Genomic DNA, 72089 nt, shown 5'->3' with positions numbered 1-72089 from the left:
TCCCTCCCCTGATTCCACCGCCCTTGGTTTTGTTCAAGCTGCGGCTGGCAGACCCAGAGGGGTAGCGATTGTGGACCAGGGCAGAACTTGCAGCCCAGAAGCCCAGACAAGGGTCTGAGTCCAGGGGAACAGAACTACCACCATTGTTTTCTCCCGCCCCGCTCCCGCTCCACCCCCACATATAACGTCACAATCTAGCGACCGGGGTGCCCAGCCTCGGGGACCACCTAAGGCCCCGCCCCCCACCGTAACAAGAGCAACCAGACTGGAAAAAAAAAAAAAAGGAGAGACAGGGGAAAAAAAATATGTTTTCAACAGAGCAGATCGGTCCCCCAGGACTCATCCTTTTGAGCGACCAAGAATTAGCCAATCTATCAGATGCACAGTTCAAAACACTGGTGATCAGAAAGCTCACAGAACTGGTTGATTTTGGATGAAATTTAGATGAAAGAATGCAGATTACCATAAAACAGATGCAGGAAGACACGCGGAGGAGAGCCAATAGTGAAAGGAAGGAATCTGAGTCTCAAAACAATACAGTGGACCAGAAGGAAGATAGAATCAACCAAGCAGGAAAGCAGGATGAAATAAGAATTCAAAAAATTGAGGAAAAGATTAAGAGCATCCAAGACACCTTTAAACGTTCCAATATCCGAATTATAGGGGTACCAGAATCAGAAGGGGAAAAGCAACAGATTGAGCACGTATTTGAACAAATAATAAAGGAGAACTTCCCCAATCTGGCAAAGGGAACAGTCTTCCAAGAAATCCAAGAAGCTCAGAGAGCCCCAAAGAAGTTGGACCCAAGAAGAAACACACCAAGGCACATCATAATTACATTAGCCAAGGTAAAAACAAAGGAGAGAATCCTAGAAGCAGCAAGAGGTAAGGGGACAGTCACCTACAAAGGAGTTCCCATCAGACTGTCAGCTGATTTCTCCAAAGAGACCTTACAGGCAAGAAGGGACTGGAAAGAAATATTCCAAGTCATGAAAGACAAGGACCTACATCCCAGATTGCTCTATCCAGCAAAGTTCTCATTTAGAATGGAAGGGCAGATAAAGTGCTTCTCAGATAAGGTCAAGTTAAAGGAGTTCATCATCACCAAGCCCTTATTTTATGAAATGCTAAAGGGACTTATCTAAGAAAAGAAGATAAAGAAAAGACATGTATAGTAAAAGGACAGCAAACTCACAAATATTAACAACCACACCTAAAGCAAAACCAAAAGAAACTAAGTAAACAATTAGAACAGGAACAGAACCACAGAAATGGAGGGCACATGGAGGGTTAGCAGCAGGGGGGTGGGAGGAGGAGAGAGGGGGAAAAGCTATAGAGAATAAGTAGCATAGAATGTAGGTTGAAAATAGATAGGGGGAGGGCAAGAATAGCACGGGAAATGTAGAAACTAAAGAACTCATAAGTATGACACATGGACATGAACTAAAGGGGGAAATGTGGGTGGGAGGGGGGTACAGGATGGAGGGGAGAGAAAGGGGGAAATGGGACAACTGTAATAGTATAATCAATAAAATATATTAAAAAACAAAACAAAACAAAAAAAAAAGATTCCACTTAGAGGTGACATCATATGGTATTTGTCTTTCACCACCTGGCCTATTTCACTCAGCAAATGCTCGTCAGTTTCATCCATGCTGTCCCAAAAGGGTAAGCACTCCTTCTTGTAGCAGAGTTGAAAAGCAAGAGATACTGAGCCAAGTTACACATACACATTTTAAAATTTCTGATTATTCTGGCACATTTCAAAGTGACACAAATTCCATTGGCCAAATATAATTTTTTAAAGAAAAGTCACAGGAAGAATTAGCATTAGTACAGTGAGGAAACACCCCTCCAGCAGGAGAGGAATGAGACAGTAAATACCAGTGAACAGCAATAACCTATAACAACTACATATTGTCACTATTTTCTTCTTTAGCTTCAGAAGTCTCATCTGTAAAAGGGTAGGTATTTCCACAGTTTAGAGCACAAAGATAGTATTGAGCTGTTTTATTCATTCACTCAACAAATATTACTAAGATCTTTTTTTAGAGACTAAAGGCACATGCATGTGAAAAGTTACATAATATAAATTTTTATCAAGTGATATCAGAAGACTCCCTTGTTAATTGTACAATAAAGGAATTGGCCATTCTATAGGTCAGAAAGGAACTGACTTAATGGAAGAAATAAGTCTCCTTAGAAAAGGAGCTGTCCAACAAACTATGAAGCCATTACAAAGGTTGTTAGTTAGAGTGGCAGAAGCTGGAGACCATTTATCAAAGGAGATATGGAATTAATTTCAGTACTATATGTGTTTTTATACTTTGAGTGACACAGACACCGTCCTACAGTGTCCGAGGTGTTATGGATGAGACTGGATAAATTCACACAGACTACCGAGTCCTGAGTCCTGTGGAGGAAAAGGGACGGCACAGCTACTCTCTCAAAGGAAGAACACCTTGGGGCGCCTTAGCCACTCCCTCAACAGGAGAGTGTGCTGACCCTTGCTTTGACAAGCTTTCATTGGCTTTCTAATAGCATACATCAAAGAAGGTTTTCATTCATTGTGCTTAGGTTTGCTTTAGGTAATTACTTTTTACAGACAGCAAGGGAAGGGATGTTACTGATTACTTCTTACAGATTAACATGGAAAAAATGTTGCAAATGCAAGGGAATGATAAGAGTAACAGGTCTGGTTACACTTCAATCCTTGAGAGAATTAGCACAGACTTCAGCAAGTTACTTTAAAGATATGCAGCAAGCACTTGCTGCCTGAACTCAGGGTGAGAGAGTTTTAGCAAGAGCAAGTCACAAAGCAGCCTAGGTATAATGCAAGCCTGATTTCCCATGGCAGAACTTCACAGGTATGGTCCTGTGTGCTGATTCACCCCCACTGGTTTTCCACGTGGGTGCTGAGCTACATTTCCATGTCTCGCAAAGTGGTTCCCTACATTTGGGTAACAAAATCTGGGGTTCAATTTTTCATTCATAGTCTGGATGAAGAGTTCAGCAGTCTCAGACAAGATTCCTACTGTTTCTCACTGATATGACAATAGCACTTTGGACGTTTCTTGTGAGACATCTATGAAAATATAGACATCTCACATATAGGGTCAAACTTCTGCTATCAGACAGACTATGGGACATACACAGACTATGGGACAAACTTCTATCAGACAGACTATTGGTGAATCAGTGAGACTGGGACTTCATTATTTTTATCAAACTGGAGAATTAACAAATATGGACACTCTACAATTTTCCTGCTTGAGAGCATTCCTCTATTCCTTAACTCAGCACTAGATTAGTGAGAAAGAAAAAACAATGCATCTACACAGACTTTTTCCAGAATAGGCTTAGCACATGATCACGAATCTGCTTGGTCTTCACACCATAGATGATGGGGTTGACCATGGGTGGGAAAAGAAGATAGAAAACAGCAAGGAGTATATGGACATGAGGGGCAACCCGGCGGGCCACACGGTGCATGACTGAGGAGATGACAACAGGTGTGTAGGTGGATAAGATGGCACCTATGTGAGACACACATGTCCCAAAGGCCTTGTAGCGGGCCTCCTGAGAGGCAAGCTGTAGAACTGCATGAAGGATGAAGATATAAGACAGGATAACAAAGAGCAGATCCAACACCGTTATAAACATGGCCACTGCAATGCCGTAGATATTGTTGAAGCGAGTGTCTCCACAAGCCAGCTTTACCACAGCCATGTGCTCACAGTAGCAGTGTGCAATCTTAGGGCTTCGGCAGTAGTGGAAGCGTCTGAGCAGAAAGGGGAGTGGAGTCACTAGTGCCACAGCCCGAATCATAGCAGCCATGCCAATCTTGGTGATAAGGGGCCTGGTCAGGACCGAGGTGTAGTGCAGTGGCTTGCAGATGGCCACATAGCGATCAAAAGCCATGGCCAGCAGCACTGCTGACTCCATGATGGAGAAGGAGTGGAGAAAGAACATCTGGGTCAGACAGGCATGGAAGTTGATCTCCTGATCTCTGAACCAAAAAACAGCCAGCATTTTAGGCAATGTTGAAGAAGAAAGGACTAGATCAATGGTTGCCAACATGGCCAGAAAGAGGTACATGGGCTCATGGAGGGCTGCATCAGCCTGAATAATGAAGAGTAGGGTGCAATTGCCTAGCAGAGCCAGAGTATAGGTGAAGCAGAAAGGAATGGAGATCCAGACATGCAGGTGCTCCAAACCCGGAATTCCTACCAACAAGAAGGCGGCTGGATGAGTTGAGGTAATATTGGAGGTTGACATGGCTTCTGGAAATTCTCCTTGTCATTTTTTATGGACCCCTTCACTTTCTGCATGTACCTCATTAGGAGGAGTAGTTCTTATTATTCTCATTGTTAGACCTTAAAAATAATCCATTATTAAGCCTCATAGACATGGAGAAGCATAATCCATGTTTTCTTCTCTCAAGGAACTTTGAATTTAATCGACCAAACAGAATATTAAACATGATTAGGACCGATATCACAAGACAGCTTTCATACACAAATAAAGACAAGGCAGTGTTTTCTGTGTTCAAGGTGATGTCAAGAATATCCTGTTAAAAGAAGAGGAAGTATGTGTAAACAAATGCATTTCTTTAGAACACACATTGCTACCATTCTACCTGATAATCAAACTAGGCTCACAACCACAAAAGCCACTTTTCTATCCCAGAATCTTCAGCATGGATGACTATATAAGTTGAATTAAACCTGCAATTTCTAATGATCTTATTCATTGTACAATTGTATATTTTCTCTAGCACTACAGTATCTGATATGGTTGCTACTGGCCACATGTGTCAATTTATATTTATTGACATAAAGTAAAAATGCAACTTGTCAGGTATCCCTAACACTTTATAAGTGCTCAATAGCCACATGTGACTTTTGATACCCAATGAGGCCATTCAGGTACATAATGTTTTCTTCATTATAGAAAGCTCTACTAGAGAGAACTGCCCTAGGATATATCTTCCAGGTCCTTTTCCTACCCACAAATCTCTATACATACAGCCCTGCCTCCAGCTTACTGAGAAAATGAGGAGCCTCTCCCACTGGATCTCTCCCATCTAAATTCAGTTTCAGCTCCCTATTCATGTGGCTTTCCCACCAGGCATTCTCTAGCTCATTCATTTTCATTTCAGGCAAACTCTCCCATATTCAGCAAGACTGATATCTGACTTTCATGATAAATGCCCTCCATTCTTAATCATTTACCTTTTTCTCTTCTCTTGTTCATTTTTCTCTTTTTTCAAATCTTAAACATTGAAGTTGCCCAGTTTTTACACAGCTATTTGTTTCTTATAGAATCCAGTTAATGTGGTTTTTACAAGCATTAAGTAAAATAACGTATTTAGAATACTTACCATATCACTGAAAAAAGTAAGTACTGAAAAATCTTGGTCTCATTTCAACATAATAAAATTAAGTTTTTGAAAATCTAATATCTCTAAGATGTCAGATTTGATAGTGTTAGGCAATTGAGTTTGGGTTCTAACTTTCTCCAATTCCATGCCCTAAATAACTACACTTTATTGCTTCCATCTAAATGGCTTATAAGCAACAACATCAACATATCCAAATTGAAAAATGACTTCTTTCCATGTGGTACAGAAACATTTAGAATGTAAGGGTCTTGGATCAAATCACAGCTGCCATTTACACAAGTTGCATGAATTTACACAATCACTTATCTCCAAGACCATTTTCTTCTCTGTAAGTGGGGAGGAAAAAGCCCCTATGTTTATGGGATATTCTGTGGAGAGATTACATATAATCTTCTTTTATGTATAAAGAATTATGTGTAATTCTTTAGTGCTTTCAGAGCCTTATTTGTCATTCATATCTCTTCTTCCATAGAACTACACTTTTAAACAAAATCATTATGTTGACTAATATTGTCCCTCCTATCTTATATTCTCCTGCTTCTATTACTTCAAATCTCTGCTTCTCTTCACAGAAAACATCTAGAAATGTTTATATTCAGTCTCAACTCTCTCACATATCCTTTGGTAATGGGACATTGCAATCTGAATTCATTCCCATTACTTCCTTGAAACTTCTTACACTGGGACCACTAATGACCTCTCTGATGATGGTGCCATTGTAATCTACCTGCTTCCATGCAACTTGACCTCTCAGCAACTCATATCTGAATTAACAGTTCTCTCCTTTTGAAACCTTCTTTTCTCTTGGCTACACTGACACTATCATTTCCTATCTCCTTAGCTTTTCATATTGGTCACCTGTATCTTCCCTACCTCTAAATATGGAATTTCTTCAGGGCTCTATATTTAGCTTTGTTCAATTTTATAGTCACAAAATATTTAGTAAATATATTCAGTACATTTGTTGAAAAAGTTATACTTTTACTAAATATTAAATGTAAATGTGCAAATAAAATAGATTGATGCCTTAGTGAACAGATTTACCTAATGTTTGAAATGGATAATAAAATAATTTACATAGTAGTTTTTAAAAAGGGTAATGAGAATTGGACATCTGGGATTTAGAAGAAGGGGAAGGTAGAAATTTTTTAAAAGAAATTGGTGTAGGCTTCACTGGGTAGGAAATTAGAGCAAAGATTGAACAAGGTGAGAAAATATGTTAGCTCCATTCCATTAAAAGTCAGAACCTTGGATTCCATGAAAGTGTTTATGGTGAAGATTATAATAGGGAGTAAGGTGGGATGAAACAGCAGAATAGTAGCACAGACAATCCCGTCCAAAGCTGCATTTCAAGCTGGATAATGTGTGATCAATACTGAGTGATTAAGAAGTACTAACCCTAAACAACAAAACAAACAAACAAGCAAAATATAACCAAAGACACTGAAATAGAGAACAGGCTGACAATGACCAGAGCAGAGAGGGGAGGGAATTTCAGGGGAAAAGGGGAAGGGTTTACAGGAACAAGTATAAAGGACACATGGACAAAAACCAAGGGTGGGGATGGAAATGGGACGGAGGTGGGGAGCACTGTGAGGTGGACTGGGATGGGAGTAAAAGATGGAAAACTATACTTAAACAATTAAAATTTTAAAAATGTTTTAAAAAGTACAAACTGGTAGTTACAGAATAGTCACAGAGATGTAAATTATAGCATAAGGAATATACTCAATTATATTATAATCACTATGTAATGGGGCCAGGTGTTTACTTAAACATTGGGATGGGGGGAACCACTCTGTAAAGTATGTGATTTTCTAACCACTATGCTGTGTAGCTAAATCTAATAGAGAACAATTTTGAATATAAACTGTAATTGAAAAATTCTAAAAACAATATCATGCAACAAGCAACTGAATAATTGTCTGCTCAAGTAAGATATAAGAAAGAGGTATTTATCCACTGGTTTCCCACCTACCTCCCATCAAAGGTGAACCCAAAGTATTCATTTCCTCAAACTTACGGATTCACACATGTTCCATAATAGCTAAACAGTCTCTATCGGTGCCCATGCAATGGAACAGAGAAACCCAAGGGCAGGATGCACCTGAGTTTAGTGCAATCAAGCTATACTTGCACTCAAGTGGTTACCGCAGCAATGACTAGAACAAAAAGGTGAGTGAGAAAAAAGTGAGAGAGACATAAAAGATAGAGCATATAGGGATTTATCCCTGGGTGAAGAACTTAGGAAAACGGAACAGTCAGAACAAATACTTGAGGACAGTAATAGCACTAATGTTCACAAATCAGCTACGATGCCAGTGTAGCTAAAGGATTGGAATGAATGAGACATTTATAGAGTTCATAAAGGTGGGACTAGATTATACAGGGCCTGGTAGGCCTTTGTGGGAAATTTCCAAAACTTCCTTATTTCTCTTACAAAGACATGTTATGAGCTAAGGGACATATTTGACAATTTTTAAGTTTTCTCTGCTTCCTATCATGAGAATAACATGAAAGGGTAAGGGGGAAAAAAAAAGAAAAGAAAAACAGGCTCTGGAGGAAATGACAGTAATAAGGGAGAATACTGCCTAAGAGCCAAAGTGGTGGCAGTGTAGGTGGTGGAAGCAATCAGATTTGAGATATATTTGAGAAAAGTGCCATGGGATTTTTTTGACAGATTAAATGCAGATCATAAGAGAAAAAGCAGTCAAAAATAGCACCAAATGTTTTATATTAAGCAGCTAAAAGGAGCTTCTCCACTTTCTATCTTACCACAAACAACCAACACATTGTGAAGTGAAGGCACTTGGAGTGAAGGGACTGTTTTATTCACTTCCAGCATCTAGCATATACATTGTGTTGATTATTTCACCGAATGAAGAATGAACAACCAGAATGGAAATTGTCTTGTCACTACATTCATAAAACCTCCCTATATGGTCCAATAGCTGGTTGTTATCTTCCAATTTAACATTCAACCAAAAAATAGAAGTTCAAAGAAAGCCCAGCCACTTTGGTTTCCTGCATCAGAATAAAATCTCATTGGAAAGAATTTTTCCATGTCCTACTAATATACCTTCATCTGTGCCAGGAACAAGCATTTTGGCTTTGTAGGGAACAACTTCAGTTTCAGCAGAATGTTTTTGTTTTCCCGAGTATACTGTCAATGCCAAGAATAGTGCCTGCTACATAATAGTCTATAAATGACTGAATGATCTCACATACCTGTTGCAGCTTCATCCTCAGTAAATACTCATTTGTCAACAAAAATGAACATATCTTATTTTGCCTCCAAGCTCCTACCTCTCCCTGACTTGTTCTCCCCACCTTCTGAACATAAGTGACCACCCTGTGACCTATCCACCCTTCCTCACACAAATAAAAACTTATCTCTTCTGTCCAACTTCTACCCCAAATACAGGGTGTCCAACACTGCATGGCCCTTACTTCTGTTCATGTTCATCAAAAAATACACTCTTCCCAGAATAAGGATCTCAGAGAATGTAAGGGAGTAAGTAGAGCCAGCCTTTCTCGTCAAACATCCAGAATGCCAGAACCTGCTTTGTAGTGAATGTTTCAAACTGCTTGTGCTCTGTTTCAGAAGCCAAACTTTCCCCACAAAATCACAGGACTCATCTATTTCTTTGTTGTTTCCAAAAGTGCTTACAGGGGTCTCCGGACACAGAAAGTATTCAGTTAATACTAGCACTACTTTGTAGTCTACACCTATATCATAAGAGGGTATCAGAAAGATAATTTGAGTGATTATGACCAGAGACAGGAAAATAGTCACTCACCTAAGGTCCTTCAGGGATGTGGCTTGTGGAAGAAGAACTTATAAGAAATGTATGCCTTACCTCTCCCTGCATCTTCCTAGTTTGGGCCTCATTTTCTCTCTCCTGACTACTGCAGAAGCTTCCTATATGGGACAAGGATACTGGTGGGGTGGGAGGAGAAATGATAGGTGAGAAGTGACAGTATTCAAGCTGGAATAAAATCAGCTAAGACTTTTTGAAGGTGAACCACAGTGTTTGGCATAGAAAGAAAGCAAAAATCTTCTGTAGTGGAGGGAGTGTCTAGAGTTTGAAGACAAAGCATTTGGACTGCACCATCAAAACTTAGGCTCCCTCAATTGAGGGGCCAAAATAAAGGCAATATCAAAATAGGGAGCAGGCAGGGAGTTGATGCCTAAGACCAGGACTGGGTGTGGAAGGTAATTAAGAGTGTCCCATCCTCTCCCACTCACAAGACCTGTGTCACTTCCTTCCTGTGTCTGCTAGTTCAGCTCTAACCACAGCCTTTTGCTTGAGGTAGAATTCTTGGCCTGTCCTTCTACATCAAAAAACATCAGTGGGAGGAGTTTGAGAAGGAGGAAGCTAGGAAGGAGGCAGCTGGCTTTATCTTCACAAACCTCTGCTCCTCTCCCAAAAGTATGTGGAAGCAGACACTGCTGTACCTGATGAGACCCTTGGGGACTCATGGAAGACTCTGGCCTCCTCTCTGGGTGTTGACACAAGGAGCCTCCCTAGAGCCAGGGCTTTATCCCTTGGGTTCACTGAAGTCCATGTCCTCTCCATGTTTAGTAACACTTAGTCATGCCTCCCAGGAGTCATTACTTGTTACTCAAGAGCTGTGAGTGCTTGAGGTAGTGCCTGCTTGTACCTTGGTCTTTGATATGCATCTTCAGACTCCTACCCCTCCTTGCAGTGTCTCCTAAGGAATAGAGTCTCATTACAACATGTAAACTGTAACCAAGTCCTATCTGATATGACATGGAAGGGCAAGAACTCCAGCCTCAGTAGGTCAAGATCATCTATTAGGATTTATTTTGTGTACATATTGTATATGTTGGCCTGAACTGACATTGATTTCCAGCTTATGACTTTGGAATGGCAGTTCTCTGGGCATGCTGTTTCTTATATCTAAAATGAAGATAGTCCCACATTTTCCTAGTTTAAAGGGTGAAAGTAAAATCTAATTATGTAATTGAGAAAACCACTATTAATGTAATTATTCATCAACAATGACCAACCATCTATAAATAATAAAGGTCCATCTTCCTTCCTACAGTTCCCTTTAGTTCCTACTTTTTATGAAGCCCTGATTTTTGCCAAAGTCCCCATGGATTTTGCATGCTCTAATTTCCCATAATTTTTTATTAAGTAATTTGAGGTCCATGTACTTCAGTCACACCCACTCCCTTCCCACAGTGATACCCTGACCCTAACTTTAGAGTTTCTTACTAGCCTTCAGAGGTAGTTGATTCAGGGACACCCTATCGTCTCACCCCCATGGTATATCCAATCTCCTGGGATAAGATAAAGTGTAATTCCTATATAATAGATTTAATGTTATAGATTTAATGACCCTAAATTAACCACAGTTAAGCCAAAAGGATACAGGCCATGTGAAGAGCACCTCATCAAAAAATTAAGAGGCAAAAGTTGTTGTCAGGTAAAAGCTAGACAAAGGAAAATTAGCCTTAGCTTGAAAGGAAGCTCATGGTGATACAGAGATCACACTGTTAAGTTATAAACAGCATGATACTCATAGGAACCAGGAATCTAGGCCATGTCCAACATGGTGGATATTATAAGTTTTATAGAGTGAGTACAGCTTGAAGTCAGAGCATTCAGGAAAATATCCACATAAAAGAGGCAGAGTTTGAGGGCACAAATACTTTACTTTGTCCCTGACTCCATTCTGAGGGGATAAAGCCTAATGTCACAGGACCAGGGATGAGAAGCACATGGAGTAGGCAGTGACCATGGCTTACATAACTGAGCTAGAGATAAATTTTAGAATATTAGAACATTTAGAATTATTAGACTACTTGTATTAAAACTGCATTATAATTTTTTTGTCTTTCTTCATTTTGTGCATCAATATCCATATGTATTTATCCACATATTTAATTTGTTGGTGCCTTTCTTTCCCTTCTAAATGTCTATATATCTATTTTGATCATTTTCCTTCTGCCTGAAGGAACTACTTTTAGTTTTTCTTCTAGTGCAGGCCTAATAGTGACATACTCCATCAGTCATAGAAGGAGAAATACCTTATGTCACTCATATGTGAGATCTAATGAACAAAATAAACTGAAAAACAAAATAAAACCAGAGGCATGGACACATGGAACAAAATGACAGATCTCAGAGGGGAGTGGAACTGGAAGAGATCTGCCAAAGAACATATATGCATAGCCCATGGACACAGGCAACAGTGTGGTGAAGGCTAGCGAGGGGGGAATGGGTAGAGGAGGGCAAAAAGGTATAATGGGTGACATCTATAATAGTGTCAACAATAAATAAATTTTAAAAGAATAAGAATTGTCTATAAACAAACTCATTCAGTCATCTTCAATCATGAAAGATATTTTCCCCTGGGAATAGAATTCTAGAGCCCTTTCTCTTCTTTCTCCCATTTAGAGCTATTATTCAATCGTATTCTGCCTTCCCTTGTGTTTGTTGAATAAATTGTAGGGGCTACTTTTGGTCCCAGGAACTTAATAATTTTAACATGCTCTCCACACCCACAGGGGCTTTTTGTTGTTAGCTGAGTTTTATGATCACACAGGAGCTACAGGTCATGCAAAGATTCTTAATTTTTCTCAGAATAAAAGCCAGAGTCTTGAGCTGAGAATTGGCAAGATTTGGTAGTTTTAAAATATTTCCTCTGATTTCTATGATGAGAACATCAATAGGAGGTGCAGGTAGGAGCAGGGAGACAATTTTAGAAGTATTGCAGTAATCCAGAGAAGGGAAGATGTTGTCTCATAACCAAAGTGGTAGCCATGTATGTGGTGAGAAGTAATCAGATTGTGTGTATTCATAAAAAAACTACCAATGAGATTTCTTAAAAGGTTACATGTGATGTGTGTGAGAAGAGATTCAGGGATAACTCTAAGACTTCAGGTTTGAGCAGCAGGAGGGAAGGAAGGCACTGAGGGTCACTGAACAGAACAGGGTCCTGCACAGAAGTACTCTTCCTGCTAATTCATGGATGGTATGTGGCTATACACCCCCGTTTGCAATTTTGAAAATGCCTGGTGAATAGATGATAGGAAATATTGTAGTAAAGCCCAGATGACTGCACCAAGTTTATTTTTCATAATCTCATCTCCTGTGCACAAGAATAAATTTCACGTGCTTGTAGACTGCTTATACTTCTTATTTATGCTTTGTGCACTCAAATGAGCAAATATAGAAGTTAACTTCCCTATTGTTGTCTGTAACTATTCTGTGTTATTCTGGTGTTATATGTGTTACCTGGCTGTGGGATCCTTATAATATTAGACTCGTACTTAGAAACAAAGCCACTCCTTCTTCACTGGGGATGGATATGACCTGAAGTCTGGTGACATTCCTTGTGTAAGCCCTCAGAAGGATAAGCAGACCTTTGTTTTAGAAAATAGCTTCTTTCAAGACACGTGATCCTCTGTTTATTTGTGTTATTAGTATTTGCTATTATTTTTTAAGCTTTTCACCTGTCTCAGCTATGCTCAGATAAAACAAACAAGGGGTGTTGACCACATGGGATATAAAGGTAAAATATCACTGGGGGGTGGTTGTGTGTATGTGTATAGAGAGAATTATGAGAACAAAGATGGGAACAGCCACAAGTAGGTTCTTACTGCACCCTTCCAACACCTTCCTACCTTCCATACCCCGTCTGACATAGGTTTAGAGAGCCTCTTTCAAAGTTAAAAAACATAGGCAGATAACCTTGGTCAGTGTGGCTCAGTTGGTTGGAGTGTCATCCTATAAACTGAAAGGTGGCAGGTTCAGTTCAATTCCTCATCAGGGTACATGCCTGGTTTGTGTGTTCAGTCCCCAGTTGGAGCACATACGAGGGGCAATCGATTGATACTCCACTCTCACATCATTGTTTCTCTCTCTTCCTCCCTTTCCCTCTCTCTAAAATTAATAAGCATGTCCTCAGGTGAGGATTTAAAAAAAAAAAAACAGAGAGAGAGATTACAATAGATAATGAAATAGATATACAAACCTGTATGGTTTTGTTAACCAATGTCACCCCAATAAACTTAGTTTAAAAAAGAAATAAACATACATAATTCGTAAACAGTAGTCTGTGAAGAAACCAAGGGGAGACAAGATAAAAGTACAGAAATGCACTGGGGAAAGATGATGTAAAAGGGGGCGCCAGTTTGCTAGGCTGTCTAACAAAGTAACACAAACTAGGTGGCTTAAATAAGAGACATTTATTTTTTCACAATTTTGGAAGCTACAAGTCCAAGTTAAGGTGCCAACAGGGTTGGTTTCTTCTGAAGCTTCTCTCCTTAGCTTCTACATGGCACTCTTCTCCCTGTGTCTTCACAGGGTCTTCCCATTGTATGTGTCTATGTCCAAATTTTCTCTTCCTATAAGGATTTATGTTGGATTAGCAACCATCCTATTGACCTCATTTTAACTTAATTACCTCCTTAAAGACCCTATGTGAGGCTCTGGGAATTATGACTTCAATGGATAAACTGTGGGTGGTGGTATGCAATTCAGCTCACAAAGATCTGCTTTCTGGCCTCTTATAATGCACATCCTTCTCACACAAAAACACATTCACACCATCCTAACAGCCCCAAAGTCTTAACTCATTCCATCTTCAACCTTGAATATAAAATTCTGCTTAGATCTCATTTAGTCATTTATGGGTGAGGCTCGAGGCATTGGTAAATTGTGACAGTAGAGAATTGTAACCCACCCCATTCTTTTTTGTGCCTGTAAATGCTGATTCGGACTAGTATGTAGCTTATAGATAAACAGCATGTTTGTATAAGAATCCTAGGAACTAACTTCAAAATATAGATACTCCAACCTTCAGGCATCCTGGCTCCAGGAGATTTTCTGACCTTCAACTGTAAAACCACGACGACATGAAGTTGGGATGCTGTGAAGCTGGGGTGACATGGAGCCAGTATGACAAAAAGTCAGGGTGACATAAAGCCAGGATGACTAAACCAGGCTGATGCGCATTGAACCATCACTTGCCTTCTTGGAATGGACTATACTAGTCTCCACATAAAGAACTTTTCAATCCCCTCACTTGACCTCTTTTTCTGTTCCCCTCTCCCTCCTTATAAAAACCTCTGCCTCCATTGAGATGTGGAGATGGGCTTTGAGAAGTGAGTCCCCCATCCTCCCTGGAGATGGGCTTAGAGACATGGATCCCCCATCTTCAGAAGGCCAGCATCTGAAAATAAACTGCTTTCCTTTACATCAGCACCTGTTTCAAGTATTGGCTTTCATAGCAACAGGCAGCCAGACCTGCATTTTTGTTGAAGTATGAGTCATGCCTAGGCAAAATTCCTCTTCAGCTGTGAACCTGTGAAACCAATTGTGTTATCTGCCTCCAAAATACAGTAGGGCACAGGCATAGCATAGACACCCTCATTCCAAAAGGAAGAAACCAGAAAGAAAATTTACAATGATGTTATGAGTCACAAACAAACATGAAACCTAGCAGGGTAAATTACATTTGATTTTAAGGCTCTACAATAATCCTTTTTGGCTTGATGCTCTGCCTACTAGGACCGAAGAGGCCTAATAGTGTGGTGGCTCTGACCCACCAATCCTGGCTGCAGCCCTGACAACTCAGCCCTGGGTGGGGATTTCCAACCCTTGGTCCTTGGACAGGGCAGCCTGACCTCCTGAAAGGAAGGATGTGTCCTGTCCTTTGAAACTGAGGAGAGACAGCTGCACCCATGGGTCTGTGCTCTTTGGGCCTGTAATGGTGATGGCAGCCCTAAAACCTTCTGAATCATCTTGGTATTGTTCTTCCCTTTTCTTGAAAAATGAATTCATGTTCACAGGCAAATAGCTCCGTTGGCCAATCAATTCTATAGAATCCCAGAAGTCTAACAGTTTTCCGTCATTTCACCTCAGCTCCATCACCTTCAGCCCAAGCTGGCAGCACTTCTAGTACATAATTCTCATAAATGTTGTTGACCTGCCATGTAATTCATGGAGGTCCAAGTAATGGACAGACATGGGGACTCTCCACAGGTTTTTGATGTATAAATATCTCTATTCCTGACTTCTGCTGAAATGGCTATTTGAACAAATAAGTCATAAACCTAATCTTTTTAAGGAAATGGTTGTCCAGCCATAATTTTAGATGTTTTCTACTGAATATATTTTTATTTGTTACAATCCGAATAAGCTAATAATTTTTCAAACACTTAAGTTCTGGGATTTTTGTTTGTTTGTTTGTTTAACAAATCATTCTTCAATCTCTCTCTTTCTCTCTCCTCTTTTTACTATACACAGCAAGGTAAAATCAGGCCATACCTTAAAGACTTTATTTAGAAATATCCTCAGCTAAATATCTAAGTTCATCACTTACAAGTTCTACTTTCCACAACACTTTAGAACCCAATTCAGTCAAGTTCTTTGCCACTTTATAACAAGAATTACATTTCTCCAGTTACTAATAGCATATTCCTTCTTTCTGTCTGCAACCTCATCAGAAGAGCCTTTATTGTTCATATTCTACCAACATTCTGTTCACAGTGATATAGGTATTTTCTAAAAAGATAAAAGCTTTCTCTATAGTTTCCTTTTCTTTCTGAGCCCGAACAAGAATGCCTTTAATTCTATATTTTTAACCAAAAATCACTTTGAGATACTCTAGGCCTTTCTAACATATACTTCAAAATTTTTTCAGCCTCCATTTCCCACTTCCAAGTGTATTTCTACATTTTTAGGTATTTGTTACAACAACAGCTAACTTAGAACTGCACAAGCTCCCTAAAATGGGGAGAGTTTAGTCAGGGGCTGGACACCACCTGGCAGAATGACTAAGAAAGGGTTCCTGCGTCACATGAAGTGTTGGTCCTCACATAGGTCCTGAATGAATAATTAACCAAATTCCCAACAATTCAGATTCTCAGTCTTCATTTAAGTAAATAAACTTGCAAGCACGTTCATGTCTTTAGGTGATATCACTGAAAGGAAAGTGGGTGAAGCCTTTCTCAAGCTCATAACAAGAGTGAGGACTCTGAGAAAATAGCAGAATCAATAGTTTTCAGTGCAGAGGATTTAGACCCTTGAGTCCTGATCAGACCAGGGATACTAGTGATCATTTATTTTTTTCATTACACCAGAAAAGAACTAAACATAGACCCTCTGACAGCCCTCCCCTTCCTAACACATCCACACCCCCACTCCAGCATTCAACCTGCACCACTTTTTCTCCACCTGTTTCTCACTCTCCATTTATTCATTCTTTCTCAGGAATAGTCCTAAGACTCTCTCACGAATCTGCTTGGTCTTGACCCCATAGATAATGGGATTAACCATGGGTGGGAAGAGCAGATAAAAATTGGCAAGGAGAATGTGCACATGCGGGGAAGCCCGGCGAGCCACACGGTGCATGACTGAGGAGATGACGACGGGTGTGTAGAAAGCCAAGATAGCACCTATATGAGACACACATGTCCCAAAGGCCTTGTAGCGGGCCTCCTGAGAGGCAAGCTGTAGGACTGCCTGAATGATGAAGATATAAGACAGGATAACAAAGAGCAGATCCAAAACCACTATAAACATGGCCACTGCAATGCCATAGATATTGTTGAAGCGAGTGTCTCCACAAGCCAGCTTTACCACAGCCATGTGCTCACAGTAGCAGTGTGCAATCTCAGGACCTCGGCAGTAGTGGAAGCGTCTGAGAAGAAAGGGGAGTGGAGTCATTAGTGCCACAGCCCGAGTCATAGCAGCCATGCCAATCTTGGTGATAAGGGGCCTGGTCAGGACCGAGGTGTAGTGCAGTGGCTTGCATATGGCCACATAGCGATCAAAAGCCATGGCCAGCAGCACTGCTGACTCCATGATGGAGAAGGAGTGAAGAAAGAACATCTGGGTCAGACAGGCATGGAAGTTGATCGCTTGATCTCTAAACCAAAAAATAGCCAGCATTTTAGGCAATGTTGAAGAAGAAAGGACTAGATCAATGGTTGCCAACATGGCCAGAAAGAGGTACATAGGCTCATGGAGGGCTGCATCAACATGGATGATGAAGAGGAGGGTGCAGTTGCCAAGCAGAGCCAGAGTATAGGCTGAGCAGAAGGGAATGGAGATCCAGATATGTAGGTGCTCCAGGCCTGGGATTCCCATCAACAAGAAGGCAGCTGGATGAGTTGAGGTGATATTGAAGGTTAACATGGCCAATGGAATTTTTTCTCTCTGTTTTCTACTTTTACAGGACCCTTCCAGAGTATATCAAATGTCGGCTGAATTACACTGCTCATATTCAATCTCGGATCTTCCACATGGGAGGATTAGCCCTTGATCCCATTTCTAGACCTTAACAGAAGTTAGAAAATTATTCTAATATACATTGCCAAACATTACACATGATCTCTGCCCTCAGGTTGCTTATAAAATCATTGGGTGATCAGGACTTTAAATAACAATAGAGCTAGTATCACAAGGGAGCCTTCATTAAGCAATTGAGTGGATGAAGAGCTTTCTGTGGTCTTTGTATAGCCAAGAACACCTTTTTAGAAAATGTAGATCCCTTCCTAATTCAAATCTTACCCCAAAACATTCACTGTCTTCCTAGTTGCTCCAAACTCAGGCTACACTTCTAGTTATGAAAGAAGAATATCTGTCCCAAAATGCTAAGTTTGACTATATAACAAGTAATTAAGTATAGCATCTTCTAATTCAGTTTCCTCCGGGGTCTATTGATTTTCTACAGCAAGGTTTCCACTGGTCCTTATTTGACACTCAGAAATCACACCACGAAGCCCTACCTCTAGCTAACTGGAGAACACGAGTTCTATTGTTATTTCCCTTACCTAACTTTAGTTTAGATTCCATATCTGCATGCTCCTACCTTCACCTACTTTCCTCCACAGCACTCATGACATTCAGAAAAAGTGATAATCTACTCCCTCCTGACGTAGGACTGACCTCTGAACTTCACACCATTTTTTTCTTCCTGGCATTCTCTACCTATCTCCTTTTCCCCCTTGGGTCACCATTTCCTTTGAAAATGTTTAATCAAAATTTTGACCTATGCTCCCTTCTCTAATTTTTCAATTCCTACCTAAAGAGTTTCTTCTGTGTTGGGAATCACCCTGACTGGTATCAGAAGCTGAAATCCCCGCCTAGGCTAAGGCTAAGGGAACGCCCTTGGAACCGTAAGCCAGCAAGGAGACAAAAGCTTATCTCCCTGGCAGGAATGCTGCTTCTGCTGCTTTATTCATAACTGAACCCCAAAAAGCTTGGTCGGTTAGCCAAAGACGGGTAAGATTCCCCAAGGGGGGAATGACCTAAGACAGGCACGATCACTTTGGGAGGCCCCCCAAAAGAAGGACTTGGGGGGCTGCAGCAAAAGGGGGTGATGGACCCTCGTTCCTCAGCTTTGACGTAGCCTGAGTTCTCATCATCTGGGAGAAAATCTCCTTATCCCTTGGTTCCCGTGCTCCACCTAAGCCTGAAACAAGGACAGGGTGGTACAGCTCTGTGCTGAAAAGGGCGGATTCTCCGGGTGATCAGGCCTAAGAAAGAATATGTAAATTAATGTGAAACCTTCTTTGTTTAGAATGCTCTCAGTTGAATGAGAAGGGTCCTAGGAGGAAGTTAGTTTGTTCCTCAAAGTCTTACAGCTCTTTGACCCCGACTCAAAATAGACTGGCAGAGTTCCTTGTTTTCTATGGTTCCTTACTCCCCCCCAATGAGTACTGTACTTTACCTGAATTATTATGCAAAATGAGCCCGATAAAAGCAGGTATGGATGGTAAATCGGTGTGCTCCCCACTAGGAGGGTGGCCATTTCGTCCCTACTTCCCCACAGAAACTAATTTGTCTCTGTGCATGTTTTTTTCTCACGTGTTTTTCGACAAGCCATCCACAGCGTTCCGTGATCACTGCTGGCCGGTGACCCACGCATCACTTCTGAAGGTTAATTTAGATCATTTTTTAAAAAACTTAGCAAAAGGAATGAATGGATTTAAAAAAAAAAAAAACAGTATCTATACATAATGGAATACTATATAGTCATTAAAAAGAAGGAAATCCTGCCATTTACAACAGCATGGATGGACCTTGAGGGCATTATACTAAGTGAAATAATTTAGACAAAGAAATACAAATACTATATGGCCTCACTTATATGTGGAATCTAAACAACCAAACTCATAGAAACAGAAAACAGATTGGTGATTGTTGGAGATTGGGGAAAATGAATGAAGGTGGTCAGACAGTACAAATTTCCATTTATAAGATAAATAAATTTGGGGAATAGTTATGTACAGTATGTTCACTATATTTAACAATATTGTATTGTATATTTGCAAGTTGCTAGAGAGTAGATCTTAAAAGTCCTCATCACCGGAAAAACAATTATAACTATAGAAAGTGATGGGTGTTAACTAAACATGTAGTGGTTATTTTGCAATATACTCATATACCTGTATCACATCATTATGTTGTATACCCTAAACTAATACAATGTTACTGTCAATTGTGTCTTAATAAAACTGAATTTTTTTCTTAATTTTTAAATTAAAAAATTGATTAGCACAAATCTACATTCAAAGGTGCTTAGTAAATGCTATCACTCTTTTCAATTAAGAAAACTAAAGATCGCACTGGCTGGCATAGCTCAGTGGATTGAGTGCAGGCTGCAAACCAGGCATCGCAGGTTCGATTCCCAGTCAGGGTACACGCCTAGGTTGCAGGCCATGGCCCCCAGCAACCGCACATTGATATATCTCTCTCTCTCTCTCCCTCTCTCTCTCTCTCTCTCTCTCTCTCTCTCTCTCTCTCTCCTTCCCTTCCCTCTCTAAAAATAAATAAATAAATAATCTTAAAAAAGGAAAACAAAAGGTAAAGTTACTTAATTATGATGTCATGGATGGTAAATGTCAATGATTAAACTTGAACTTTGAGAATTCTCTTTTTCTGCCTTCAGATACAATGTCTTAAATCACCACACTCTTCGCCTCCACCTTTTTGCTCCACAATCAGCTTGAATCGAGCTTGTTCAAGTTAAATAAAAAACTCTAACTCATTACCATGGTACAGGGGAAAGCTTTAGAATGTAAAGAGTTGGGCCTAAGTGATAATTATGCCATCAGTTTACCAGCAGACACTGACATTAATCACTTACATTTTAATGCTTTAGTTTCCTTGCCTATAAATAAAGGTAAAAACTATACCTCCCATGATCATCTTACTTTTGCTGTGAGGGAAGATGAAATCACATGCAAAAAAAGACATTGAAAACTATAAAGCATTGTACAAATGCTATATTTCATTACCATCTTCTTCCCCTTATCTGTCCCCTTTTCTAAAATGTTCATTTTGATTAACATTAGCATGATCCTTTATTCCTTGGTTTTATATCCTCCTCCATCCAACACCCTTAATTCTGTTCCTCTTCATAGAAAAACTTGTTTAAAAATTTAACCATGTTCAATCTCTATTTCCTCATCTCTCATTTCATTTCCAGTTCTTTCCAATCTAGCTTCCACTCCACTATTCCCATTACGCTGATCTTGTCATCACTTTCTTTTTCCTTCATTCTCACCTTTTCTTTTTTATTCTCCATCTATTCTCATACTTCTCTAGGGATTCTCTTGGCTTTTTTTTTTTTTACCATGTCTATTCAAAGAATTCCCAAATGTACAGCTTCTACTCTGAGTTTCAGACTAGTATATCCTGCTGCCTATTATACACTTTCTCTTAGATGTTACACGTTTTTCTCAAACAAAATACAGAGAAAACAGAAATCTTACCTCCTCATACACTATTTCCTCCCCATCCCTTATCTACCTCAGTACAGATTACTGCCACCCATCCTGTAGCAAGCGACTTCAGAAATTCAGAAACAATCTTCCTTCTTCCTTCTATCCAGTTCATTAGCAAATCTTATCAACCTGAAATATGTGTTTTACTCCCTATTCATTTCCTTTCCCCTGCCAACAGTCTTTTTAAATCACCATTATCTTTCACCCAGGCTACGAAAGCCTCCTGACTGGTCTTTATTGTGTGAATCTTGATTCCTCTATAATCTATCCTCTATACTGCAACCAAAGACACCATTTATATATAAAGGCAAATTATATTATGCCAGGCCTTGCCTAAAACCTTCATGGAATTACCATTACACTAAGGATGACATCCATCTCCTAACCTTGGTTTACAAATGTCTGCATGGCCTGGTCCCTATTCTATTTTTGGCCTCATCCCTTCCCAACTCTCCTTTTTTCATTATACTCCAGTAATATTGCCTTCTGCCAGATGCTAGAGTTCTTGGAGCTCTGTGCCAGTTGATAATGATGCCCCTTGATTCTGCCCCTGAATTCTCTCAAACCTCTCTTCCCCTCTCTATGCCCTTTATGTCTTCTCAAATTTGCATTATCTCTTTTTTTATTTTATTTGATTTTAATAGTTGTTCAAGTACAGTTTTCTGTCCTTTACTCCCATCCCAGCCCACCCACCCATTCCTCCCCACCTCCCTCCCATTTCCATCCCCCCTAGTTTTTGTCCATGTGTCCTTGATATTTGTTCCTGTAAACCCTTCCCATTCTCCCCTGAAATTCCCTTGAAATTCTCTTAACTGTGTCACTATAAAGACTTCCTCTTTGGTTTTCCACCCCTACTCAATCCATCCACTGCAATGCAAGGATAGACAGCATATGCTATTTCCCTCCTGAAGACCACTTATGAGATTTGATTACTACAAGAAAAATAAAAAATCACTCCACATGCTTACAAACTTGTTCCTGCCTAAATTATTGACTTCACCTCTTACTATCTCCTTAAATATTTATCCTAGGTTCAGGCACATTAAATTCTCTGCCACTTCCTAAAACAGTCTTGCTTGTAGCTCATACAATTTATGTGGAATGCTTCCCACTGTCCCCTTCCATACCTGGCCAAGATCATACACTGTTTTGGTGAAAACTTCTCAGACTTCCCTGGGCAGATTTTCTCAATGTTTTCAATGGGGACTTGTTAATCCACTAAATTAGGTAAGGAGGGTTTGATCTGTGCTGCCAATGCATGTGTCTGTCCATTCACAGGACTGTGAGTGCTTTTAGTACAATTGTGACTTTCTATATTCACAGACTACTGAACATGATACACAAGGTCATTTTTAAATGAATGCATAAATGCCTCCTTTCCAAGAGAAACTTTCTCTTCTCCTACCATTGCATAATATACCACCATCTGATCCAACTGAGATTTATGTGTATCTTTCAATTTTAGACACCTCCACAAACAGAAATTATATAAAAGTCTTCCATCAATTTCATTTACTTTAATCAGAATAAAAGCCCTCTTCATCTTAGAAATATCTCTTTTAAGTCTAATGTGCACCTGTCCATTTTCTCTAGGACCCAGCTTTAGGCTGGATGGCATGGAAGCCTCATAAAATGAAACTGTTTTTATATTTGCTGCCACTAATATCCACAGCAACCATATAGAAATTTGCTAAATATTTCTTGAATAAATGACCAAATATCCTCTTATACATGTTGTCACCTTACCCTAAGTGAATGTGCTTCTCCAACCAAACAGGTTTCTTCTCTTGCTGAGTGCCCTTGTGTCCCTGACTTTCTGTGTACTCCCCTCAATATCCCTGGCCCTCAGTTTATTTATCTCCACACCTCAGCCTCACAGCTAGCCTATTCTGTTTGAAATTCTTAATAATTCAACCTTTTCATTCTTTCCAAGTTCAACTAAAATATACCTCTTGTTCCACTCACACTCCAACTGTGCTTGTCTGGTCTCCTCCTGCCCCAACTCTCTTCACTCTGTTTGGCATGGACGTTTGTCCAGTCCTTACTTGTCATTGTCCTATGTTTGTTTCCTGCCTCCACAGTCAATATATCAACAAATGACAAAAGGAAGCCTGCGTCATTATTTCTTTGTCTCCCAAAAAAGTGCACATGGCTCCATACCTAGAGAGTATTCAGTCGGTGTTGTAAACTATTTCAGTAGACCACAACTTTATCTTATAATAATGTATGCAGAACTGAGTCCTCAAATGGTCATGGAGAAAGTTAGTAGCAGATCTAGCACAAATTTTACATCTCCTAATTCCTACACCAGGATTCTGTCTATAAAACTATATTGCAAAGATAAAGCTGTTTGTTGCTGAAATCATTAATTAGCAAGTATTGCTGACCTGTCCTTTCCATATCCTTATTTCAGGTTTCTTCTTTATTGCCCCTGGACTATTACAGCAGCTATGACTGATGTGGGGCCAGAAAGTGAAGTAGGAATGCAGCAAGCCACACTGACAGGGGCGATGTGATTAATCCAGTCTGGGTTGTTTAGCGAAGGTTTTCCTAAGGTGGCCCCCTTAAGGTGCAACACAGGAGCACAGGCCCAGGTGGCAGAAAAGAGTTTCTTGTAATAATGGTGGGACAGGAGGACCTGAAGCATGTAGAAGATAAAGCACCTGAGAAGGATAGAAAGACGGTCTTCTGTTAGGTGCAGACATCCAAGGATGAGAATGATAGAAGACAAGAGAACCAGGAGGTAAGGTAATGCCTGAGATCAGGGTAAATTGTTTAGGGATGTACAGGAGAGATGGACTCTGCCTTGTGCATTCTAGGCTCATGCCCCTAACCTAGCTTATCTGCCTCAAACATTAAACATACTCTTCTCTTATTGGGGCTCCACTCAGCCTTTGGGTATTCCACTTAGTGATTACTATTTTCAGTCTTATTTCTGTCCTGGCTATTCCAGTTTTTCTGTCAGCCTCAGCTCACATGGCCTCTTTCCTTGACGCTGTTCCAAACCTCTAGTACCCCAGCTGATCTCAGCATAAGTGCCCCTCCCTGGCCTTCTCACACCTCATCCCATTTGTGCCAATACCCTTACTGTCCCCATGTACTCCCGGTCTGCCCCTACCACCGCGGTGCTCTCACCCCTCAGTGTGATGCTTAGCTCATTTTCTGTAGGCTTCAGGAAACACTGGCGCAGCTCTCCTCTCAGTGAGAGCAGGGTGGGAGGAAAGGGTGTTAGAAAGGGGAGATTTGGCTATATCCTCAAAATCAGCTTGTCTTCTCCCAAGAGAAAAAAGAAACAGCAGGTTCTCTCCCTGAAGAATATCCTTAAAAGGTCCCATGATGGACCTGGCATCTTCTCTGGAAGTGGCTCTAGGGAATGTCTCTGTCCCAGTCTCCGGTATTTTGGGATTTCAGCCCCTCTTTCTACAGGCCCTACTCCTTCACCATTCTGTGGCATTCAATCATGCCTCCCTTGAGGCAGAGTATAGTCTGGTTTCAGTAATTACTGCACCTTTCACCACCCTCGCCTTCCTCCCTTGCAGAACCTACTGAGCAATGGAGTCTCCTGAGAATATACAAATAGATGCCTGCTGTGTGTGTTTTGAGTTTTTGTTTTTGTTTTTAATTTATGATTCATTAAAGTATAGCTTACATATATTATATTAGTTCCAGGTGTACAACACAGTGATTTGAGCTTTATATACCTTATGATATGGACACTACAGTAAGTCCAGTAACCATCTGTCACTAAAGTTATTACAATATTATTGACTATATTCTCTATGTTACACATTACATCCCTGTGACTTATTTTATAACTGGAAGTTTGTACCTCTTACTCCCCTCCACTCCTTTCACCCATCCCATACCTGCCTCTCCTCTGGCAACCATAAATTTGTTCTCTGTATCTGAGTCTGTTTCTGCTTTGTATTGTTTTGTTTGTTTGTTTGTTTGTCTGGTTGGTTGTTTGTTTGTTTGGTTGGTTGGTTGGTTGGTTTTGGGGGGGGTTAGATTCTGCACATAAGTAAAATCCCACTGTATTTGCTTTTTTCTGTCTGACTTTTTTACTTAGTATAATACCCTCTAGGTCCATCTATGTTGTTGCAAATGGCAGGGTTTCTTTATATTTCATTGTTGAGCGGTGTTCCATTTTATATATACACCACATCTTCTTTTTCCATTTATCTATTGATGGACACCTACATTTCTTCCATATTCTGACTATTGTAAATAATGCTGCAATGAACATAGAGGTTTATATACCTTTTCATATTAGTGTTTTTGTTTTCTTTGGATAAATATGCAAAATGCTGTTACTGGGTGGTGTGGTAGTTCTATTTGAAATTTTTTGAGGAAACCCCATTTTGGATTGTGACTTTTAAAAGATGAGATTCAGTCGTAACTAAAGTCAAGGTTATCTATTCATTTTTTTATTTGTCTAAACTGGTTTGGATTTCTGATGTTGTTTTATTTGTGAACAGAGCTGTAAGCTAAGGCTGAATGGGAGATTTGGGTTTGAGTCCCAACCTGTGACCTTAATGAGGCAATCAACCTCTCTGTACCTTGGATTCTTTCTCTATTTATTATGTAGGGACAATAATGCCATTCCTGCTCACCTCTCATAATTTGGGGAGGAATAGTTATCAATGTTGCTATCCATTAATATCCAATAATTATTAGCCATTAATAATACCAGTCCATCAATAAATGCTATCTGTTACATCTTCAAACCATACCCTGTGTAATGACTTTTCATTGCCTCTACTGCTGCCCCTCTGGTTCAAACCACCATCATTCCACTCTCTGCCTGTAACAATGACTTTCAAACTAGATTCCGTCTCTCACCCCTGTCTCTTTGTACTAGTATAGCATCCAGAGTAGACCTTTTGAAACTTAGGTCACAGCCTAACATAATCCTGTTCAAACTTTGCCAATAGCTATCCACCAACCTTCAGATATAATCTGGACCTTGGTTACCCCTCCAAATTTATCTCTTACCTTCTTTTTTCAGTCACTCCATTCCAGCGACTAGCCTGATGCTATCCCTCAAATTCACCACATTCCACACCTCAAGGTCTGTACATCTGTTGCTCCCCCTGCCCCGAGTACTGCCCTACATGCAGCTGCTTGTCTTGCTCACTCATTTTATCAAGATCCTTACCAAAGGATCTTGCACTTAGTACTTAGGGAAATGTTGGTATATAATAGGTGCTCAGTAATAAATGTTGAGTAAATATTTTTGGTTGAATAAAAATCTGCACAATAGTATCATAAATGAACAATTACTAGCCATGTTTATCCCTGAGCCTCATCTAGATATCAGAAATCTCAGGTTTGGTTCTGAGCACTGTGGCACCAGCAAAAAAATTAAGAGTCACCTCATTTATCTGCTATTGTTACTTATTCCCTCTATTAGTATCAATTGTATCTCTGGAAGATCTAAATGGGGAATGGCCAAAACTCAGCTCTCCTAAAACTTAATTATTAAAGTATCATTCCTCCTTGCTCTCCAGGGAATCTATATGTTTAGAGAACAAAGTCTCCACCTTCCTCTCTGTCACCTGGGCCACATTATCCTCCCCTAATGCTTCCCTCTACCACCTGCATGCATTGAAAGCTCCTGAATGCAGGGATCTTTTCAATTCTTTGTATCTCCAAGACAATGTCAGGTACAAAGTCATCAATACATGTTTGTTGGCTTACTAATTGTCTAAAATCCAGCTTCTCTGCCTGACCTACATTTGATTAAAATCCTGTCTGCTTATTCAACAGCCTTCTCCAAAAAACTAACATCATCATGACATTTGAAGCACTATCAGAGAGAGAGAGGAATTCACCTTGGCTTCGGCCTTTATAAAACCCATTGTGTTGAAGCTAACTGAAAGATAATGTAATCATAGTAACAACAAAAACCTTTAGGAAACTTGCTATGTTCCAGGCACTGAATTAAATATCTTATATGTAACATCTTATGACAGTCCTCCCCATTTTTACGGATGGGGAACAAGAGACTAAGAGTTGTTACTTAACTTACCTAAGGTTGTACTCACAAGGTTTAACGTGGGCAGTATCAGAAAAACAGCATCTGATAAGATGTTTTGTGGACAAGAAAAGAGAGAGAACACCCAGTGGTGAACCGGAGTATCAGAGAAGACTTGTGAAAATGTCAACTCTGCACTGAGATGAATGGTTCCCAGAAGATACCCATATCCCCTTCCTGCTGTGTTTTACACATTCTGTCCTCTCCCCCTGGTGTGTCCCCTTCCTCCAAGCTCACCTTAAATTTCTAAACCCTAAATTCTTGACTAACTTTTACAGAGCTAACCCTTTCCTTTATGAATGGGCCTCTGTGTCTTTTTTATGTTAACATATATATCATTGAATTTTAATCAATTTCCATCTGTCTGCCCATCTTCCAAATCAGACCATAACCTCCTGAGAACAGGGGCATCACCCTGCAGTTCTGTGCCCTAACATCTACCATAGTCCTTTGCATATAAGAGATGTTCAATCAGTGATCACTGAATTAAATAAAATAATGAAATAAAAGTTATGCTTTTTATTGAGCACTTGACACAGACCAGGCAAAATGGTAAATGCTTTGCATATATCATCTTATTTAATATTCATTGCCTCCTCATTTTACAGATGAAGAAATAACATGCAGAGAAGTAGCTTGTCCAAAAGAAACACTAAAAGACAAATATTTTGGACAGATGGGAGGGGATAGGAGAAAAAGCAAAATTAGCCAAATATTCTAAAATGTGTTCCTATATGAAGAAGGCTTTAGAATTATTTGCAATCTCCCCCTTCTCCTTCTTACCCAAACTGAACTTTCAGGGTAGATCTTTTCTGTTATCCTATCTTTCCCTTCTTCCCCACCATGGCCCAAATGACCTAACTTCAATTTTCCACTTCTTTCCACCATCCCAGAGGTCCTTCTAGTGCTTTTATCCCCAGGGAATGTTTAGTCTCTGCTAAGGCCCTAATCACAGGATAAATACTCCAGTTCTTTTGATCCTCAAACTCTAAACCCTTCAGCATCTAACACTCCACTACCACTCCCTGCCCTAAACCTGGTAAGTCTGTCTATCTGTTCAACCCTATAATAGGCACACTATAGTCAGACCAAAGACCTGGCTGACACTAAGATAGTGTCAATAAAAGGGACTTACAAGTGAATCACACTCTGCTAGATAGTGCTTTGCTCTTCAGATAAGTATCTCCTATAATAATTCCTCACAGCAGCCTTCCACTAATGAATGTTGACTTCTTGGTAGGTAGCTTTCAAAAGCTCATGAGCACCTCCATTGATGAAGAACATTCTCCTTCTCTTGTTCCAGGTACCTGACTTTCTATTCTTATATACAAAGGTATGCAAAAGTAAGTTTACTGTTGTAAATACACAAAACACAGAGTTTATTCTTGTATTATTATATATTTATTATTATATTATTGTTATTATTAACCTAATTTTTCCCACCCCTATATTTTATTTTTTGAAAGATTTTATTTATTTATTTTTAGAGAATGGAGAAGGGAGGGAGGGAGAAAGGGAGAGAAACACCAATGTGTGGTTGCCTCTAGCGCACTCCCTACTGGGGACTCAGCCTGCAACCCAGGCATGTGCCCTGACTGGGAATCAAACCAGGACCCTTTGGTTCACAGGCCCGTGCTCAATCCACTGAGCTACACCAGCCAGGGTCCACCCCTATATTTTAAGTAAAGCCTTTCTTATACCAAATGTTTATGTAATTCAGAACAAAGGGAAGTGTGGAGCATAAAACTAGTTATTCTGGGTGAGTCATCTGAAAGAGGCTGGTCATCTGAAAGAGGCTGGAAGTTTCTCTTTGCCTGAAATCCAGAGGGAGATGAATCAGAAGAAAATAACAGTAGGGTATAGCAGAAGAGGGTTCACCAACAAGAAGAAGAAAGCTGTAAGAGTCCCTAGCCATTCACCTTTACCGTGGAGAGGGTTCTGCAGCCATGCCACTTACTTCCCAGCCCACAGCCCAGAGATCATTGAATCAAACAGAAGTGGCAAAAGCTCCTTTGAACACTGGTGATGATAACCCACCTCCTGTTTTGCATCATTTCCCAGTGCCCTATGATCTTCTAGTCCTGAGCATTTCTCATGAGCTCTAAATCAAATATTAGTGAGAGAGCCAGGAAGTGAGAACCCCAAGGCCTTCACATTGACCTTGATCTCTTTACTGGAATATAGGCATTTTATGCTCAACATATGCTTTTCCAACTTCATTTTCCCAACCTGTGCAAACGGGACTGAAACACAATGAGCTTTGAGATCATTGTGCTGTGTAGCTACAGAGATTGAGTAAAAGTTGTTTGAGTGGTTGCTCAGGAACTGATGAAACTTAACTCAATTATTAAAAGGCTGAGTGGAAGATGAAAAGGGAGAGAAGTAAGGAAGGCTGCCTCATTTATGGCTGGGTAATTCAGTTCTCCATTTTCTCTGCACCAAAGAAAGAGCACTGAAACATAGACACTCCCAAAACAATTTCTTACCTAACCATACCTGTCTTCTGGGTGTAGCCTTATTCATACATTTTGCACAGCAACATATATAGACAATCGCATGCTCAGCCAAATACACAGCATGCTCATTCATACAATGGACAAGTTTTACATGTACTATTTGGTAAAGTCTTCCCCACCACCAACTCAGATTTTTCTGTTCTTGACCCTTCAGCCACCATCTAAACTGAAATCCCTCAGACTATGCTCAGACCAAGGCTGAATGATAGAAACTGAGGGAGGGAGATAGCACAGAAGAGAAAATAGAAACACGTGGAAGAGGGGATAATGAGTCAAAGAGAGACAAGACAATTTGTTCAATATCACAGTAACAGCTACAGTTGGTGCTGAGATGGGAAAATAAGCATCCTGGTCCAGGGTTCCTTCCCTTCTTCCTGCCTCGCTCTCTGGGTATGGATAGCTGATGCAAAGGATTTCAAGGATATTGCAGCTTAAGGTAAAGGACACAAATGGGCTATCTCCAGAGGGTCCAGTTCATTAACTATGTCTGTCCCAACTAGCAATCAGAACACCATCACATTCCATTATATTAGAAACCAGTGTGAAAAAGGAACCTACCTCCCTCTCTCTCTCTCTCTCTCTCTCTCTCTCTCTCTCCTCTTTTCTACTCTCTCTTATGTCAATTTCTTATACTTTCTTACCTTTTCATCCTCATCTCCCCTCCCTCTAATGTTCCCTTCTTAAGTCTTCTATTAATCTTCCCTCTTTTTCAAATTCTCAATCACTGGCTGTCTAGTGGATTCAAGAAAAAATGAGAAGGCACATGTAGGTGAGGGAAGATGAGGGGATATAGAGAGTATGGGACAAAGAGATGGGGTGGATATGTGTGGAAGCTCAGTACTGTCATTTGACCAGTTAGTCTCTATATTTGCTTACAGTGAATAATTTTGTTCCCAATGATTAAAATTCACTTTTTACCCCCTCTTTCTTTCATGTACTTTGATTTCTATAAGAAAATACACTTTATATGCAATCATCTCTCAATAGCCTTATCACATTACATATTATGGCCAAATCAACCTAACACCTACCACTGAGCAATTCTGCATGACCTCACCTGTTTCTACCAGCATCGATACCAGACACCTAAGGCAAGTAAGGCATCTAGTACTGACATGAGAAACAAACAAACAAAAAAACAAACATGAGCCTAGTGATGTTATGGCTATAGCAAGCTACATGAGATTCAGCCCCTCACTATGTGTTTTGCTGTTCCTGGTTAAAACCCAGGTTCTGAGCCTCATCTATGAGTAACCATAGGCTCAATGACTTGAAAAACCCATCCAAAATCTCCCTATTTTCCCTTATCTTCCCCTCAGTTCTGATTTTCCATCTTGAAATGTAACCACATTTGAGTATTCCATCCAATATGCCTGAACTTTATTATTACATTACCCTTATTCTGTCATACAGGCAAATGATTCAGAGGAGAATAACAAAGTATAGGCAGAAGATGGTTCACAGGCAAAAAGAAGAAAGCTTTAAATGTCTCTAGCCTCTCACCTTCACCATGGAGAGGATTCTATAACCATGACATCATTGAATTAGACACAAATGCTAAGGACTCCCTTGAACCCTCAAAGTGAAAACTTCACCTCCTGCCTTGAATCATTTCCTAGTGCTCTATAATCTTCTCATTGTGGATGTTTTTTCATGAAGCCTAATTCTAATATTTCCTGCTACCATTTCAATTTCAGCCACAGGATGAGAATAAATCCCAATGGCTTAATCTTTCAGGGTTTTCCATATCTAAGAGCAAGGCAGTGAGGTCTTCTATACCCACCCAAACTTGACCTGGCTATGGAATTCACAAACCACAGCCATCAGAACCCAAACTCTTTCCTGCTGATGGGAATTCCTGGCCTGGAGAAATCCCACTTTTGGATTGCATTTCCCTTCTGTTCCATGTATACCCTGGCAGTGCTCGGCAACATGGTGGTGCTACTGGTGGTGCATTCAGAGCCTGTGCTGCACCAGCCCATGTATCTGTTCCTATGCATGCTATCCATCATTGACCTGGTGCTCTGTACTTCTACGGTGCCCAAGCTCCTCGCACTCTTTTGGGCAAATGCTGCTGAGATCGCCTTTGAAGCCTGTGCTGCTCAGATGTTTTTTATCCATGGTTTCTCAGCTGTAGAATCTGGTATACTGCTAGCAATGGCCTTTGACCGCTACTTGGCCATCTGCTGGCCACTGCGTTATGGGTCATTGCTGCCTCTAGAAGCTGTGGGCAAGCTGGGGGCTGCTGCTGTGTTTCGTGGCTTGGGGCTCATGACCCCACTCACCTGCTTACTGGCAAGGTTGAGCTACTGTAGTCGAATGGTTGCCCACTCCTACTGTGAGCACATGGCTGTGGTGAAGCTGGCTTGTGGGGGCACACAGCCAAACAACATCTATGGCATCACTGCCGCCACACTGGTGGTGGGCACTGACTCCATCTGCATTGCTATCTCCTATGCACTCATCTTCCGGGCTGTATTAAGTCTCTCCTCTAAGGAAGCAAGGGCTAAGACCTTTGGTACCTGTGGCTCCCACCTGGGTGTCATCCTTCTCTTCTATACACCGGGACTCTTCTCATTCTACACACAGCGCTTTGGCCAGAATGTGCCCCGGCACATCCACATCCTCCTGGCTGATCTCTACCTTGTTGTACCACCCATGCTCAACCCCATCATCTATGGCATGAAGACCAAGCAGATCCGGGACGGGGCTTTCCGACTACTGAAGAGGGGCCCTTCTCAGTCATAAACTCTTCAACCCCAGCCCAGAAATATATCCTCTTCCCTTAGCCTTTGGGGAAGATATATAAGATATCAGTGGCTACCAGCATGGTGGAAAGAAAGAAACTCCCATTCAGTGATATTCTTATTTGATAAGGAGGTTTAACACAAATCTGAGGGGGTAAGAGCCACCAGATGTTTCCCACGTGTGATATAGATATTGTTACAAAGCTCTGGGAGTCCCTTTCTAATGGGAAACGTGGTTACCAAGCTCATGCTGGCCTCCCAGGGAACTCTGCTGTGCTGTTCTGACCTGGTTCCTACCTTCCAGAAGACCTTGATAAAATGAGAAATATATGACTACTGGTCTGACAAGGAAAAATAACTATCACCCACAGTCAGGTGTTTTTACCCTGATAGGGATACATGGATACCTTCCTCAGTAAGCTTTAAGCCTGACAGGAGAAATGAGAGAGAGAAAGAGACAGAGACAGAGACAGACAGAGACAGAGACAGAGACAGAGGAGAGAAAGAGAGAGAAAACTTGAGAAGCAAGGAGATTGTTGGGGGAGATGAACAAGAGGATGTGACTGCTAGTTGACTGTTGAGCTGGACCCAGGCAATCTAAGGCTCCACACCTCTTCCCCTATCCATGGAATGTACACTCTGCCTACTGTCCCCACAGTGGAAGCTGTTCCAGGAACATGGTCTTGAGAAAATAAGGCATTATTGAGGCTGTGCAGACTGAATATATGACTGAACCCAGTTAAGGTCTCTATATGAGATTCTGTTGGATGAGTGCAGAGAACTATTCATCTTGCAATTGCCCAAGACAAGCACTGTATGTAAGTTCCCTTGCCTATTAAACTGCTACCTACCCAACTGGAGTGGTCTGCCTCTTTCTTTGGTCTCTCCCTGCCCTCTGTGTACAGGGGCCACTTTGTAAACTAACAGTGACAGAGTCAGAGCACTTAGCAACGGGCTATGGGGACAAATAAATAAACAAAGAATCATGGGCAAGCTGTATCTATTGTATAGAGGAATAAGCAAATATATTACTAAAATCTAGGGATATGGCCCTGATTAGGTCACACGTCCCTCTCTTAACATGACTGCTCATTATCAATCAAAGTTTATTTACATGTAAGGAGAAAGCAGCCAACCCAAATTAACCAATATGATTAGGGTAAGCACAGGAACCATGGGTGCTGAGAAAGAGTACCTCCTGTCTGGAGATGCCCACCCTCTGAGGAAAAAAACATTTTTTAATGAGGTATAACTTACCTTAAATAAAATGCATATATTAAGTACATAGTTTTATGATCTCTAAAGATATATACATTATTATAACCACCATCTTAATTAAGATACAGATTATTTTCATAATCCCAGAAAGTTTCCGTGTGTTCCTTCCAAGTAATACCCTTGCACTCCCCATTTTCTTCTTTATTTATCCAAATTTTCATGCAGTATTTCTTTTTAGCATTCTTGCAGTGCGTGTTTGTTAATAAGAAATTCTCTCAGCTTTTTTATGAAATGTCCTTATTTACTTTTTATAAATTTTTTTGCCAAGTATAGAATTCTAGATTGACAGGTTTATTCTTCCTTCTGGTACTTTAAATATTTTGTTCCTTTGTTTTTTATCTCATTTTTTATCATGAAAGTCAGTCATCATTTTTATCCTTGCTCCCATATGTGTAATTTTTGAACTGGCTTCTGTTACATTTTTTCTCTTTATATTTGATTTTCATCAGTTTGATGTTTCAGTGTAATTTTCTTTGTATTCCTTTTGTTTGGGACTCACTGAATTTCCTGGGTCAGTGGGTTAATTTTATAATTTTGCAACTAAATTTAGAAAATGTTTTCCATTAGTTCACCAATTTTTGTGTTGAATTCCTTTTCCTCTCCTTCTGGGACTTTAAATACATATATGTCGGACTCCTTAGACACACAATAAATGTTACTCAGTTCATATATTTTAACTCTTCTCTCTGTTTGATTAACTTGGTCTTCAAGTTCACTGATCTTTTATTTTGCATTGTCCAATCTGATGTTATTTCCAACTATGATTTTTTTTTACTTCATGTATATTTACAGGCCTAGAATTTTTATTTGATTTTTTAAATATATTTCTAACTTTCTCCTTAAATCCCCAAATAATCTACCCATTTATCCTTTTCTGGTAGATTATTCAAACTATTTTTATAAATAACATGTTTGTCAACTATTTCTAAAATGTGGGTTATCAGAAGTCTTTCTTTGTCATTTTTCTCTGATTATGCTTTTGTAGTATATATAGTAATTTTTCAATATATACTAGACATTCTAAATGATGCTTTGAAAAATATGATGATTCTCTTACCTTTTATGAAGACTTTTTCATTTTTATCTAGCGTTCATAGTTAACATTGATGGGTCTGTGAAATCTTGATCCTATGAGGTTTAACTTCAGGCTCTATTAAGACTTTATTATTTCATTTTACTCTTATTCTGAAATCATAGCCCTTAGTACTCAGAAGTACTATTAAGGCACAGCCTTTCTGAAGTTTTAATCAAAAACTGAGATGTTACCAATTCCTCCCAATTTAGTGAAACTTAAATGTCAAACTCTGTCTTCCTAACACCAGGAAATTGCTGATATCAGAGATGCTACTCTAAATAAGGTTACTGTTCAGTGACTTTCTCAGATGCAGTCTCTGATCTTTTGATTCAGGACAAGTTGCACCTTGTGGCCAGGATCACTGCACTCTCTCCTCCTTTCATTCTGGTTCAGCTGATCCATTATAACATGTTCTGTTCTGTTGTCTTGTCTTCTCCTCAGGCCCACCTGTTCTCCTCACCTGAGAGTCAGTTTTAGGACCCCTTGGGGTTTTTTGGTCCTTTTTGACATCCGCTCTTTAAGCATTCTCACAGCAGGATTAGGGGCCTAAGCCCTTCTCAGGGTACCACTTTTCTCTGTTTTGTCACTCCAATAGACCTGAGACCGACATTATTTCCTATTGAAAAGAGTGATTAGGTGGGTTTAAACAAGTTATTGCTATTAATCAATTCTTTGAAGTAATGGGTAGCAATGAGTAAAATGGCTGCCTGAGCCATCTGAAAAATCAGAAAATAGATACTGGATATCTTGGTGGCTGGAATCAGAAGAATGTCCTTGTGAAGTAGATTAAGACAACCTTCAGTTTTGCCAAGAGATGGAGACAGTTTCCAAAGTCATAAGAGTAATATACAGAGCCTGACCCACCCCAGAATACAAGGTCAGAAGAGGAAAAGACAGCAAAAAGGGAATGAATTGATGAAGTAAAAAATTTGTGTAGGAATTTTATTAAATTTTATTATGTTGATACAATGTTTGTCAGCTGTAGTTCAAAGATCTCTGTATTTCTCTGTGGGTGAAATATAAGAAATATACCATATTTATATATTCTATAATTTTCTTTGCATGTAAGTTATTCTCTCTAGAGCCAGATACTGTATTTCTCCACTAACACAGTTCTAAGATATAATCTGGTTTGGAAGCAATGGAGAGCGATGAGTGGATCTTGAAGGAAACATGAAAGTACTTGCAAAGCACCTGCTTGGGGTCAGGCAAAGAGAAACTATTCTCTTCTGGCAAGGTAAGGAAGGTGCTTCGGCCAGCCTGAAAAATTCAGAAGATATTGAAGGTCCAGTAGTTCAGGCACATTCACCAAAATGCTTCATTTCTTTCTCTTAAGGCCCCACACTTTTTCTATTAGGGAATTTCCTTTGACGTAGATGACCTATTGATCCTGAATTGATTCAGTGTTCTTTATATTTCTGCCACTCTGGACTTGATTTTCAGCAGTCTGTCCTCTGGCTACAGGAATTTAGTGTCTCCTTTAAAGCTACCATAGAAGACCCCTGTCTTTTGCATCATGTTTTAAGTTAGTGAAGTTAGTTGGATGGCACAGACCTATCATTTTATTTTTGCAAGCTCCCAGTGCCATCAAAAATCAATCAACCCACACCACAATCCTTAAAATTACCATGTCCTCATGCCAATCAAGCACTCCAGCCTCTCTCTATCCAAGCATTTCCTTTCGTCTTTACTTCATTCCAACTAATAATGCAAAATTTTTAGTAAATGTACCTCACTGTAAGACATGTGTTATTAACACCTTATTAACCATCAACAATGTGATCCCTGATATTTTCAGACTCGTATACAATCAACTGACATAATACTACCCTGAGAATTTACTTTTAAGGGTCATTCCTTTTATCAACTGTCTTAGGTTGAGTTTTCTTTAAAAATGAGGGTAAAACTACGCATGCACACACTATATTGGAGAGTGTACTATCTTGTCAGGAATGAAGGGTGGAAAAGGAGTGAGGCAAGAAAGGAATGCATCACTCAGCTGCCACCAACCTTGCCATGAACTGATTGCTCAGTATCCTGGGAGATACTGGGAGACTCAGCCCTGGGATGTCTTCCAAAGGGCTCTATTGAATGGTTCATTTCCACACAGACCGTAATGGGAGGGGTGGGGAGAAAGATAATTTATCTGATTATTCCTTACCTTCCATTGGTTAAAGTTGTACTATAGGAGTTAATTCCCTTGTACTTCCAGGTTGCAAATGTGTAAATGCCTAAGCAGGTTCCATGACATTTCAATCTTCAGAAGCAACAGGGAAGCCTCAGCCAGACCCAAAAGGCATGCAATAATTCCAGCAAAAACATGAGGTGCTGTGACGTCAGGATGTGTTAGGAACATGAGAGACTGGGAGCAGCAGGCCCTGCAGCTTGGGACAAATGGGAACAGCAGCGACAGGAGCAACTTGGCTCTGCAACCTCAAAAACAGCACAAGCAACTCCCAGGACCCTCTGGCTGCCTGCCCATATAACCATCAGGGCAAGTGCACAGATCCAGGCTGAACAAACTGAATTTGGTACAGTGAGGGAACAGTTAAGGAGTCTGAGAATGAAAGACCCAGAGAGATATTGGGGAAAAGCAAGAGAGTGTATCTTGGAGGAAAAGTGACAAAGTATTACAAGGTGAAGAGAGTGACCAATTGCTTCAAAGGCTGCCAATAGACCAATGGATAGAATATCAACAAGTGGAGTTGGCAATGGAGAGTTAGTGCATTGGAACTCTGACAAAAGCCATTTCAGCAGAGTGATAAAGGACAAAAACTTGATTGGTATGAACACAAGAGAAATCAAGGGAACAACAAGTGGACATGAGTTTTGTGGTAGGTGAGCAGAAACATGGGATAGCAGGAGGAGGATCAGGGCTGAAAGGTCAGTTGGAAGCTCTGCCTCTGACTGGCTGTGTGCACCACACCTTCTCCTTTATGGACTGGAGATGAAGCTGGTGCTAATTACAGAGTATGATCCTGCCTGATGGCAAGGGGACAGACTAGATGTTGTCATTCATTTCTGATTATATTTGAGGTTTTGTATGTTAGTATATTCACTCTTACAGTACTGGTTGGATTATATATTAGGAATCTGCTATTTCCTAATTCTAGCCACAATAAATCAAGCCTTTTGGAGGTATAACTGTGTGTGTTACACTAAGGAGGGGCAAAGATGACCAAAGCAGTGCCCTCTAGACACAAAAGCTCAAGTATGCATTGCTGCAAATCTACTTTCACTGAAATGTACTTTCAGAAGAGGGTTCACCTTTTCTGAAAAAATGTCAAGTAGACAATACCAACAAAAAAGGGACCTGTAAAACTATAGTCACCACCTACAAAAGTTTCCTCCTACCTTTTTAGTATTAGTGTGTGTGTGTGTGTGTGTGTGTGTGTGTGTAAGAGAGAGAGAGAGAGAGAGAAGGACACAGTGTTAGGTCTGCATCTTAGCAAAATTTTTATTATAAAATACAATATTTTTTACTACAGGCACTATGTGATAGAGTAGCTCTTATCTCCAAAGTCATCAAGTTTTATACATTAAGTATGTACAGCTTTTTGTGTGTCAATCATACCTCATGATTTTTTTAAAATAAGGGATCAATTTTAAAAACTATCCTGAGAAAGAAAGAAAAATAATAAATACCTGAAAGGTGAGAGCTATTAATGCTGCAGGAATTCCTTTCATTATCTTATGCATGGGAATGGCTCACTCATCAAGTGCTAAGTATTGTATGACATCAGAATAAATGTATGAATATTAATATTTACATCTTTACAGGTCCTGCCTGACAGAGTTGTCAGTTTTAGAAACACAGAAACCTAGTCTACCCTTGGTGAGATGTTTTCTTAAAAGACAAAGTCAAGAAATCTGCCACTAAATGTGGGCTTTTGCCTCATATAGACTCGAGCAACCTCAGAATGTAGATCTAGCCATACTACAAATACTTGATCACAAGAAAATATGAACTCTCAGTGCTCTAGTCATAATAGAAACATTGTTTATTTATTCATTCACTCAAGAGCCTTTTAAGTCTTTATACATCAAGGTTTGAGGAGTACTTGGAATCAGACTGGAATTTGAAAACTACACTACATTTCTGATGTTTGAAAATTGCTGCTTTTTCTTGGCACAGTTCTAAAAACAGAACAAAACAACAGAAACTAGCAGCATTTCTTAATACAAGGATAAAAGCAAGACAACTCCCCAGCAAGGCCCACTACATGATAGTGAGGTCCAGGAAGGTAGTCAATGCTCTTCCTTTCGAGTCCTCTCTCCCCTTCACGCTCTTTCCTCCTTCAGATATGCCATTGACCTCCATTTCTCTCCTATCTCCCTCAAATTATCCTCTTACACTGCCCATGGGAGGAGATGGAAAGAATTCAGGAGGATATCTCTTAAATGGCCATTTTCCTTATGTTGCTCTAATCTACAAAAATTTACAACATGGATAATTTTGCATTAATCATAATTTTACATTACTCTGAGTAAATTCATAGCAATTTTACATTAAGTCAATCTCTGTAGACTTCCTTCTCCCCTCTATAAAAGGCAAAAATAGCTCTTTACAGTAGGAAATTATTTGCCCATGGCCAGCCCAAGCACAATGTACATTAATCTGCTTGGGAAGACTTGGCTTTGAAGAATTTGAGACATACATTCTGGTTTCTATAAGCCTTTTCTCCATCCTCCATCTCCTCCTCCTCCTCTTATCTAAAACCATCCCCTACCAATTTTTTGAAAGCTAGCAGTCAGGACTAGCATAAGAATCTGCACAAACTTTTTACTTGACATAAAACTGTATGAGATTAGTCAACCACTCATTGTCCAGTCACTAAGGACCCCATCCAGCTCTAGGGTATCACAGATTTAGAGCATGTGCTCCAGTTAACAGAGGACTATACTCGTACATCTTTTATATCAGATTTAGACCACCCCTTTAGAACCTAGAGACCTATAGAGGTTAATTATGAATTAATAAGCCCAGGGGTTATTGAGCAGTGTGATCTTGCACAAATATTCTCCATTTGCAGCAAACCAACCAGCATTTGCCATTTCCCTCCAAAAATCAGAGCTACCTGATATTAATACCTAATACAAAGCTACCTAATACATAATAATAATAATAATAATAATAATAATAATAAATGCTCTCATCTGTTGAGCTCAATAAAAATTATACAATTAATTGCAGTTACCATTTGCCAGGAGTTTAGTCTTTTCTTTATTCATTCATTTACTTTTATATATAAAGGCCATGTGCAAAGTGCTAAGGTTAAACGGGTCAGCAAAAGCAGTGCCTACATGGTGTCTGCGGTGAATAAGGAAGACGGGATTCATGTAATAACCACCCAAACACACCTGAAACTTGTTCTCTGCTGCTGGATTCAGTGCTCTATGTTCATTATGTAGCTGAATCTTTACAACATCTCTGCGAGGTAGGTAATTATTCCCACTTTATAAAGTTGAGGAAATGGAGGTTCAGAAAAGATGAAATAACTAATTTAAGGTCATGCAGCTGGTATGGGCCAGAGGTCAGATTTTGCTTAACTCAGCTTTTCTACATGCGTCAGTGACAATCTGATTAACCTAAAGATTAAGAGAAGGAGCTTTAGATTCATGTCCATGACTTTTTAAAAATCTAAAAGTCACTGGATATCATATCCTGATCATCTTTTAACTGGCTGAACTGGTAGCAAAGCTTTTTGGAGACCATCTCAGGACTCTCCCTTGAGTTAGGCTTAGGTACTAGTTATTGGGTCTATGGAGCAGAGAAAGGCATTATGGGAAGTGCTGAGGTGCCTGCACCCTGAAGGTAAAGTTGTAGAAACACAGACCCTGGATCCTTTCCCCTTGACTTCTTGCCATCAGTATAGCTATGGAACTACTAACAATAAGGTGGTGGGGGTTATGGGTGGGAGAAGGCTCCAAGTTCAGAGCTGCTCTTGAGAAAAGAGAAAAACAACAAAGCCAAAGGACCCCCACAAGCATGTACTGGGTGTCTAATATCCAAGCTTAATTCTGCTAACCCTCTAAAGAAGAATTGCCTGCCTCAGGACTTATATGCAGTTTGTTTGTTTGTTTGTTTGTTTTTAGCTGCCCAAGGCTACTTGTGGTCCTGAATATCAACATGTCCCTCAGCGAGATGTACATGCTGGCTCCCTGATCAGAATGTTTTTATTACTGGGATGATGCATGAAGTGGATGGAGGGACCTGGATAAGACAGTCATTGTTTCAGTCCAAGCTTTATGGCCCTGAGGCGGAAACGTCAAATAGTGCATGCTGTCTCTTCTAATATCCTCCTCTTCAAAGTGGCTGGTCAAATCAGATTTACTGAAACTTTCGTTTGGCTACTATTAGACCTAATATTCTAAAATAGTAACTCTGAACTCATCATCTGTTGACCTTGTTTCCTGGGCTCCATGGACAGGATCTGTGAGCTTCAGGCCCACAGAGTTGGCAATGGCCTCTTTCTAGTTACTAAGACATGGGGTTCTGCATTATTGGAATCCATGCTACAGTGGATAATGTAAATAAATCTAACAGGGAAAACAACCTATTAGGGATATTACCAGGAATATCCCTATTCCAATTCTTCAAGAAATGTTATGGTTTTTTAGGACCGAGCAGGCCAAGGGCAATGCTAGTGATGAAGTGAGACACCCTTCAGTTTCTGGGTAAAATTTCCCCTAGAAATTTGGAAGTAGCTTTGGAAAACAATTGACAAAAAAAACTTAGTTCCTCTCTGAGCTGAACCTTTAGAAATAGACTTCTTGACCATATAAATCACACCTTGTCGCCAAAATCTCTGATCCAACCACACCTCATTCCACTGAAGTTTACCAACTGCCCACTATCCCCACAGACCTCAAACACTCAGATCTCCCAGGCCTCTCCCTCCCTGGGCATCAGCTGTCAAGAATTTTTTCCCCCTTCATCTTCTCTACTCATTTATTTAAAAATATATGTTGCGCACCTAGTTTATGGTAGGTGTCATTCTTAGAGCTGGGGATATAGCAGTGAACAAAATAGTTCCTGAATCCTGGTCCTCATGGAGCTTACAACCTAGCAGGTAACCTGTGTTGGAAGTGAATGGCTCTTCCACCCTTACCACTGATGCTTGAGAAACCAGCTTTGTCCAGGAGTTACACTGAACAGTTTTCCTAGGCTTGGCAGTATCAAACTTTCTCTCTAGCTCAAAATAGAGACACAGGGAAGCAGGTTGGGGGACCAGGTGAAAAAAGTGAAGGGGTTAAGAAGTAGATTAGCAGTTACAAAGTAGCAAAGGATATAAAGTACAGCACAAGGAATATAGTCAGTAATATTATAATAACTATGTATGATGCCAGGTGGGTGCTGGAACTATCAGGGGGAACACTTTGTAAAGTGTATGATTGTCTAACCACCATGCTGTACACCTGAAACTAATACAAAAATACTATTGAATATAAACTGTAACTGAAAGAAAGAAAAAAGAACAAATAAAGGCACACATGAAGAGAACCAGGAGAAAACTACCACTCCCTGAACTTCAAATAAATGCTAGATAAATTCTGCACATACTGTGTGACTCTGAGTTTCCAACCACCCACTCCCCTCTTCTGCTTCTTGGTATGTGAGCTGGTTTATATTAAATTTGGAAAAATACAGCCAATGTTAAGGTGAATATAGCCTATTTACACATAATATTCTTACTTATATATAATACAAATATAGTTCTTCTTAGGCTTAGAAATGAAATGGGGGGGGAGAAATTCAGGGGTGGGGGGCAGAGAGAGGTACCTTCACAAAAAGATATGTACACACATCCTACCAGTTAGTGTGATTAAGTCCCCTTGGCAAGGAGAAATTAAAATATATATGAGTCTGAAATAGTTCAACTCTAATCAGATAGAGTGATAAGAAGCTTATCAAAGTGATACTTTGATATACTTTCCAGTGGTCTCAGTCCCCAAAAACATAATTATAGGATCTGATAGTGCCACCCACACAAAGGGCACAACAGAGCTGGATTATTTAAAAACATTAATCATTTTTAAAAAAATCATTTAAACTCCCCAAAATTAACTGCTCATAATTAATTCTCCCTCACCCCAAGACCTGGGTTGACCCACAGGGTCATGTGTCTCTAGGCTCTTCCGCTGTTCTAGGGAACATCAACCCTTTTCTCCTGGAAACGCTTCAGGAGGCCCTGACGGATCTGTTTAGACTTGACGCAATAAACGATGGGGTTCATGAAGGGTGGGACCAAAAAGTGCAGGTTGGCCATGAGCACTGCCAGAGCAGGGTAGCTGTGCTTCTCTACTCGATGCAACACAGATAGCCCCAGTTTGGGCATATAAAAGATGAGAACAATGCACAGGTGTGAAACACACGTGTTGAGGGCCTTGAGCCGCTCCCCAGCTGATGCGATGCCCAGCACTGTCCTCAGGATCAGAGCGTAGGAGAGCACAATGAGGGAGGAGTCAAGGCCCAATGAGAGGAGGATGGAGACCAGGCCAAACAAGCTATTAATCTTTGTGTCTGAGCAGGCAAGTCCCACAAGATCGCAGTGCAGGCAGTAGCAGTGAGAAAGTACACTGATCTGGGGAAAGAGCAGACGCCGCAGAAGGATGGGTCCTGGGAGGTTGAGCAGGACAGCCCTCACCAAGATGGCAGCTCCCACTTTGGCCATGGCCGAGTGGGTAAGAATTGTGCCATAGTGCAGAGGGTCCCGGATGGCAACAAAGCGATCAAAGGCCATGGCCAGCAGCACACCAGACTCCACATAGGTAAAGGCATGGATGAAGAACATCTGTGCTGCACAGAGATCAAAGGGCAGCTCACGAGCACCCAGCCAGAAGAGTCGCACCATAGTTGGGAAGGTGCAGGCACAGAGGCCCAGGTCAGAGGCTGCCAGCATGGATAGGAAGATGTACATGGGTTCGTGTAAGGCTGGGTCTGTACGTATCAGGAAAAGGATGATACTGTTACCCACGATGGAAAACACACAGATGAGGTTGATAGGGATGGAAACCCAATGATGAGAAGCTTCCAGGCCTGGAAAGCCAGTGAGAAGGAAGGTAGAATGACCCAAAGTGCTGGTGTTGCAAGAGAACATAGTGATTCCAGGAAGGTGTTGTCCACCCTACAAGTAAGAGGCATTCATTCATTTGATCATCACTGGTAAAGTCCCTAGTGTGGGCTGCAAAGGAAGAGCTTCCCCATAACTCTTTCTTAGGCCATGACGGAAACCTCGTTTCCTTTAGGAGTTTCATTCCCCTCCATTTCCTGACTAATTTAATGTTCTCTTTGATTAAGTGACATTGAAACAATTTAATGACTTGATCTCTGCTTATTGCATCAGCTTCTCAGTACCTGTCTTCTTATTGTCCTAAACAACCCTTTTTTTTTTCATTTAAGCAATACCCAAAAACTTATCTTCAAAGTGTCTTCTCAGATGAAATAATGAAAAAAAGGAGGATAATTTTCTGTTAAAATTTAGCATGCTATTAGGAGCAAGCAGTATAGATTCCATTTCTATTTATTCTTAGAGGCAGATTTCCCACAGTCTGACTTACATGTTAACAAATACACCCGAAAGGCACACTCGAACAAGTGATGCATTTTCAAACTATCCTCTGTGGAGGCTGGTTGGCTTTCACTCTGGTGTTGTTATGCAACTAATGTTTTCTTTATTTATTTTCTGAACATTTTGGGGCCCAAAACAAGCTCTTTGAATGTGTTCAATGGTGAAAGTTTGTCTCCTTTGAGGATGTGTTGGCTTAGAAAAAGTATTCAAGAGTTCTTCAAAGCTAAGTCTGATAAACCCAGATGCACTGATTTTTTCCCCACCTCCCTCCCATTTCCACCGCCCCCTAGTTTTTGTCTATGTGTCCTTTATATTTGCTCCTGTAAACCCTTCCCATTCTCCCTTGCACTGATTTTTATTAAACTCTTCCCCAACCCCACCTCAATCTTACTGGCTGCTTAAAGCTTTCACATTTTCCTCTGATTCTGCCTTTGAGACAGTCCTGTGGGCATAGACTCAGTTTGGAAGCACTTTTGTCTTAAATATCTCCTTTTCATCCCTCTTACCATAAAAGATGTTGTGATAGCCCCAAGTATTTTGAAGTTCTCCTCAGTTATGGGCAGAAGGGTGAGGTTAACACATCTGGAGGAAACCACCTGAAGAGTCAGGCAAAGAAGCATGAGCTCCAAAAGCCCAGGGTTAATAATGTTAAGCAATGAGCCCAGATGTAGTGTGTAAGCTCATCTCCCTCCATAACTTCACATGGCAGAGTTAGGCTGCACAGTCTCCCCAAGTTCACTCTTCAGCAACAGGACTGCATCTCCATTTGTCTACTAAGGATCTGCATTGCAAACTGAATGGCCTGTAGGACCACAAACTGTAATTCTCCTATTTTCTCCCCAAAGTTCACCTTCCAATACCTGTCAGGTTTTTCACCTTTTCTTGTTATCCATGAAATCTCCAGAAAAAAAGGCACAAAAACCTAGTGTCTTTTTTCACTCTGTAACATATTCCCCAATGTAACTGTATTTGAAATATCCCCTCCTCTCAGATTCCAGTGAAGCTAACCCAGCCAAAATCATCATTATTTCCCTAGATATTGTTCACAGCCACCTAACTGCCCTACTTTAGTCATTTTGTCCCTCTTTATGTATACTAGTCCATTACCAAATTTTCATTAGAATCATGATCAGAATATGTAAGAAAAGACAAGGGTGGACACTTAAATGAACACATGCATAGGGAGAAAATGCAGTGATCAGATTTGTTTCAGGAAGCTGTCTCCTACCACAGCTTGGTTTAATGGCTCTCACCAGTCCCTGATGCCACAGGATCAGGTCTAAGTGAGATCATTATACCAAATCCATAAGGGGAAGGACCTTGCCCATCCTACATTTCTAACCTACTCAGTTACCTCTCTCCTAAGCAGTATAAGCACTATTCATAATAAGACATTTTTCTACTCACCAAATTTACCACATTTGGTAATTCTTAAAACATCTTTTTTGTTTAAATATAAAATATACATAGAAAAGCCTACATATTGTAAGTGTAAAGCTTGATGAATTTCTTCAAGCAAACACACCCATGATCAAGAAACAAAATATTTTCAGCCCCCAGGATCTTCCAGTGACTCCTTCCCATTACCCCATCTTCTCAGTGATAACCACCATCCTCACTTCTAATACCACAGGTTAATTTTGCCTGTTAGAATCATGTAGGATATACTCCTACCTATCTGCCTTCCTTCATTCAACTTTATGTCTGTTCAAGAAATAAACATATGATTTGATTGTTTTGCAAGCACTACCTAACTAAACTTTCTGTTATGTGTCAAGCACTGTGCTAGAAAATGACATATAGCAAAGAAAACTTACATAAACCAGGAATACTCTAAAGGAATGTGCTTGTTTGTTCTAATACGCATGTGTACAATTCTACCACTCAGGGTCCAATGATGATCACTGATTATAAGAATAGCTTCCATCACTTAATGACCATGTGCCAGATTCTGAGTAGGAATGATCACTTACCTACACTCTTCACAATAAGGAGCTGAGTCTCAGGTTAAATAACGTGCTACAAGCCAAGTATCTGGTAAGTGAATGATCCTGATCTCAGCTCAGCACTGATTCTCAAGACCATGTGCTAGCAGACAGCTTATGAAACTTTTCCCAAACCGTCAGTCAAGACATGGACTATTGGATAGGCCAGAGCTCAAATAGAAAGGCTTTTTCTCTGGGCACAACTTAGTCCACACACAAATAACAGCTTGGGGCCCACCCAGGAGCACTGACTGTCGTTCCACATAGCATATAGCATTTTGTACAAAGCTTCTGAAATGACAAATACATGCCACAATCCCACCTGAATAAATACCTTCTCCGGCAGCTGGCCACTTGACATTCTCTATCTCCACGGTTGTTAGAGATTCCTACGTCACCATGCTGGAGTTAAGTCCACTTTCTGTACCTTTTTTTAAACTCTTTTAAATGTCCTTTGCTTTCTGACACTTCTTCCAGGTCCTAAGTTTATTTTCTCACAAAATAATAGTAAGAAGCAGAAATTAACATTTGTCTTTTATAAATGCTGTCTGAATATATTGCTTACTCAATACACTAACCTTGTGAAATGTCTCCATTTTATGATAAGAAAATTAGGGTTCATGGAGTCCAAGTAACTTTCCCAAGGTCTGGAAGCTAAGTGGCAGATCTGGGATTTAAATACAAGCTGGCCTAAAGACAAGGGCTATTTGCTTAATTGCTTCATTTAAGAAACAGTGATTCTGGCCCTTCGTGGCTCTTAGATCCTTTGCTATCATGATTATTTGAAGGCCAGTTTTTCTCTCCCCTTTCTCTAACCTTGTGTGCCTATAAAGCAGATGCAGAGGTTTGAGACCAGAGTGAGGTCACCAGTTGAAAGGAGTAGTCCTCAGATCAATCCAGCAAGGCCTCCACCTTCATCACTCTCAGTTTTTCTAATCTTTCCACATAGGTTGTAACTCACCCTCCAGATACAATGGCCCAGTTACCTTCCATAGCTCACTTGCACCCAAGACCCAGGAATGCTGCAGTGTCTGATGCAAGAGAGACTGCATCCACCCCCTGCTATTCTATTGCTGCAGGGATGACAAGGAGTTCACCAAAACCTTGTGTTTTTGTAATGTGAAAAAAGGGGTTGCAATAATACTGACCTCACAGAATAGTATGAACATGGGAAAGACTATAAACTATTTAGCACATAGTAGGCATTTATGAAAATGTAATAATAAGCAGAGACACCTAGGATTTTATATCCATCATCTCCTGAAGTCTCCTTCCTTCCCAAGCTTGTGAGTGGCATCAAAGCCTTTCTATAGATGAAGAAATAGAGTCTGAGAGGTGTGAAAACCTGTCAATGGCCACATTAAAAGTAAACATAAGAGACCAGCTTCACCTGGCAGGATAGCTCAGTTGGTTGGAGCATAGTCCCAATATGCCAAGGTTGCAGGTTCAATCCCCAGTCAGGGCACATACAGGAATCAACAAAAGAATACATAAATAAGTGGGACAACAAATTGATGTTTCTCTTTTCTTTCTCCCTTCCTCTCTCTCTCTAAAACAAACACACACACACAAAACAAAAACAAAAAAGACCAGCTCCAAGTACAGTCCATTTCACTTCAAAGCTCATGTGTATGTTCATTCCTCAGCAATCTCATCTCTAAAATCTTTAGTGATAATACATGTCATTTGATATCAGTATAAACATTAAAGGAGAATGCATGCAAAGCACTTAGGACAGTGTCTGGCATATAATAAGCACTTGATAAATATTAGCTATTATTATTTTTTGCGTATTTACTACTTTATGAGGTGGGTACAATTATCATTTCCATTTTGCATATGGAAAAACAAAGGTACCAAGCAGTTGGACAACTTGCTTAAGATCATGAAATAAGAAAATAAAGGAGTCAGAGTTCAAATCGAAGCAGTCTGACTCCAGAGCCCACATTCTTCAGCACTGTGTTATGTTGCTAGTTTCTGCTAGCTATGATGATTATTAATATTGTTAATGCTGCAAATTTTCATCCCCAAAGAAGATGAAATACAATTACAGATTTATGTAATCTCATCTACCACCTCTACCTCCTCCCTGACCTCTTATACATATCAATCCTTGAACTACCCCATAGAAAATTTCTAAGATTTTAAGAGGTCCATGTGCTTATTGACCAACCCTCTGCTGCATAGTACTTGGATTTAATTGTAGACTCATGACTTAAGAAAAACTTTCTCCTACCCTAGCTGGTATGGCTCAGTTGGTTGGAGCATTAGCCTGTAGACCAACAGTTTGTGGGTTCAATTCCCAGTCAATGCATATGCCCAGGTTGCTGTTCAGTCCCCAGTAGGGGGAAAGAGGCAAGCAACCAATCAATGTTTCTCTCTCACATCGATGTTTCTCTCTCCCTCCCTTCCCCACTCCCTAAAATCAATAAGTGTGTCCTTGGGTAAGGATAAAAAATAAGAAAAAGAACTTTCTTAAAAGAAATAATTTCCTGAGAGAGAAATGGGAAAGAGGGAGAGAGAGAGAGAGAGAGAGAGAGAGAGAGAGAGAGAGAGAGAGGGAGAGGGAGAGAGAGGGAGAGAAACAGAGACAATCAGTGCAGAACAAACTCTTCTAAGGGTGTGGGAAAAATTAAACTACACTCTTTGCTCCTCTACCACTTTATTCATCCAGGTTCCAAAGACCGTGAATATAGTGCAAAACCTGTGTGTTTCTATAATTAGGGAAGTCTGTCCCCAAATGGTTCAAGGACAAACTATGAGCCATGAACCAGCTGAGAGAAGGTTAGAGACCCTTCTCCCACAAGAAGATTTCCATGGCAACCAAACAACAGTCTCCAGCACTCAAGAGGATGTTAGGCTATAAGCCTCTGGTTTTGCCAGCTGAGTCCTGGGACTGAAGAAGCCCCAGGCCTGGAGCCAAGAGAGAAATTACAGAGAAATAGGCCCTGGCACAGCAGTCTTAGCTTAGCAAAGACTATCAAGAGCTAGGGACCCAAGTTTTCCCCAAACCTATCACGTTGTTATACATCAGCCAACATTAGCTCTAGTACTGCTCTGCTCAGAAATAAGCTTGGCATAAATCTGCCTGGGCCAGACCCCTGTAACTTGGCAGTCACAATCTGTAGGGTCTCCTGCTCCCCAGAACAGCCCTGACCCTTTTTACCTCCAGCTGTTTTCTAGGTGTTTCAAGCTTTTATTATGTTCTAGGGATGAATGAGGGATGTGTGGAGAGGTGTTTGGTGCTACCCAGAGGTAGAAACACCGGTGTAGGCTACTGGTGCACGGCTTCAGTGTTCAGTCTCCAGATGGCAGGCCTGGCCTTGACCCTCTAGTTCCAGCACTCACCATAGTTCCAGAGCTTGTGTCTCCTCACATCTAGTCCTCTCTTTGTGAAAAGCATCTCTTGCTGTGTCAATAAAAACCAGAACTTTATAATCCTCCTGGTTGAGGTAGAAAACTAAAAGGTCTGCTGGGATCTGGGTGCAAATCCAAGAGATTTTCAGAATTGAACTTGCTGAATCCCCTGAGAGCTGAGCCAAGCAGATCTGGGACTTGGAAGGAAGCTTCAGGCAATAAGTACATCTTAATAACTTTTCAAATAATTATCAGAAGAATACTAAAGTGCCCTGTTCTGAGCACCTGCTCTTCCCAAAGAGTCAGCCCCATGAATTGCCTAGTGACAGATGGAGGCAGGTGGGGACCAAGAAGATAGTTAGTGACTAGGACACACTCTGTCCTTCTGAAGCAACAGAGGCAGTGAGGCATTTTCATCAAAAGAATGAGTCAAAGCTCTTTCCAAATTCTGTCAAAAAGAAATCAAGCAGGATTGAGCATGGGCTGCGAACCTAAGCATCGCAGGTTCGATTCCCAGCCAGGGCACATGCCTGGGTTGCAGGCCATGGCCCCCTGCAACCACACATTGATGTTTCTCTCTCTCTCTCTTTCTCCCTCCCTTCCCTCTCTAAAAATAAATAAATAAAATCTTAAAAAAAAAAAAAAAAAAAGAAATCAAGCAAAGTAGCCAAAGAGCTGCACATGAATGCTTTAAAGATGGGAAGCATGTCAGAGAGAAGTTCTCTAACTTCATACCTATACTTAGGTGATGAAGGTGGTTGAAAATAAACCTATAATGATTAAGTAATATTTCTGTTTCTCCTGGATGTTGGAGGTCACCCATCAGCATGATGTAGTAGGAAAGCTGAGATCCATTTCTAGATCTGTCACTTATCAACTGTGATAATAAGCAAATTATTTGAACTCCTTGAGCCTTTATGCTTCATTTGTAAACTGAGAATAATGGTTATTTCATGAGATCATTTTTAGAATTATATTAGAATATAAAAGCACTCAGAAAAGAATTTGAAACACCGTAGAATTCGCATACAGACTCCCTTTCTACTCCAATAGGAGACTGAGAACAGGCTTCAGTCATCTGTCTGGACTCCTCCAGATTGCCCATCCACAGGCCATGCTTCCCCACCACTCACAGTCAGAGTTTGGGGTTTGTTGAATAAACTTTTTAGTTGGGGATAAATTTAGATTTACAGAACAATTACAAAGATACTATAAAAAGTTTCTGTATATCCTTCAGCCAGTTTCTTTAATGTTAACATAAACATGGTACATTTGTCAAAACTAAGGAATTACTAATGGTACATTATTACAATCCAGATTTTATTTGTATTTCACCAGTTTTTCTACTAGTGTCTATTTTCCAATCCAGGATCCAGTGCAGGGTACCTCACAATGTCTGTTTACTCTCTTCTGGTTTGTGGCAGTTTCTCAGTCTTTCCTTGGTTTTTACAACCTCATGAGTCTTGAAGAATGTTAGTCAGTTGTTGTTTTTTTTTAGACAATCAGAGCTTTTAATTCACTAACTTCAGCCATCCCCTCTTCCTTTTTTCTCCAACATAGAGAGAAGGACAATACAGAGGCAATAGGCTACACTGTGGTATGTCCTGAGTCTTTATTCTGCTCCAAGTCCTACTGTGTCCTGCAGAACAGACATAGGACATCTGACAGTTCTGGCTGCTTGACCCCATTAGGAGCAGTTCCTGAGGTTTTCCAGGTAGCTCTTCCAACCAGGAGACCAGTCATTGTCTTCCATAGACTGCACCCCAATATAAGCCTTCTCAGACTTATCACACAACACTTTTTTTCATTCATTAAAATTTTAGAAATTTTGCGGGTTCTTATCACATTCCAAACTTTAAAGGTAAAGATAATTTTAATTATGTGTTTTGTTGAAATACAAGCATTTCTTTGATGAAATCTTTTCCTTGGCCTTTCTAGTGCCTCATTCTGGATGCTTTCTTTGCCTTGAAACTAACAAATACAGCTGGCTCATGACAGGTTGTCTCTCAAGTATGGGATGGGAGAAAAAAATGATCAATGGAAGTATAAGAATGAAACCAAAGACCAGTTCTATTTGTTCATGAGAGGGCTCCTAATTCAATTCATTCAAAAATCTACATTATCCACTAGTCTTCATTTTTTAAAGGTTTTATTTATTTATTTATTTATTTATTTATTTATAGACAGGGGAAGGAAGAGAAACATCAATGTGTGGTTGCCTCTTGTGCATCCCCTACTGGGGACCTGGCCTGCAACCCAGGCATGTGCTCTGACTGGGAATTGAACCCACAACCTTTTGGTTCACAGGCCGGCACTCAATCTGCTGAGCCAGGCCAGCCAGAGCCAATAGTCTTTAAAATGCCTTTAAAAACTGGGATTCTTTTATTTACTGTGCTTTATCTAAAGATTAAATCAGACACCAATCTTATCCTCTAGTAGCTTATGTCTTTTAGAGAAAAGACAGTGTCCTTCCCATCCCCCAACATAGGACTCAGCCCGGTTTGGAGGACCTAGTGAAGAAGGGAGAAGCCTTTTCACCAAAGAAAGTGAACTTGGTTCTAATCAATTGGAATTTGCATCTATCCCCTGGCTCTTCCAGGCTCCTTAAACTACTGAAGAAATAAACAAAGGATGTGGTTTCTATACTGGCTGGAATGACTTTTCCCTATTACCAAGGAGAACATGGGTTGCTGGCACAGCATAGGGGCAAGGAGACTATGCCTAAAACCCAAAATATACACTACAGCAGGGGTGTCCAACCTTTTGGCACCTTTTGGTCCACACTGGAAAAAGCAGAGTTGTCTTGGGCCACACACTAAATACACAAACACTAATAAAAACTGATGAGTAAAACAAAGGTCCATGCATAATTTTCATGATATCCACCACCACATATAAACAAAAAAGTCCTCATATAATAACCCTAATGATGCAGCAGGCCCTTCAATAGTCTTTTAAAATTATAGAGCAGGTCCTAAGTTTGTGATCACTAATATAGAAAATGTACATACCTAAGTAATAAAACATCATTGATTTTTTAAAATATTTTTATCATAAAAGTAAAAGAAAAGAGGGCAACATAAAACTAGTTAGATGTTTGACATTGTATCTGAGAAAGTAGTGCATCAATATCTGGTTTGATAGAAGTAGCTGCAGTTCTCAGTGAGTTCTCAAGGTGCTCATCAGATATTTTGGTTCTAATTTTACTCTTAATGTGTTTCATTCTTGAAAAAGTTGCTCACAAATGTAGGTGCTGCCAAATAGCAATGACATGAATAAGGCATGAAGCAAGGGACATTTGTCTCTGGGAAGATAGAGCCTATCAAAGTCCAGTAAAGAGACATGATCAAATTTTTCTTTAAGCTGAATGTCAGATTGTCATTCTATGCATTCCATTTGAAAATTGGCAGGTAACATATTTATGTCAACTGAAAATGGAGTCGCAAATAAAACAAAATATTGATTATTTTCCCAGAAATCTTGAAATTTGTTTTCAGATTTGTTCATCAAATCAAAAAGTAAGGCTGCATATTTTTGCTGTTCACAGGACTGTGTTCAGCTAAGGTGTCGAAATGCATAAAATTGTTTGCCTTAATTTGAGCTTACCATAATCTCAGTTTCATTTGGAATGGTGTTATGGCTTGAAACATGGTGTTGATAAGTTGGTTTTCACCTTGAAGATGCATGTTTAAATGAGTGGTTAAATCCACTAAAAAGACTAAATCTGTAAGCCAGTTCTCATCATCAAGTTCCAGCACAAATTTGTTTTTGGATACCATAAACGACTTGAAAACATGTCGCAAATCATAAAACCTTTTCAACATTTGGCCTGGACTTAGCCATCTTACTTCCAAAAAGTAAATTATGTCACCACAGTTAGCATCAATGCTTTTAAGGAATTCCTGGAACTGGCAATGATTCAATCCTTTGGTGCTTATGAAATTCACAGTCTTGATGATGATTTGCCCAATGTTATCCATTTTTTAAAGTTTTTGTGGATAAATTTTCTTGATGTACTGTGCAATGATATTTTATCAAATGTGAGTTTTGTGTGGCAATTGCATCATCATCTATTAATTTTACAAGTCCCTCTCTTTTCCCTGCCATCACCAAGACATCGTCAGTAACTCTAACAGATATGTTGGCAATGGCCAAACAAAATCTCTTTAACATATTTTTTACTGCTTCATATACATCTCTTGATTAAATTGTGCTTTTAATGGCGCTAAAGAAGCCATTTCTTTAGTGACATTATATTAGTCATCAATACCTCTAATAAAAATGGCAAGTTGAACTATATCTATAGCATCAGTGCTATCATCCATCACTAAAGCATAAAATTTAAAATTAGCAGCTTTACTCTCCAAACTTCTTTCTATAAATTTTCCAGTTCCTTCAACTCACCTGGTAAGACAAACTGATTTTAGAAATATCCCTCTTTTTTTTTTCAGGGCAAATTATATCTACCATGCTTTCTATACATTGGTTAATAAACTCACATCAGTAAATGGTTGGGGGCGGGGGGTTGCTATTAAATATGCTACTGCATAACTAGCTTTTACAGTGGAATCCCCCTGAGTTATAACTTTTTGAAAAAATGTTTGTTGAGAAGACAGACTTCTTTCACTTCTGCTATTTTGTCCTTATGACACAATCCTTCATACACATTGAATTTGGCAGCATGTTTTTGCATATAATGACTTTTCAAATTATAGTCTTTGAAAACTTGCACAAATTTCCTACAAATTAAGCCAAGTGCCTATTTGCCTTGAAAAAAAAGTAGTCATCTGTCCAATTTTCGTTGAACAATTTTCTTTCATCTATAATTTTTCTTTTCAGGGTTCTTTTTTCTTTTTGAGATGTTGTAGAAACCATGCTGAAATTAAAAACATAATAATAGATAAGGGACTTTATTTATTTTTTTTAATTATTTTATTGTTGTTCAATTATAGTTGTCTGCATTTCCCCCCTACTCCTCCCCCGCATCCCAGCCAAACCTCCCTCCCTGCCTTGCTTCCACCCTCCCCCTTGGTTTTGTCCAGGTGTCCTTTATAGTAGTTCCTGAAAACCCTGCCCCCCATTATCCCCTTCCTCCTCCTCTCTGGTTACCACCAGCTTGTTCTTAATTTCAATGTCTCTGGTTATATTTTGTTTGCTTTTTTCTTTTGTTGATTACATAATTTCAAAAATGATGTAATCAACAAAAATTAATTGACAGGAAAATAGAAAGCAAGGTTTGGGCCCTTCCACAGCCCTCTCAACTGCTGATGCAGGATGAGGCAGAGGGCCAACTGTAAAGCGTGGCAGATCATATGTGAGGCACTGCTGAGATGTGGAAGTACCTCTAATAATCAAATAAGAATGCTTACCTGACTTCTAAATAACATTAAACACCTAATGTCACAATGGTAGGTTGAAATATTACTGATGAACGTTGTCTCACTACGTCACCACAAGCACATGTAATGTCTGATGGTGTCAATTCTACTGTCTGTGTTTGGAAGATACACACTGAAAGCCACACACCACTGTAAAGCTGAAGCTACACATGCATACAAATAGAGAGAGTATATGTACATTTATTTTAAATGACATTGTGGCACATAATCACAAAAAATATCTCATAGTGTTTTAAGTAAATTTACAATTTTGTGTTGGATCACATTCATAACCAGCCTGGGCTGCATGCGGCCTACAGGCCTTGGATTGGACACCCCCGCACTAGAGAAATTTCCTATTATCTTTGCCTGATAACAATGGCCAATGTGTTAAAAATAAGAATGTTAAGGACATTGATCCTTCAAGAATGAAGACTTGGGTCACGTCACCAGGAAAAGAACACTGGAGTGCCAACATACTGGGAGTGAATGAGTGGAATTTGGAATGAGTGGCAACATTGGTCTTAGAGCCAATTACCAAGGAGGGGACTATTGCAGCTATGAATGTGTTATGTTAACTTATCTATGTGTGTATTATTGAACATGTAGCAAAGCAACCCTGTGGTGTATGTATTGACATCCTACTTTAATAGATTAGTCAATTGAAGCCCAGAGAGATGGCACATAGCTAGTGAACAGCAAGATTAACACTGAATCCACGTCTGCCCTATCATGAGATCTCAGGGCTTTTCTACCCCTTTTGATAGTGGCTTACTCTGAACCTGCAGGAAACAACAAAGGGTCTGCAGTGATGTGAAGAGCTCTTTTCTGAGTGTCTGCAAAGTCACAAACAGGTCTTTTCTTCATTTGATTGTGGGGTTTTTTTTTCACTCGTTTTCACTTTTCTTTCTGGTAGTATGTTTCCGAAATCAAATCTGAGTACAGTGGCACAATTTGGACATTAGGTGTTGCCTGATGCAAATTCACTAAGCAAATGCTCTTAAAAACAGATAGGAAATTTCAAAGAAGCATGAAATGCTTTTAGGCTTGCTAAATCTATAGAAAATATTGAGCAAAGCTTAACTTACATTTTTACTTAAATTATACAGGGACTGAAAAAGAAAAAAGCATGTCTGAGTTGGAAGAAATTCAGAATTCTTCTAGCCTCCCACCGTTCCTCTTTTCTTCATCTTTCTCTACAACTTATGATCACAACCCTACCAACTCTTCCCCCAACCTCTGCTTGAACAGACAGGGCAGACTGTTATGTCTCTGGGCTGTCACTAAAAGAGGTTCTTCCCTGGACCTTTCACCTAGTGCACCTACACTTACTACGCTTACTCAAGCAAGTCACTTCTTTCTCTCCAGTCAGCCCCAGTGGCCTCTCCTGGAATATAAATTTAATAATCACTAAATTGTTATGTGACTATTATACTGTAACTGGATACAGCAGCACTATTTACAATAGCCAAAAGGTGGAAGCCACCCAAATGCCCATTGACAGATAAATGGATAAACAAAATGTACAGACATACAATAAAAATAAGCCTTTAAAAAAAGGAAATCCTGTCACATGCTACAACATGGATGAAACTTGAGGTTATTATTGTGAAGTGAAATAAGTCATACAAAAGGACAAATTTCAAGTGTACTTATTAAGACGCCTACAATAGTCAAATTCAGAAACAGAAAATAGAATGGTGGTTGTGGGGGCTGAGGGGAGGGGGAGTGGCTAGTCATCATTTAATGGGGATGGAGTGTCAGTTTGGCAAGATGAAAAAGTTCTGTGGGTAGGTGGTGGTGCTGGTTGCACAACAGTGTGAATATATTTAATGCAACTCAACTATACACCTAAAAACGGTTAAGATGGTGAATCTTGAATTATGGGTATTTTAGCACAATTTTTTAAATAAAAATAATAATTAATAACCTAAGAAAAACCCTAGCTCAGTGACAAGACAGTTAGTGCTCAGTCATTTTCAGTTCCCTTTTTACCAGTCACTGGTGTGATGCACACCTTAGGGTCATGCAAAATAAGTTTCTTACACCCTGATGTTAAAAGAATATCCAGTCTCCTGAAAAGGAACTGTTTCTAAAAGTAGGAAGCAGATACTGGCAAGTGAGAAAGCACTCCAGGCACTCTTTTCTCCATCTAAACCTCCTTAAAAGCAACTCCCACGTGTGCGCACCGCACGTCGGTGTGAGGATATGGCCCCTCCATCTAATAGATACCATATTTTACTATATTAGATAATGGGGACATGGAAGGAGCACAAAGCAAGAAGCAAATCTGCAAAGCTTTCCCTCTGCCCCAGTCTCCCAGAACCACTAGCCCGGGCGCCAGCAGTTTCTGAACCAGGCGGAGCCTCAACTCGGCCTTCTCTGGCCGAACCGCCTCCCGTCCCTCTCTTGCCCCGCCCCATCTGCCCTTACTCCTCCCACTCTCTCCCCTCGGCCCCGCCTCCCTTTTCGACGCAACCCTTACAGGAAATAGAAAGTGAAATAGAAAGCCAGCTGCCATCCCTTGAGTCCCTTGAAAAGGTGAGTGAACCAGGCTGGACTGAGGCAACCCCAGCCCCGATCTGAAGATTCCCCTTCCAATCAGTCCCCACCCTTAGAGCCTTGGGGATCAGTTTCCCCTTCTCCGCAGCAGGGCTCGCTCAGCCCAAGCCCAGCAATTCTTCCCGCGCTGGCGGGCCTGCCTGTGGGCTGCCCTGCTGTGTTCACGGGAGCTGAGACTAGGGTCTACAGAAGCTGAAAAGAAGCCAGGACGGAAACCTAACCGCAGGGTCGTCAGGAGGAGCCCGGAGTAGGGGAGGTATGCGATCTTTGAGACCCCCATCCCCAAAAGTCCCCCTCTGGAGGAGACAGGGCAGAGTTGTTTAGGATGTTAGAAATGCATGGAGTCTATGCCCTGGAGGAAATGAAGACAGCTGCCCGGGTCCGAGTAGCTGACAGAAAAATCCAGGGAGTGCTGACCACACATACATGTATATGTGTGTGTTATAAACATATGCACGTACATATATACACGCACAGATTGTATATCTTATAAGAATAAATGTTCTTTTCTTCCTTTATAATTACTTCTTTAGTACAGATTTATTTTTTAATTAAATTTATTGGGGTAACATTGGTTAATAATATATAAATTTCGTGTGTACAACATTTCAATTCAATGTCTGTATGCTTACCACCTAAAGTCTAGTTTTCTTCCATTACCATATATTGGGTCCCCTTTACCCACTTGACTTGCCCTATCCCCCTTCCCCCTGGTAATCACCATGCCATTGTCTGTGTATGAGCTTTTTCCCTTTGTTTTGTTTGTTCATTCGATACTTTTAGTTATAAAAGTTACATGTAATTTAGTTATACGGAGATATAAATCCCACATATGAGTGAAATCATATGTTTTTGTCCTCTTTTGTCTGACTTATTTCAGTTGGCCTAATACTCTCAAGATCCATCCCTGTTGTTGAAAAGTAAATATTCTTATCTATATATTCATATATATGTATATACATATATGTCTACTGCCATTTTTGAAGACTAATGAAGAAGTGTGCAAAGCATGTTGCCCCTTCTCTGGCACATGAAAGGCTCGTGGTAAATGGTCACTATTACTATGGACAGAAAAAGCCTGGGCACTAAGGGTTTAAGCAGAGGTGGATATGATTAAAATAACAGCCCTATCTCTGAGGTTCCCAACAGTTTTCACTGTCCATTTTGGGGACTCAGTTACCCCTTCTATTTGACTGGATCAATTGACCTGACTGTGGAGGAGAAGGCCTTGTTATCCAGGTTAATGTTCCTGTCTTGTTTTAACCCCCTCCAGTTCACTCTCCCTCTTTTCTTCCTTTGAGTTGTTTTGTTTTTCTCACACAACCTTTCTCATCTTCTCCCTAACTCTTCTCTTCTCTCCACCAGGATACCTCAAGCTCTCTAAATTGCTCCTTAATAGGTACATTTCCCCAATGGCCTCCACAATGCCCTTGGAAAAGATGTGGGAGGAGGTCACATGCTCTATCTGCCTGGATCCCACTGTGGAGCCAGTGAGCATTGACTGTGGCCACAGCTTCTGCCATGAATGTATCTCTCTGGTCGGGAAAGGTGGAGGCGGCTCCTGTCCTGTGTGCCGGAAAACATTCCTGATCAAGAACTTCCGGCCCAATCTCCAGCTAGCCAATATGGTGGACAACCTAAGAAAAATTAACCAAGATGCCAAGGAGGGTACAAAGGGGGAGCGATGTGGGGTGCATGGAGAGAAACTTCACGTATTTTGCGAGAGAGATGGGAAGGCTCTTTGCTGGGTGTGTTCCCAGTCCCGGAAACACCGTGACCACCCAATGGTCCCAATTGAGGAGGCTGTTCAGGAGTACCAGGTGAGTCCTGAGCATGGAGGCATGAACAGGTAGAAAGGAGATGGGGTCCTAATGAGTGCTTTGTTCCCCAGAGCTGGGGATAGGAGAGAGTTGCCCATTGAGCTGAGGGACTTGAGAAAGGAAGAGTGTTCCCCACCTTCAATGTCTAATTTAAGGATGATCACAACTTTCTCATTCCCCAGCAACAGGGGTGATGCTGTGGGAAATCGCTGCAAGGATCATCTTTCCTTGTGGCTTCCTGGTTAATTAGGAATGAGTAGTGCCCCTTCCCTGCCACCCCAACAGTGTGGCTCCTTTCTAAGAAACATGACCCTTTTCCCAAAGTATTGCCATCCACAAAATTCACACACCAAACAGACTCTAGTCCTCCTTCCTTCTCTGCCCTCAGGCTTTTCTAAGAACCTGTAGGATCTTCCCCACCTCACAACACACAATCCTCCTTCTTGGTCTGGTTGGGCATTAACCTGGTATCTTTCTCTGCAGGAGAAGGTCCAGGAGGCATTAAGGAAACTGAGAAAAGAGCAAGAGATCGCGGAGAAGTTGGAAGTGGATATTGCAATGAAGAGAACAGCCTGGAAGGCAAGAGTCACATCCCAAAAGGAATCTTAGATCAAAAGACTGGACAGGGTCCAGAGTCCCTAGCCTCAGTAAAACCCTAGCCATAGCTACACCTGTCTGAGGAGTGATAGAGTCAGCATATCTCACTCTTGGAGAACCAACAGTCCTCAGTGTTTCCTGATAGAGGAAAATAAAAAGTATGGAGCTCAAAGAGAGTTCCCATTCAGAAACAAAGATCGAGAGTCTTAGGAATGATCATAGCAGTGCTTTTGTATCCGAAACAGAGCTATCCCAGGAGAGATATGTCTAAGCCTGTCAGGAAATGACAGGGGCTGTAAGGAACAGACTTAAGGAAACCACCAAGGCCTGAGGTAGGAAAACCAGTCTGACCAGATGGTTGCTTGATTGTGTCCAGATCACTGATCCAAAGTAGAATGGATAACTAAAGCTTATTCTGCACTGGTGATTTGGAGGTGGGGTGCGTCAGGGATAAAGAGGAGTGAAAGGAACTAATGGCCAATAGATACCAAAACAGGAAGATTTGGGACCAAGGGGAGGTGAACAAAACTGTGATGGCAAAAGGGGTCATCCTGTGTTGTCGGGTGGCCTAATCACTACCACAAGAAAGCAAGCAAAGCATATCACCAAGACTTTCTTTCCCCAGGACTTAAGAATGGTGTTGTGGGCCTGTCTTTGTGAGGTTTTTCGAGTGAGGACAGGTGTTACTTTCTCAGTAACACAGATATGAAGACAAAAGGACACATTTGGGTGCTGACTGGGTTTTGAGAGAAGTTGAAGAAAGTCTCCGAATCCATGGGCTAGAGCAGCTACAGTGTGGCCCCCACCAATCCCATTCCGCACTTAATTCCAGAAGCCTGGCACACTGACTTCCCCAGCAAAATGCATAAGTGTGTGTTTGTTCCCAGACAGAGCCAGAGTGGTGAGTCTCCAGGGAGTAGAAGTGGGTATGGACACATCCATCCCCAAAGCTTAGGACATTTTGATAAAATCACCTCTCTCTTTTCATTGACACCAAAGGGGAAGGTTGAGACACACAGATTGCGAATTCATGCAGAGTTTGAGCAGCAGAAAAAGTTCCTGGCTGAAGAGGAACAGAGGCAAATGCAGAAGCTGGAGAAGGAAGAGAAGGAAGAGCTGAGAATCCTGGGGGAGACAGAGACCAAACTGGCCCAGCAAAGCCAGGTCCTGCAGGAGCTAGTCTCAGAGCTGGAAAGGAGAAGCCGGAGCTCAGAGTTGGAGCTGCTGCAGGTGAGACAGGAGAGGCTCCCAATCTGTACTCAAGGAGGAACCAAGCAGAAGCCAGAGCTCTCTGGTGCTACCATCACAGCAAACAATAACCCAGTCCCTTTAAATTTCTTAAATAAAATAAACTGGAATTCAGAACCGTGAGTGGTTTGCAATCAAGGCATGGAAAGATACAGATTTAGGAGGGAGTATTCCATGCAGCAGTTTTTTAAAAATGGACACCTTTGGTTAGTGCCTGCTCTAACACGTACCAAGTTCATGACCTTGAGCAAGGTCCTTAATCTTTCTGAGTATCAGATTTCTCATAGTTAAATGGATATTATACTATTACATATCTCAAAGAATTTTGTGAGGATTAAATGAGAGAATCCACTAAGACTCTTTGATGCATGTCTGGCCATGAGAAAGTTTTCAAATAAACTAAAAATACTGAACTGAAAATTAAGAGAGAGTAGCCTAGCCTCAGCCCTATTACCAGTTTTCTCCATAACTCAAGGTTAAGTCTTTTTCCTTTCCTAGACCTAATTTCTCCATTTGTGAAACAAGGGAGAGGAAGTGGCCTAAATAACAAGGATTTCCCAAACTTTAGTTATAAATGTATCACCTTTACACTTTCTTCTACTTCAATGAACTACTTAAGTGTTTCTAAGATATTATTTTTCCTTTAAATTATCTCATTCTTTCAGCAGAATAAATTTAGTTCAAAAGGAAATTTGCCCTAACCAATAGTAGCCAAGAAATCACATATGTTGATACTGATATTATTAGTAATATTTTTTCTATTTCATAACAAAAATAATAACTGCATGTTCTTAAACAGCACATATTACATGCCAGACATTGAATCCCTTATGACAATGTGATAAGGTGGTACTCCTATTATCCCCATTTTATAGATGAGAAAACTAAGCCATGGGAATGTTAAGAAACCAAATGAGATACTAAAATGGCTTGATCAAGTTCACCCAAATAGTAAGAGACAGAGCTAAGATTAAAATAAATACATAACTTTTTAATTCATCAATGTATATTCTTAAAATGACCTCATATCCAACAATGATTTGTTTGACTCACTTTGAGAAACTAGGAACTCGATGGTCTCAAAAGTCTATTCTGTTGTAAGAGTCTACGCTTCTTTTCCCACACCTTTTCTCTGTCTCATTCAGATGTGGTCATGAAGCCATTTCTTTTTGTTTGGGCAAAAATGCTGACTGGAGTGGTTGACTTGGAAGATTCTCTTCTTCCCCTTATCTGAATCTTGCTTTGACTCAGCACTGAGCCAAGCTTCTAATGCACTTTTGATGAGACCTAGGAGGCTGCCAGTTCCAGATAAGGACACCCAGCCTGGGCAACAAAATATTCTCAGGTGATTTGATTTCACATACATGAGGGAGCAACATTAACTACAGCACAGGGCAGAGCTTTAACTGACCAGCCTCTTCTTCCAAACAACTCAAGCCCACAAATGAGAGAGGGCAGTTTCTGTGCATCCAGATTTGGCTGTTCTTTCTCTGTGACTATCTCTGGGCCTCAGCCAGAGGTATTTGCTCCTTTCCACTCTACTGGACCTGTTCATTTCCCCAAGAATCTGGTCTGTCTGATTTGTTTTCTGAGTCCTTAAACAGATCACCCTTCTCTTGGCTGTAGGTTACATGTGGGGTTCTGGTGGCCCCACAAGCATCCACACATCCCTCTGTTCCAAGTTGGTCAGAAATGTCTTTCAGGCCATGGCCCAGAGGAACTGAGCAGAGCAGTGCCTATGACCTCAGGGTGTTGTCTCATTACCCATAGGACTGAAGACTCAGTCATTAATGCAGTGATTCTGGAATTTACTCTGTCTCCTTTTTCCTCAGGAGGTGAAAAGTATCCTGAAAAGGTAAGGAGAGGTTTTCTTTGCTAGAGAAAGGGGTGGCAGGAAGTGTATCTACCTGCATAAAAGATTATTGAGTTAGAAAAACATGCACTGAAGTTTTCCCCATCCTGCTTCCTATGCTCAAAGATTCAATCCTTCATAAAATACTTTCTAGTCTCAGAAGGCTAATTAATGGGTGCCTCAGTTGGTGAGTCGCCCCAAGTAATTGGACTGTAACATTTTCACAAAGTGAAGCCCTGACAAACAGGGAAATTCTGGGAAGTTCTAAGTCTGCAGCCTGCTGGGACTCTTAAAAAGCATCCAACCACTTACAAACCTCCCAGAAAGAGCTGTGGTCAGAAATGTTAAGACCCACAGTGTGGGCCAGACTCACTGAAGTTCCTTAGGGAGTGATTCTGCAAATATCATATCTGCCCCTGCCTATAAAATGAAACAGAATGTGCCTGTGTGGTGACCTCAGGCATGGAGAGGAGGTACAGGCTCTCCACATGCTTCAGAAGCCCTTGTGACCCAAAAGGCTGCATAGGAAGTAAATCCCATCCCCAGGGATCCTAACAACAGGCATTTTAATATCTGTGTTGAGTTAAAGTATCAGTCATCCACAAGAGAGGGTATAGCATTAGAGTTCAGGGAGGGTGGGGTAGGAATTGGAGACAGGATATCTAACTCTCTTTCCCCCAGGTGTGAGTCCTGGAACCTGCAACAGCTGAATGTCGTCTCCCCAGACCTGAGGAGTGTGTGCCATGTGCCAGGGCTGAAGTGGATGCTGAGGACATGTGGAGGTGAGGCAAGCTACAGGAGTGTTGGACTGGCCTGCTGAGCAGCAATGGGATAACAAGGGTACAGAGTAGGTCCAGGGTCAAGGAGGGATGGCAGGTCAAAGTAGGTGGGGCAGGAACAGAGCTCAGGAAAGTGGCCCCCCCAAAGGTCCCAGTCAAGGGCTAGAGCTGGCTGGGGTGTCATTTCGTCACACAGTAAGGCTCAGGCTCACCCTCTCATCCCCCTACCACAGGCACATGGTTAGTGACTCCCCACACTCTCTCGTGCTGACTGTGGTGCTCTCTCTGCAGTATACATCACTCTGGATCCACACACAGCCCATCCGTGCCTCATCATCTCAGAAAATCAGAGACAAGTGAGGCTTGGAAACACCCAGAAGAAGCTGCCTGAAAATGAGGAGAGATTTGATACTTATCCCATGGTCTTGGGTACCCAGCACTTTGACTCTGGAAAATTTTACTGGGAGGTAGATGTGACAGGAAAGGACGCCTGGGACCTGGGGGTTTGTAGAGACTCTGTGCAGAGGAAGGGGCATTTTTTGCTCAACACCATGAATGGCTTCTGGACAATCTGGCTATGGAACAAACAAAAATATGAGGCTGGCACCTGCCCACAGACTACCCTCCACCTTCCAGTGCCTCCACACCAAATTGGGATCTTCCTGGACTATGAGGCCAACACTCTGTCTTTCTATAACATCACTGACCATGGCTCCCTCATCTACACCTTCTCAGACTGTGCCTTCACTGGACCCGTGCGGCCTTTCTTCAATACCGGTTTCAATGATAGTGGAAGAAATGCAGCCCCTCTGACCCTCTGTCCTCTGAGCATGGAGTTATAGGGATCCACTGACTGTTGATGGCTCTCCCTGGTCACTGACACCCCCTTTGTTTATCCCCCTCCTCAGCCCTGCCTTATTTTCCCATGAACTCTGAACCACCTTTGTCCCTGCAGAGGTGTCAGGATAACAGCAAGCCAATTTTGACAAGAGGCCACGGAATATCTATGTCAGATGATCTTCAATATATCTATTCCTGCCTTAGGTAGCTTATGATTTCTCCATGAAACAGACTACTTATATTTGGTCCAAATTCATCTGGATCAACCAAAATATGTTTCTGCCTTCTTTCTGTGACTCAAGTTTTGTTTTCTCCCTGCCATGTCTAGACCTTTACTCAGATCTCTATTTTATCTTACAGGGTTTGCAAAAGGGTTTCCTAAGTAAATTTCATCTTAACCTATCCCATTCAATCCTTGTTCTCATACACATCTGGAATACTCTTTCCAAGACACACACATCTGATCATAGGTGACTCCATACTGCCTATAGAAACAGTCACATTTATTTTTTTAAAAAACTGAATTATGCATACCTTAGATTGCCAAATCACCATTCCCACCATTACCTTCCAACCACATCTTGTTGATACTGGAATTGGTTAAAGGACATGTCAATATAAATGGAAGTTGTGATGGGTTTTTGTGTGTGTCAACTTGCCTAGGCTCTAAGCCCCGCATTTTTCAAACACTAGTCTAGATATTGTTGTGAAGGAGTTTGATAGGTGTCATTGAAGTCCATAATGATTTGACTTGAAGTAAGGGAAATTGTCAAAGATAAGCTGAGTGGGCCTAATTCAGTCAGGTAAAAGGCCTTAAAACAGACCTGAAGCTTCCCTGAAGAAACAGACCTTCTACCTCTAAAGAACAGTTTAAGCTCATGCCCAAACGTTCTAGCTTTGCTGTCCTGATGGCCTGCCCTGCAGAATTTAAAATTTGTCTTGCCAGTCTCCATAATTGTGTAAGTGAATTCCTTGCAACAAATGTCAATATTTATCTCTTACTACTTCTGCTTCTCCAGTTAAACCCTGATTGGTATAAAGGCCAGGAGTGAGGTTACAGCATCGCCTAGTGACAGCGCTTTCTTGAGTTTAAACTTTTGAGGTTGGCATAATGAAGCTCTATACCCAAGCAAGAATAGACTATGAGAAAGCCATTATTCTCCCAGGATCCCTGGTTCCTTGTCTAAAATAAAATCTCAGATGTGCCCTCAGAGCAGCTGCTAAACATTTCATGAAAAATTCAGGTACTGTAAAAGATGTCGGTGGCCTTGAAAAGAGTCATTTTATTGATTAAAAAAAAAAAAGACAGTGTTTCTGTCTTAACACTGAACAGAAAGGAGGTCCTTAGGAGGAAGGATAAAAAGAACAGGATTCTCAGGCAAGATGACGACATTACAGGAGCTAAATCAATCTAAGTTGACAAAATCAACCAGTGCCTTGGTTGATAAACTGGAAGAAGATTATGGAAGAGAACTCAGTCCTGTATGAATGGGGATGTACTGAGGAATGGTTGGATTCTGTATGTCAGGATCATGGAGAGATTTTTTTTTAAAGGATAGATTATATATACATAATCAGCTTTTCCGCATCTCTATGTCTCTGCTTGGGGTGTGCCAATGTGAAATGATGGCTTATTCCCTTCGATTGATATATTAGTGGGAGGAGAGTACCATAATGATATTAACTTAAATATTCTCATTTCTCAAAATCTAAATACCTTGGCATATTGAGTTACCCTGATGTTTGGACAGGGAAATTATACAGATGACATATTACCATCTCCTTGGTCTCTACCAAAATGGATTAAGTAGTAGAGATTTTATAGTATCTCAGCTTTCATCCCCACCAATAATTATTAACAAGTAATCCAGTACACCCCTGCATGTCACACAAAAATTCTCTTGAGAAACAAGGAAAAATTCTACCAGTACCAATTCTAATTTTGATTAATATTATACCTTAAGATTCAAATAAGACCTGTGGATTTTTGTTATCTCCTTTGATTATATAACTTCCTTTTGAATTAGAAGAGGCAGAAATTATTAAAGCAAAATTTTAAAGATAAACAGACTACTACAGAAAGAAGTTGAAATTCATGCACTGCTTACTCTGTGTCATACATATTCAAGATCATGTTATTCTTTACATTTTTAGTTCCATCACAGCTGTATGATAAAAGTTTAACCAAAAAAAAAATTAAAGATTATGTGATGCTTTTATTTATAAAAACATGTATTTCATTTTGTATTCTCAACTTTTCCATCTTTATTGTGGTACAATAAAACTTGTATATATTTAAGGCATATACTTAAGTATGTATGTATACTTTGTGAAATTATTACTACAACCAAGGTAATTAAAGATTAATTACCTCACATCATTACCTGTTGTATATGTGTAGTGAGAATACTTAAGATCAACTCTCTTGGTCAATTTCAAGTATATAATACTATATTATTTAACTATAGTCATACTGTACATTAGAACCCCAGAACTTACTCATCTTATAACTGCAAGTTTGTACCCTTAATCAATATCTCCCTATTTCCTGCACCCCATGCTCTAGCAACCATCATTCTACTCTCTGTTTCTGATTTCAACTTTTAGATTCCACATATCAGAGAGATCATACAGTATTTATCTTTCTCTGTCTGATTTATTTCACTTAGTATAATGTCCTCCAGTTTCATCAATGTTGTCACAAATGGCAGGATTTCATTATTGTTGAATAGTAGTCCATTGTATGTATATACCACATTTTCTTTTTTCTTCCAGTTTTTTTATATATAATTGACAACATTTTGTAACTTAAAGGTGTACAATTATTTGATATAGATATTTTGAAATGCTTAAAACAATAAGGTTATTATCACATCTTTCACCTCACATAGTTACATTTGTGTGTGTGGTGTGTGTGTAGAGAGAACTTTTAAGATCTACTACTCTTAGAGACTTTCAAGTATATAATTCAGTGTTATTAACTATAGTCACCATGCTATATATTATATCACCACGATTGATTTATCTTATAACTGGAAGTTTTTATGCTTTGACTACTTTCAACCACCAATCTGTTCTCTGCTTCTGTGAATTCTAGTTTTGTTTTGTTCTTAAATTCCACACATAAGTGAGGTCATAGAGTATTTGTCAGGCTTTTTTTTAACTTCTCTCACGGTTCTCTCAAGGTTTACTCATGTAACAAATGGTAGATTTTCCTTATTTTTAATAGCTGAATAGTATTTTATTGTATTTATATAATTTTTGCATTTTCTTACTCATTCATCTGTCGATGTACTCTCAGTTGTTTCAATGTTTTGGCTATTGTAAATAGTGTCACAATGAACATGGGGTGGAGGAGGAGGGAAGTACAGATATCTTTTCAAGATAGTGATTTTATTTCCTTCAGATATATACTTAGAAGTGGAATTTCTGGATAATATTGTAGTTATATTTTTAATTTTTTGAGGACTCTTCATACTGTTTTCCACAATGGCTGCACCAATCTGCATTCCTATCAACAGTGCATGAGGGTTCCCTTTTCTTCACATCCTTTTTTTTTTTTTGATTGCTAAGGAATTTTTTTTGTTTCTTTCCCCTTTTTTGTTGTTCATTCTATTACAGTTGTCCAAGTTTCTTTTTTCCCCTTTTGTCCCCCTCCAGTTCACCCCTCTCAACCACAGCCAGTCCCCTTTCCATTGTCCATGTCCATGAGTTGTTCATACATGTTCCTTGACTAATCCCTTCCCCTTCCTTCCACGATTCATTCCTTCCTTCCTCCCCTCCTACAGCTATCAGCTGATGCCATGTTTCCATGTTTCTGGTTTTATTTGTCTTCTTAGTTTATTTTGTTCATTAGATTCCAGTTATAAATGTACCGCAGTTTTTTAATCCATTCATCTACTGATGGACACATGGGCTGTCTCCAACACTTGGCTATTGTAAATAGCACTGCTATGAACAAAGGGATGCATAAGTTCTTTTGAATTAGTGTCTGAAGATTCTTAGGGTATATTCCCAGAAGTGGAATTACAAGGTCATAAGGAAGTTCCAATTTTAATTTTTTGAGGAAACTCCATACTGTTTTTCACAGTGGCTGCACCACCAGCCTGCATTCCCACCAACACTGCATTAGAGTTCCCTTTTCTCCACATTCTTGCCAGTACTTATTTGTTGATTTATTAATCATGGCCATTCCGACTGGTGTCAGGTGATATATCAAAGTACTTCAAATTTGCATCTCTCTGATGGCTAGTGATGTTGAGAATTTTTTCATATGTCTATGGCCCATCTGTATGTCCACCTTGGAGAAGTGTCTATACAGGTCCTTTGCCCATTTTTTAATTGGGTTGTTTGTTTTCCTGGTGTTGAGTTGTATGAGTTCTTTACATATTTTGGAGATTAAACTCATGTCTGATGTATCATTGGCAAATATGTTCTCCCATACAATCAGTTCCCTTTTCATTTTGATGATGGTTCTTTAGCCTTGCAGAAAGTTTTTAATGTGATATAGTCCCATTTTTTTTCTTTATTTCCCTTGCCCTAGGAGATACATCAGCAAAAATATTTCTATGTGGGATGTCTGAAATTTTACCATCTATGTTTTCTGCTAGGACTTTTATGGTATCATGACTTATATTTAAGTCCTTTATCCATTTTGAGTTTATTCTGGTGTATGGTGTAAGTTGGTGGTTGTTTCATTTTTTTTTTTTTTTTGCATGTACCAGTCCAGTTCTCTCAACACCACTTACTGAAGAAACCGTTTTTACTCCACTGTATGCTCATGTCCCCTTTGTCAAATACTAATTGACCATAGAGACATTGGTTTATATAGGAGCTCTCTATTCTGTTCCATTGATCTATGTGTCTGTTCTTATGCCAGTACCAGACTCTCTTGATTACAGTGGCCTTGTAGTATAGTTTCATATCAGGTATTGTGATCCCACCAACTTTGTTCTTCTTTCTCAGGATTGCTGAAACTATTCAAGGTTGATTTTGGTTCCATACAAATTTTTGGAATATTTGCTCTAGGTCTGTGAAATATGCCATTGGTGTTTTAATAGGAATTATGTTGAATCTGTAGGTTGCTTTGGGTAGCGTGCACATTTTAATGTAAATTATTCCAATCCATGAACATAGTATACATTTCTGTTTATTTGTATCTTCAAAATGTCTTTCTTCAGTATTCTATAGTTTTCCAAGTACAGGTCTTTTACATCCTTGGTTAAATTTATTCCTGGATACTTTATTTTTCTTGTTGCTATAGTAAATGGGATGTTTTTCTTCATTTCTCTTTCTGATGCTTCATTGTTGGTGTACAAGAATGTCGTTGATTTCTGAATATTGACTTTGTATCCTTCTACTTTGCTGAATTCACTTATTAGGTCAAGTAGTTGTTGGTACAGATTATAGGGTTTTTTAGGTACACTATCATGTCATCTGCGAATAAGGACAGTTTTACTTCCTCCTTTCCAATTTGGATGCCTTTTATTTCTTTTTCTTATCTAATTGCTGTGACTAGAACTTCCAGTACTATGTTGAATGAGAGTGGTGAAAGTGTGCACACTTGTCTTGTTCCTGATCTTAAGGGAAATACTTTTGGTTTTTGCCCATTGAGTATGATGTTGGCTGTAGGTTTCTCTTACATGGCCTTTATTATGTTGAAGTATGCTTCCTCTATTCCTACTTTGCTGAGTGTTTTTATCATAAATGGGGGCTGGATTTTGTTAAATGTTTTCTCAGCATCTATTGATACAAGCATGTAATTTTATCTTTCATTTTATTTATGTGATGTATTACATTTATTGATTTGCAAATGTTATACCATCCTTGCATCCCTGGGATATATCCCACTTGATCATGGTGTAGGATCTGTTTAATGTATTGGTGGATCCAAATTTTTTTCTTCACATTTTGATGACACTTATCTCTTGTCTTGTTGATGACAGTCATTCTAACAAGCATGAGGTGATATATCATTGTTGTTTTGATTAATATGTCTCTGATAATTACTGATGTTGTGAGCTTTCTCATGTACCTGTTGGTACATTTTTATGTCTTCTTTGAAAAATGTCTATTCAGGTCTTTTGCCCATCTTTGATCAGGTTATTATTCTTCCTATTAAGTTGCATGGGTTTCTTATATATTTTATATGAACCCCTTATCAGATATATGACTTTCAAATATTTTCTCCTATTTTGTAAGTTGCCTTTTCATTTCTTTGATGGCTTCCTTTTCTATCAGAAACTCTTTAGTTTGATGTAGTCCTGCTTGTTTAACAGTTTTGGTTTTCTTGCCTTTGCTTTTAGAGTCAGATCCAAACATTGCCAACACTGATGTCAAGGAGATTTTCTTTGTTTTCTTCTAGGAGTTTTATGGTTTCAGACCTTCTCCTTGATCCATTTAAGGAATTTAGGAATTAAATGGATTTAACTCCTTAATCCACTTTGAGGTAATTTTTATGTGTGGTATAAAATAAGAGTCTAATTGTATTGTTTTGCATGTTGATATTCAGTTTTTCTAAGTTTTTTTTAAGGAACTATCCTTTTCTCATTGTGTATTATTGATCCTCTTGTCAAAGATCAGTTGACCTTATATGCATGGATTTACTTCTGGGCTCTCTATTCTGTTTCATTAATTCTACTTTTTAATTCAAAAAAGTTTTCCTTTAATATCATGTGTATCTACGATTAAATTAATATGTATTCACCAACATGTTTTAATTACAATATCCTAGATAAATTCATTGTATGAAATAATTCTCATTGTTTAATATAATTTAGTTTGGTTTTGATATTCCTATTTTCCTGGGATCTTATGCATGTGCTAAGAAGAGTCTCTAAGGGATCAAGTAATTCCCCCAAGCTCAAACACATCAATTTTGGTGGAGGCAGAATTCAAATCTAATTCTGATCCAAAAGTTTATGATCTTTTTGAAACACTGCCCTTCTCGAGGTAACAAGGCAAAGAAAATGTGAGACCCTACATTGGTAACATACCTCCTGATCAGTCTGACAAACTCAGCAGTGTTTCCACTCTGAAGACAAAGTACTGACTACATGCTTTTGAATCTGCCTGGTCTTGACACCATAAATGATGGGGTTCAGCATAAGAGGGTCTGCTAACATGCAGACATTGGCCAGCAGAATGTGAACAAAGAGAAACATGATGCCATGCTGGGCAATCATGGTAAAAATACCAGTCAAGTAGAACACATAAATGACCCCAAGATGAGATCCACATGTGCCTAGGACCTTTTGCAAGGCTCCTC

The 72089-nt window shown here is 40.1% G+C and overlaps 5 protein-coding genes across 5 annotated transcripts; 2 read left to right on the top strand and 3 right to left on the bottom strand.

Annotated features, from left to right (window-relative positions):
• Positions 1-2844: 2844 nt before the first annotated feature.
• Positions 2845-10489, bottom strand: LOC114500710 (olfactory receptor 52K1). The gene is made up of 2 exons (XM_028517477.2): positions 9205-10489; positions 2845-4570 (listed from the first exon to the last, which is right to left on the bottom strand). Exon 2 carries the CDS (start codon positions 4276-4278, stop codon positions 3334-3336), a length of 945 nt encoding a protein of 314 aa, XP_028373278.1. The 5' UTR covers positions 4279-4570; positions 9205-10489; the 3' UTR covers positions 2845-3333.
• Positions 10490-16243: 5754 nt separating this feature from the next.
• Positions 16244-18362, bottom strand: LOC114498874 (olfactory receptor 52K1-like). The gene has a single exon (XM_028514886.2). It carries the CDS (start codon positions 17581-17583, stop codon positions 16639-16641), a length of 945 nt encoding a protein of 314 aa, XP_028370687.1. The 5' UTR covers positions 17584-18362; the 3' UTR covers positions 16244-16638.
• Positions 18363-30012: 11650 nt separating this feature from the next.
• Positions 30013-34329, top strand: LOC114498415 (putative olfactory receptor 52P1). The gene has a single exon (XM_036028914.1). It carries the CDS (start codon positions 31533-31535, stop codon positions 32478-32480), a length of 948 nt encoding a protein of 315 aa, XP_035884807.1. The 5' UTR covers positions 30013-31532; the 3' UTR covers positions 32481-34329.
• A 7443-nt stretch (positions 34330-41772) lies between these two features.
• On the bottom strand, positions 41773-50196 carry LOC114498873 (olfactory receptor 51G2-like). The gene is made up of 2 exons (XM_036028913.1): positions 49738-50196; positions 41773-43960 (listed from the first exon to the last, which is right to left on the bottom strand). Exons 1-2 carry the CDS (start codon positions 49738-49740, stop codon positions 42980-42982), a joined length of 984 nt encoding a protein of 327 aa, XP_035884806.1. The 5' UTR covers positions 49741-50196; the 3' UTR covers positions 41773-42979.
• A 7389-nt stretch (positions 50197-57585) lies between these two features.
• TRIM21 (tripartite motif containing 21) lies at positions 57586-67042 on the top strand. The gene is made up of 7 exons (XM_036028912.1): positions 57586-57665; positions 59052-59506; positions 59990-60085; positions 61103-61333; positions 63184-63206; positions 63885-63985; positions 64274-67042. Exons 2-7 carry the CDS (start codon positions 59099-59101, stop codon positions 64822-64824), a joined length of 1410 nt encoding a protein of 469 aa, XP_035884805.1. The 5' UTR covers positions 57586-57665; positions 59052-59098; the 3' UTR covers positions 64825-67042.
• The last annotated feature ends 5047 nt before the right edge of the window (positions 67043-72089 follow it).

This window comes from Phyllostomus discolor, chromosome 6, assembly GCF_004126475.2.
Source record: "Phyllostomus discolor isolate MPI-MPIP mPhyDis1 chromosome 6, mPhyDis1.pri.v3, whole genome shotgun sequence".
Taxonomy (NCBI): domain Eukaryota; kingdom Metazoa; phylum Chordata; class Mammalia; order Chiroptera; family Phyllostomidae; genus Phyllostomus; species Phyllostomus discolor.
This window is presented reverse-complemented; position numbering and strand designations above follow the sequence as displayed.

Excerpts from the sequence above, each read along its gene's own strand:
- LOC114500710 (XM_028517477.2), bottom strand. The coding sequence starts at position 4,278 with ATGTCAACCTCCAATATTACCTCAACTCATCCAGCCGCCTTCTTGTTG.
- LOC114498874 (XM_028514886.2), bottom strand. The coding sequence starts at position 17,583 with ATGTTAACCTTCAATATCACCTCAACTCATCCAGCTGCCTTCTTGTTG.
- LOC114498415 (XM_036028914.1), top strand. The coding sequence starts at position 31,533 with ATGGAATTCACAAACCACAGCCATCAGAACCCAAACTCTTTCCTGCTG.
- TRIM21 (XM_036028912.1), top strand. The coding sequence starts at position 59,099 with ATGGCCTCCACAATGCCCTTGGAAAAGATGTGGGAGGAGGTCACATGC. Across the intron at positions 59,507-59,989 it reads AGGCTGTTCAGGAGTACCAG|GAGAAGGTCCAGGAGGCATT; the intron begins GTGAGTCCTGAG and ends CTTTCTCTGCAG. Across the intron at positions 63,207-63,884 it reads GTGAAAAGTATCCTGAAAAG|GTGTGAGTCCTGGAACCTGC; the intron begins GTAAGGAGAGGT and ends TCTTTCCCCCAG.